The sequence below is a fragment of the Coffea eugenioides genome, chromosome 9 (assembly GCF_003713205.1).
Source record: "Coffea eugenioides isolate CCC68of chromosome 9, Ceug_1.0, whole genome shotgun sequence".
In the NCBI taxonomy this organism is placed as follows: domain Eukaryota; kingdom Viridiplantae; phylum Streptophyta; class Magnoliopsida; order Gentianales; family Rubiaceae; genus Coffea; species Coffea eugenioides.
The window spans coordinates 11,147,319-11,219,407 of record NC_040043.1 but is presented as its reverse complement, the minus strand read 5'-3'; the positions used below and the strand labels follow the sequence as shown (position 1 = coordinate 11,219,407).

General features: G+C 35.0%; 2 protein-coding genes across 4 annotated transcripts; both read right to left on the bottom strand.

The window, feature by feature from the left end:
• Window positions 1–21,890: 21,890 nt before the first annotated feature.
• LOC113782199 lies at window positions 21,891–23,219 on the bottom strand. Its single transcript, XM_027328108.1, has one exon. It carries the CDS (start codon window positions 23,217–23,219, stop codon window positions 21,891–21,893), a length of 1,329 nt encoding a protein of 442 aa, XP_027183909.1.
• An 8,450-nt stretch (window positions 23,220–31,669) lies between these two features.
• LOC113782680 (ABC transporter C family member 2-like) lies at window positions 31,670–57,359 on the bottom strand. Of its 3 annotated transcripts, none has more exons than XM_027328561.1 (29): window positions 57,264–57,359; window positions 55,987–56,388; window positions 54,892–55,070; window positions 51,156–51,195; window positions 50,336–50,492; window positions 49,843–49,957; window positions 49,649–49,729; window positions 49,474–49,498; window positions 48,521–48,577; window positions 47,374–47,439; window positions 46,940–47,014; window positions 46,504–46,611; window positions 45,063–45,197; window positions 44,233–44,339; window positions 44,061–44,154; window positions 43,368–43,535; window positions 42,634–42,774; window positions 41,413–41,616; window positions 41,182–41,280; window positions 40,925–41,077; window positions 40,117–40,502; window positions 39,162–39,342; window positions 38,608–38,931; window positions 36,710–37,466; window positions 35,610–35,731; window positions 33,399–33,644; window positions 32,770–33,190; window positions 32,227–32,342; window positions 31,670–32,116 (listed from the first exon to the last, which is right to left on the bottom strand). In XM_027328561.1, the coding sequence occupies exons 2-28, from the start codon at window positions 56,317–56,319 to the stop codon at window positions 32,245–32,247; spliced, it is 4,872 nt and encodes a 1,623-aa protein (XP_027184362.1). In that variant the 5' UTR covers window positions 56,320–56,388; window positions 57,264–57,359; the 3' UTR covers window positions 31,670–32,116; window positions 32,227–32,244. The 3 variants fall into 3 exon arrangements, with proteins under 3 accessions (XP_027184362.1, XP_027184364.1, XP_027184363.1); XM_027328563.1 differs by lacking the exon at window positions 57,264–57,359 and adding an exon at window positions 56,587–56,602; XM_027328562.1 differs by lacking the exon at window positions 57,264–57,359 and adding an exon at window positions 56,481–56,572.
• Window positions 57,360–72,089: the final 14,730 nt, after the last annotated feature.

Sequence of the window (72,089 nt, the reverse complement as noted above, 5' to 3'; positions counted from 1 at the left end):
AGACGTAAAGGGTATGTTAGACTCATTTACACTCATTTCGGGAATAAGGGTTAGAAAATTACTTAGTCATGGGGCACGCGGTTATTTAGCTTTTCTAGTTAACACTCCGGGAGAAAAGATTAAGTTGGAAGACATGCCGATAATCAGTGAATATCCGAACGTATTTCCGGAGGAGTTGGGGTCACTGCCACCCGAAAGGGAGATTGAATTTAAAGTTGATCTAGTACCCGGAACTACTCCCATTTCGAAAACCCCTTATCGAATGGCACCTGCTGAACTTAAGGAGTTAAAGGTGCAATTGCAAGACTTGCTAGAACGGGGATTCATACATGAGAGCGAGTCACCATGGGGAGCTCCAGTGCTATTTGTTAGAAAGAAGAATGGGAGTTTAAGGTTATGCATTGATTATCAAGGGTTGAATGCAGTAACTATTAAGAATAAATACCCTTTGCCCCATATCGATGAGTTGTTTGATCAATTACAAGGGGCAGTGGTGTTTTCTAAATTGGATCTTCGACAGGGGTACTATCAATTGAGAATTCGAAAGGAGGATATACCAAAAACGGCATTTAACACTCGATATGGGCATTTTGAGTTTGCGGTAATGCTTTTTGGCTTAACCAATGCCCCAGCGGCATTCATGGATTTAATGCATCGAGTGTTTAAACCTTACTTGGATAGGTTTATAGTGGTATTTATTGATGATATCCTGGTATATTCGAAATCAAGGGAGGAGCATGAACAGCACTTGCGAATAGTGTTGCAAACCCTAAGGGAGCACCAATTGTTCGCTAAGTTCAGCAAGTGTGAATTTTGGCTGGAAAAAGTGGCGTTCTTAGGTCATATAATTTCAAAAGATGGGCTTGCTGTAGACCCGGCGAAAGTGAAAGTTGTAGCCGAATAGAAGCGGTCAGAGAATCCCACAGAGGTGCGAAGTTTTCTAGAATTAGCAGGGTACTACTGCCAATTTATAAAGAACTTCTCGAGAATTGCGGGACCCTTGACTAATTTAACAAAGAAACAAGGAAAGTACAGTTGGGATGTTAAGTGTGAGAGTAGTTTCCAAGAACTTAAGAAGCAATTGACCATGGCTCCAGTATTAGCTTTGTCCAATGGAAACGATAGTTACACGGTTTACACCGATGCTTCGAGAGAGGGGCTAGGGTGCGTGTTGATGCAAAATAGTAATGTGGTTGCCTATGCATCTCGGAAGTTAAAACCTCATGAGCAAAACTATCCAACCCATGATTTGGAACTTACAGCTGTTGTGTTTGCCTTGAAAACATAGCGACATTATCTATATGGAGTGACTTTTGAGGTATATACGGATCACAAGAGCCTTAAGTATTTATTTTCTCAAAAAGAGTTAAACCTAAGACAACGTCGGTGGGTGGAGTTCTTAGAAGATTATGATTGTACGATTAACAATTATCTCGGAAAGGCCAACGTTGTAGCAGATGCTTTAAGTCGAAAGGCTCAACTAGCAAGTTCCATGGTGAGAGAGTGGAGCTTGTTAGAAGATGTATGTAAGTGGAAACCTCGTCTGGAACCGAAGAAGGTGATTTTTGAAAATATTGAGGTGAAGTTGACACTGTTAGATCGAATTAAAGAGGGCCAAGTGAAGGACTCAATGGTGCAAAAGTGGATGGAAAAAGTGAAGAAAGGGGAGTTGCCTAACTTTAACCTAGGTCCTGATGGAATTTTAAAGTTCCGAAATCGTGTCGTTGTACCTGGGGATGAGGAGTTTAAGAGGGAGATTTTGGAGGAATCTCACCGCTCTAAGTATACGGTGCACCCAGGGAGTAATAAGATGTACCAAGATCTCAAAAGTCTATATTGGTGGGATAATATGAAGGCGGAGATTGCCCAATTTATACAAAGGTGTCTTACGTGCCAACAAGTGAAAGCTGAGTATAAAAAACCGTCAGGTCTGTTACAGCCTTTAGAGATCCCTGAATGGAAATGGGAACACATAACGATGGATTTTGTATCAGGGTTGCCACGAACACAAAAGGGGCATGATGCGATTTGGGTAATAGTGGACCGACTAACTAAGACCGCACATTTCCTGCCAGTAAATATGAAATATTCTCTGGAGAAACTTGCCAAACTTTATATGGATGAAGTGGTGAGGTTACATGGGGAACCAGTGAATATTGTATCCGATAGAGACCCCAGGTTTGTATCTCGATTCTGACAGAAATTGCAAGAGGCTCTAGGAACTAAGTTAAACTATAGTACAGCGTATCATCCACAAACTGATGGACAATTTGAGAGAACCATTCAAACTCTTGAGGATATGCTGAGAGCCTGTATTGTGGATTTTGGAGGAAGTTGGAGCCAATACTTAACCTTGGTTGAATTTGCATATAATAATAGTTATCATTCCTCTATTCAAATGGCCCCATATGAAACCTTGTATGGACGATGGTGCCGATCTCCCATCCATTGGGATGAAATAGGAGAGAGAAAGATTATAGATCCGGCTACAATACCATGGGTTGAGAAAGCCTACGAAAGGGTAAAGGTGATCTGCCAAAAACTTCAAACAGCCCAAAACCGACAGAAAAGTTATGCCGATCATCGGAGGAAGGATTTGGAGTTCGAGATAGGAGATAAGGTGTTTCTTCGAATTACCCCGTTGAAAGGAAAAATTAGAGTAGGAAAAGGGAAAAAGTTGCAACCACGGTATATAGGACCTTTCAATATACTCCAGCGAATAGGAAAGGTGGCTTATCGACTTGAGTTACCAGCTAGTTTGTCTCGGGTCCATGATGTTTTCCATGTTTCTTTACTTAAGAAATATCATCCGGATCCGACTCACATTTTGCTACCAGAAAATATTGAACTCGACGAGTCTTTAACCTATGAGGAACGACCTATTCGAATACTGGATAGGAAGGTAGAGGACTTGAGGAACAAACAGATTCCACTGGTTAAGGTTATATGGAGGCATCATGAAGTGGAATAAGTAACCTGGGAGCTAGAAAAGGACATGCAAGAGAAATATCCCGACCTGTTCATGACGAAAGGTATGAATTTCGAGATCGAAATTCTCTTAAGGGGGAGAGAGTATGAGGACTTGTAAATTCCTTATATATTTCTTGAAAATTCCCTTTTATTTGAAAATTATTTAGCAATTATTATTCTATACTATCCTACTATTCAATCACCCTAGAAAAGTTCCAATGATCATAGGAAATTAGGGTTTCCTTTCCGATTTCAATTCGAAGTGAAATAGGATTTTTCGTGTTGGTGAAAGTTTGGAAGGAAAAGCTAGGGCTACTCTTGAAAGTAACTTTAGTAAGGTAATAATGCTGATTTACCATTTCTTACTCTTAATCTTGCTTAACTTGGCATAGCACTTTAAATTTGTGGTGGATGATAGCTATTATAATGATTTGGATGGATATAGTGTATGTTCTTGAGTTACATGAGTTAGGGTTTGAATGATTTTCTGCCTATACTTGCTGTATGGATAGTATATGTTGTATCTAAACTTATATAAGAGGTTGTGGTAGTGATTCAAGCAAGAAATGAAGAAAGTTTCTTTTGAAACCGTAAAATTTCAGATTTCTGGAAAACTGTAGCTCAGTTCTGTCCGGTTCCAGTTCATGATGTTAGAGGCCGAATTAGGCTTAGTATAAAACATGAAAGTTGTAGAGAATGATGTTTTATAGTTGTCTACAAAATTTCAGAATAATCGGAGCAACGTAGCCTGTGAAAATACCAAAATACCCTCACTGCCTTAGGATGCATCCAGTGATCAGTTTTAGACAGTTCATCCAATTGACCGTGTCTATTCACTATGATCCGTGCTGATTTAGCCATTTGCCAAAACATAAAAGTTTTAGTACTTTGTCTTATCTTTTCAACGCCTCCAAGAACGCCTTAAACGGACTTTGGTAGCTTGAGATATGACCATTTGGAGGTAGTACGGTTAACTGGCCGATTAGTTGGAATTTGGTTCTGTGAATTGGGAATTTGACTGGGTTACACTGGAAATTAGACTAGGTGGTCTTCACCAAAATTGTAACCCTTTGTCTTAACTTCGAAACGATATAAGTTACACCTCAATCCGATAAGCGTAGCCTCGGATGTGTCCATTCCGTAAAAACCCGTCAAATCTGTCTTTTGTTAAACTTCATTTCCGCACATGTCATTAGCTTGATTTTTGTACTTGTATTACCTTGAGCCTAGTGAACGGCTATTGAAATGAGTTTGTGTTGTGTGTAACTTTGGGTTTGATTGAGAAAAATAATGAAGCCGTAAATGGCTGGAAAATTAGGTAAATACAAAGGGCGTGCTGCCCAAATTTACGCTCGAGAACTAGAGAAATATACTTGCGACTTGAGTAAGGGCTAAGAGTGATTACTACTTGAACCATCTAGGATATTTGCGTCTTTTTTTTCCGAAGTATATAAGTAAGGATTTGGCCGAACTTGTACCCTTGAAAAATAAAAATAATGACTGTTCGAAGTATGTTTTCCTTGTACTTTCGACTCAAATGACATTTTCAAGTATAAATGTTACAAAGTTTTATAGTTTAAAAAGCGAGCAAGTGTTTCGCGACTACTCTTCAAGTGAATTTCAATTTCTTGATTCTTATTGAACGAAACGTCTGAGTTTCGAACCTTAGTCGATTTTCAAAGTTTTTAAGTCAAGTTTTATTGCAGATTTGGACTTCAAACCCGGTGTACAACCCAGACGCGATCACTAGAGGCACTACTTTTGGTGAGTGCTTCTAAATATCTGATTGAACTTGATATTTGTGATTTATTTTTGACTAATGTGCTTACATGATATATAAGTGATTTGATAAGGTAAGGGTGTACTTTATCGCACTTGCCCTAATAAGACTTGTTCTTGTTCATCGATTTCAATTGTCTTGCTCTACATGCGTGTGAATTATATCTTGCCTGGAATTCCAGAAACCTTGTGGCTAGTTAATCGAGTCGAGCCGGCAAGGGCCTGGTCGATTAGATAACGAACCCTGGGTAATTAGTGATGTCGAGCGGAATGTTATCTCCTCGGTTAATCGATATACTCGAGTATTACCACCCGTGTTTCGTGTGACGTGCGGGCCCGGTAAGGGGGTTGATCGGTGAACGGAGACTGGCGTGAAGTGGGATTTTTCTGGACTAGTTCATTACTTGAAAGTTGACGGAGTGTCAACTACCAATCGATCGAGCTGTGATGGAGCTGAGATATGAGCCACTATATCCTTACATGTGAATGTGAACCAGATATTTCTTGACTATCTGAAATGTTATTTCTCTGATTCGACTTGTTTGCTCGCTATTTCACTATCACACTGTTATTACTTTATTTGATGTCCAATTTGATATTTGGAACTTCACTGAGTTTTGGCTCACTCCATTAGTTTTGTTTTCCTTACAAGGGTACGAGCGAGGCGTGAGATATGTAAAGACTAGCGTAGTTTAGTTGTTTTTGGCTTTTGACTTGTACTCGCGCTATCACTCGATTAGGATAATTGTACTTGGGATTGTATACACTTTGAACCTGTTTGGGTATATAGAGACTTTGTATATTGATTGTGCATCGATGTAAATTATAAGTGTGAATTACGATGTTATTTATTATCTATGGATGTATGCACGTGATACGAGTGAGTGAGTCTTAAAGAGAGTTGGGCAGGCGGTCTGCCGAACCCTTTGGTATGCCTTAGGGGGACTTGGGTCGCCACATTGTATCCTATAAAAAAGGAAGAAATAGAGTTAGTTTTATGAGAAAACATTAAAGCATCCTTCTTGTCTTCGTCCCAAACATTCTGTTCTTCTACTTTTTCTTTCCTTTTTCTAATCTTCTGGCCTCAGCTTTAGCTGTTGCTTCTTCCCTTCTTCTTTTTAATATTTGTTCTCTTGCACACTTTGAATAATTCTTATCTGGCCTCTATAAGTGTGCTGATGACTAGTTGTAAATTTGGTTGTAAAATTATAAGGGCCAAGTTACCATGCAAATAGTAAAGGCCAGGTTACTATACAAAGAGTAAAGGCCAAGTTACTATGCAAGTAGTAAAGGTCAGGTTACTATGCAAATAGTAAGGATCAGATTACTATGTACCCCTTACGGATTCATTCCAACATGACTGACTTTGGTAGGATTGATATCTTCATTTTTCTTAAAAGGTAGGCTAATGAAGAAATCTTTGTTTTGCCAAAGAGGATGATCACATTTTTTCATTGTGAGTATTTGCACGAGATTGTTCAATAATCTTGGCTTTGAAAACATCAATTAAACATCATTACTGATGAAGGGGGATTCCTTGAGAAGAAATCAGTAATAATACTATTTTTCCCTTTGATATGATGAACAGTATAATTAAACTGTGAAAATAAATCTCTTGAAAAAAACTGAACTAATTAAATGCTTCATAAAACTCTTTCAAGCCTAAAGAGTACATAATAAACTCTAATTAATTAGTATAGGAAAAATGTTTAAACTATAAGATATTCATTAGCCCACACAAAAGATTGAGATAACTATAATGGAAGATGACTACTTTATGCAAAGTACATAAACAAATTATGATATCTAAAAGGATTTGATGTAATGAAACAACATTCAAAGTGAAAGTACTCAATACTAAATAGAGTTTATCAATGAAAGGTGGTTACTTTATCTTGACTACGAGAGAGAAATATTTGAGGAAAACATCATAAAAGAAGTACAAAGTTAAAAGTACGTAGTATTAAAAAAATTTTGTAATGGCTGTCCATATATTGGACAATGACTAATTTATCTTTTGGCTAATCTATGTTTCACAATGGATTGCAGTCAAGTAATTTAGGTTGGATAACATAGTCAAATGTTCAAATCTTGATTGCTACCTCCAATTGCAAGAGTAATTGTTTCACGTCTTTTGAAATAATAAGGGATTACTCTATTAAAAGATTGGAATAACGGTATATCATTACTCTCCTATTAGACTTTCTAGTACTTAAAGATGATTTGCTTTGAGAGTTAAAATTACTCAATATACAAGTATTATCATAATAGATAACAAATTTATAAGAAATTAGGTTTAAGACACAATTTCTCAATTGAAACAATGACTAAGGTTGCTTGACATTATGTATCCCAAGCATATCCAATTGAAACTTGATGTTGGTAAACTTAAACATTTTAAATGTTAGTAATAGGATATAAGACAGGTGTCCCTATAATGATGGTTTGACAATAATTAACATACCACAAAAAATGTCCCTAGTATGACAATTTAAAAGATTATGCCTTCGTAAATTTTTCGACTTAGTAAAATATGTAGGTTAAGTTATGGTGTGACGACCCCACCTCCCCTTAAGGCATACCCCAGGGTTTAGCAGACCGCCTGCCCAACTCTCGCCAACACTCACTCACTCACTTCAACTAAAATAGGGTACAATCTCAAGAATAAAGGAAATAACAGTTATTAAGTTTGGCAAGTACAATTGCATTCATTTCTGTCTCAAATATCCATACAACCCCAAATACATCAAAAGATTGGAGTTCTAAATACATTCAACCCTAATTGAGCGACTAGTGCGAGTGTAATTACAAATTTCAAAAAAAAACTAGACTACGCTAGTCTGTACAAGTCTCACGCCTCGCTCATACCCCCTGTAAGGAAAACAAATGGCGTGGAATGAGTTAAAAGCCCAGTGAGGTTCCAAATAGCAAGTTGACCATTATTTAAAAGTGACAGTATCAGAATAGGAAAATAACGAGCATAACAAGTCAAGAAAATGAGCAATAACACTTCAAATAGCAAATCTCAAAATGAGCGAGTGTAAAATTCTTTTCTAAAAGAAACAATAATACTACGAATAACAATCAAAGTATAAGGATACGGGTGGCTCTCAAGAGCCATGTTCCCATTGCTTTACCAGAGCTTGATCAAGTAGTAGTTGACACTCCGTCAACTTTTAAATAAAGTAACCAATTCAGTAGAACACCACTTAGCTACAATCTCCGTCCACCATCCAAACCCCCTATTGGGCCCAAAATCCTCAATAAACACTGGTGGTAATACTCGAGTATATCGATTAGTCGAGAAGATAACACTCCACTCGACAACACTAGATACCCATGGTTCATTATCTAATCGACCAAGCCCTTGCCGGTTCGACTCGATGAACTAACCAGTGGGGTTTGGGTCCCTAAGAAGTCGATGAGATAACATCTCCAATCGACTGAATCAAGATAAAAGTACGGAGACGGGAATGAGAGGCACCTCTCACTCGGATTGAGTGTGGTACATGCTGCCGCTCAGCACTTACAAGTCAAGTACAAATATATCGAGTCACTTGCAACAATAAACAAGTACATATCACATTAGGGCAAGTGCGATAAAATACACCCTTACCCGACCATACCAATCAAATATCATTCAATCACATTGGTCAAGTATTGAAGTTCAATCAGGTATTTTGAAGCACTCACCAAAGATGTAGTGCTTCTACGGATCACGTTCAGGTATTACTCCTTGTTGGGAGTCCAAATCTGCAATAAAACATCGTTTAAGAGTTTTGAAACTCAACTAAGGTTCAGCACGTAAACGTTTCGTTTAACGAAAATCAAGTAATTGAAACTCATTTGGGGAATATTTATATTACTTATCATGTCCTAGAAGACTCATGCTCGCTCTTAAAACTTTGAAACTTTGAAGCGATTAAACTTTGAAATCCCCATTTGAGTCGAAGAGACGAGGAAAATGTATTTCTATTAGTCGTTACTTTCATTTTTCCAAGGGTACAAGTTTCAGCCGAATTCTAGCTTATATACCTCTACGAAAGAGGACTCGAATAACCTAGACAATTCAAGTTCAATTCAAACTCAACTCTTCGCTCGAATCACAAGTACACACGCCTAGTCCTCGAGTGAAAATTTGGGCGGCATGCCCTTTGTATTTGGCTATTTTCTAGCCATTTATGGCTTCATTATTTTCCTCAATTTAGCTCCAAAGTCACACACAAGCAATGTTACCACAATAGCCCTTCAACTAGGCTCAATGTCATTCAAGTACAAAACAATACTAGTAATGCGACCGGAAACCAAGTTTAAGGACAAACAACAAAACAACAGGTTTGACGTCTCTTGGCGTTACGGTCACAACTGAAGCTACGCCTATCGGTTTGGGGTACACTTTATACCGTTTCGAAACTAAGACATATAACTACAAGTCTTATGAAGACATTGACAGCCAATTCATTCATTTTCAAGGTGAAAATGTGCAATCTCAGAGAAAATAGAAAACTGTCTGCGAAACAGTGTATTTTGGCAGTCAGGGGTAATTTTATCATTTCACATGCTACAGTACTCCGATTGAGCTGAAATTTTACAGGCAGCTATATAAATTCATTCCCTATAACTTTCATGTTTTGACCTAGGCCTGATTTAGCCTCTAACATGGACGAATTAAACAGGTCAGAAACAGGACAGGTTCCTCTCTAAAGCTGGAAATTTAATGATTCAATGCTTACTAATCACATTCATGTCTTGAATCACTACCCAAGTCCCTATTCAAACTCCTTCACATCATATACTATGTAAAAAACAATAAACACACTGAAAATTTCAAACCCTAGCTCAACAATCCAACATATCATGCCAAACTAGCAAATTAACTATCTCAAGCCAAGAATATAAGATTCTATCCAAACTTAAACAAGATTAAGAAAGAGAAAAAGGAAAGGCAGCCATGATACCTTCCAAAAGTCCCTTGTAAGTGAGAAACACACCACTTTCTTCCCAAATTTTCAGCACCCCAAGTCTTCCAAGCACAAAAGGAAAGGTTAATCGGTTGAGTTCGGTTGCTTGAACTTAAACAAGGATGGATTCAAGGTGAAAGTTGCTAGTTTCTCTCTTGTGTTTCTCTCTCTTGAAGCTCGGCCAGAATGTGCAGAAATGAAGAGGAAATGAAGTGAATTTGGTGATAAAAATAAAGGAAATTGGTTGGTCAAAGTTAGGTAGATGGCCGCCAAGTGTCGCCGTAGGATTAACTCTCAATTTGTTTTCTTTTTTTCCTCTTTTCTTTGGTCAAATATTGTGGCTGGTTTAAGAGATATTTTAGGATTAATTAGCTGAAATAAAAGCAAGAATATTAAGGTCATAAAGTAGTGTTCAAGTGGTGTATTCAATCGGTAGCGAACGGTACAAGTCGGTTCACACCGTTTTTCCTTAACTCGCACGTACTAGGGTTTTCACTTATAATTCACTAACTTATTATTATTACTTCTAATCACACACTTTTTCTTATCTAAAACTCACTCTTAACCACCAAATTCAGTACACATTCCGTACCAAGTAATCACACTACCGAAAGACGTAAAAACCCTAATTTACCCGAACTATAAAACGAAGGGTAAAACTCTTAAATCTCTTATTCATTACAACTATTGAGTGAGTAAATGAGTAATAAAGATGTTATAAAGTAAGTTAATCAAAATAAGAGGGAATTTTAAGAAAATATAAGCGAATTTTCCAGTCGTCACATATGGGGTCCATAGGACACCATCTGTAAAATGTCATTGGTGAGTAAAATTTACCCATCCATAATTTTGGGTAATTATATTTAAATTTCTTTATTTTATTCTTATTTAATGCTTCAATCTAGAAAATAGGTATTCTAGCAATTGTAGATGAATCCTTTTCCAAGTCCAATAATAATATAAACATAACTGCATTAACGTGTAAAATCTAGAACTAATGATTAACCAACTTGAGGAAAAAAATAAAAATCATGTAATGGCACGTTTGAATCAGAAACTTGACGAATTGTTTTGTCATCTCTTATTGATTGTTATATGTTATTTTTTGTCATTTAAGGCCTCAATCTAGAAAATAGCCTTTTTTTAGTAGTCGTAGATGATTCCTATTCGAACTTTATTTGTAATCTGAACATGGCTGCATCAGCATGTAAAGTCCAAAACTATTGACTAACCAACTTTGGACAAAAAATAAAAAATTATGTGATGACAACTTTTAATTGGAAGTCTTACAAAACTAACAAGTATTCAATACAGGAAGTACATATAAATCGGTAAAAATAATTGGATATTGGAGAATCAATCACTTCAAAAATTCGTATGTTCTTACCAACATATCTGTTAATGGGACAAAAGAGAATGGATTTTGAAAATTTGAAGATTTCTAAGGACCATTACTCTCAACTCCTATCCCCCAATTATATCACAAAGGAAATTTCATGTTTCAACCTTTAACCATGTAATTTTTTGGGGGAAAAAATCTCTTCATGTCCAACGCTAAAAAAGCCAAGTATATTATACAAAACTTGATGTGTTTTTTGTGAGACCTCGAAATTTTACTTGTCTTTATAACTCTTATTTGAACTTACTTGCCTTAGATTCTTGGTTGTTTTAATGGTTGAATTTGAGCCAAGAGAGTGAATTTTGTTAAGAAAAGTTTCATAATCTCAAGTTGTTAGAAAATTTAGAAATTTTCGCAGGAGGCTCTGCGTAGCTTTGGGGAATTGGCTATAACTTCGTATAGGAAAGTTGGAATTGAGTTCCGTTTGTTACGTTTTAAACTAGACTCATAGGACTTCTTACGGTGTAAAACTCAGAGTTTGATTCAATGTCTAGAAATTCTAGGAAATTGGCAAAGTTGACTGAAAATTCTCCCCTGCACAAGTAAACATAGGAATGTTGTAGTAGCTTATGGCTCAATTTGGACCAACTTATGAACTAAATCTCTTAGAGGTGTCTTCCAAAGATTATTAGTATTTGAAATCTAGTTTTTAACAAGCCAAGTTGTATGAATTTTTGATAGTTATAACTCAAGTTATGATTTTTCTAAAGGAAGGGCATAGGTTAGGGATTTTTGTGCATACTAGGGTTTTTGGTGTTTTTTTTTTTATGCATTTTGGTAGTGTGATTGTGAGGACTTGTAAAATCCCTCATATTTTCTTAAAAATTCTATTTTATTTGGAATCTATTAGTTTACAATAGCTTTACTACTCATTCACCCCCTCAATAATTGCAATTAAACATAGAATCAAGGGTTTTTCCTTTCGTTTTCTTGTTATCGTAAATTAGGGTTTTTGCGTCTTTTGGTAGAGTGAATAATCGGTGAGGAGTGTGTACTCAATTTGATAGTTAAGAGTGAGTTTTAGATGAGAAAAAGTGTGTGATTAGAAGAAATAATAATAAGTTAGTGAATTGTAAGTGAAAACCCTAGTACGTGCGAGTTAAGGAAAATAAGCTTGAACCGACGTGTACCGTTTGCTACCGATTAAAGATATCACTTGAACACTACTTTATTACCTTAATCACCTTGCTTTTATTTCAGGTAATCACCCCTAAAATATCCTATAAAACAGCCACCATTTTTTACCAAAAGAAAAGGAAGAAAGAAAAAAAAAACAAGAGGACCAATGGTGGCTTGACAAGTGTTGGCTAACCAAGTTTGACCAACAAATTTCCTATCTTCTTAACATTGTTTTGGACCAAAATTCCTGCACTTTTTTCTTCATTGTAGCCGTGAGTTTGGAGAGGGAAAAGAGAGGAGAGAAAATTCCATTTCCACCATAACAACCTTGCTTGAATCTTGAGGAAAGTAAAGTGAAACTTGAATCCACTCCAATTAATTTTTGGGAAAGCTTGGAGGTGAGCTTGGTGGAACTTTTGGGAGGAAGAAAGTTCTTGTATCACAACTTATTTTGGGGGTTTTGAGGTGTTATGGCTGTCTTCCTTTTTCTCTTCCTTAATCTTGTTTAAGTTTGGATAGAAACTCATATTCTTGGCTAATGATGGCTATTTAAGTAGTTTTGATGGATGTGGTGGATTTTTGAGCTAGGGTTTAAGTTATTCAGTTGTATTTCTTGTTGTTTATATAGCATATGATGTTTATAAGCTTGGATAGGGAGTTGGGATAGTGGTTTAAGACATGAATGAGAACTTTAAACCTTGAATTCATCAAATTTCCAGCTTTAAGATTGAAACTGTCCTGCTTCTGACCTGTTTAATTCGTCCATGTTAGAGGCCAAATCAGGCTTAGATCAAAATATGAAAGTTGTAGGAAATGGTGTTATATAGCTGTCTGTAAAATTTCAGCTCAATCATAGTACTGTATCATGTGATATGACAAAAAATACCCTTGATTACCAAATGTACTGTTTTGCGGACAGTTTTGAGATTTCACATTTTTAGCTTCGTTTTTCACTTTGATCCGTATCAAATCAGCCTTTGGTCAAAACATGAAAAGTTTATCCCATGTTTCATCTTTCCAACGCATCTAAAACGCCTCAATCGGAATTTTGTAGTTTGAGTTATTGTCATTCAAATCTAGTGTTCACAATCAGACTGACATTGAAATTCGGGATCTATAATTTGCAAATTCGACCTAGATTAAATGTGACCTAGGTTGACTTGTCTTTATTAAAGTTATAACCCTTTGTCTTAATTTCGAAATGGTATAAAGTGTACCCCAATCCGATAAACATAGCTCCAATTGTGACCAAAATGCTATAAGATGTCAAATCTGTTGTTTAGCCTTTTGTCTTCAAAACTGATTTCCGGTTGTATTATTAGACTTGTATTATAATTGGATGATTTTGGAGCCTAATTAAAGGGCTATGGTGGTAACATTGCTTGTGTGTGACTTTGGGGCTGATCTGAGAAAAATAATGAAGTCATAAATGGTTGGAAAATAGGTAAATACAAAAGGCGTGCTGCCCAAATTTTCATTCGAGGACTAGACGTGTGCACTTGTAGTTTGAGCGAAGAGTTGGGGTTGAATTGAGTTTGAATTGTCTAGGTTATTCAAATCCTCTTTCATGGAGGTATGTAAGCTAGAATTTGGCCGAAACTTGTACCCTTGGAAAAATGAAAGTAACGACTAATAGAAATACGTTTTTCTCATCACTTCGACTCAAATGGTGATTTCAAAGTTTAATCGCTTCAAAATTTCAAAGTTTTAAGAGCGAGCATGAGTCTTCTAGAACATGATAAGTAATATGAATATTCTCCAAATGAGTTTCAATTACTTGATTTTCGTTAAACGAAACATTTACGTGTCGAACCTTAGTTGAGTTTCAAAACTCTTAAACGATATTTTATCGCAGATTTGGACTCCCAACAAGAAATAATACCTGAACGTGATCCTTAGAAGCACTACATCTTTGGTGAGTGCTTCCAAATACTTGATTGAACATGACACTTGATTAAATGCTTGACCATTGTGGCCAGATGATATTTGATTGATTTGGTCGAGTAAGGGTGTACTTTATCGCACTTGCCCTAATGTGATATGTACGTGTTTATTGGTGCAATTGACTTGATATACTTGTGCTTGATTTGTAAGTGTTGGAGCGGCAGCATGTACTACACTCAATCCGAGTGGGAGGTGCCTCTCATTCCTGTCTCCGTACTTTAATTTTGATTCGGTTGATTGGAGATGTTATCTCATCGACTTCTTGGAGACCCCAAACCCCACTGGCTAGTTAATCGAGTCGAACCGGCAAGGGGCTGGTCGATTAGATAACAAACCATGGGTATCTAGTGTTGTCGAGTGGAGTGTTATCTCCTCGACTAATCGGTATGCTCGAGTATTACCACCAGTGTTTATTGAGAATTTTGGGCCCAGTAGGGGGTTTGGATGGTGGACGGAGATTGTAGCTAAGTGGTGCTCTACTGGACTGGTTACTTTGCTTGAAAGTTGACTGGAGTGTCAACTAATACTTGATCAAGCTCTGGTGAAGCAATGGGAACTTGGCTCCTGAGAGCCATCCGTATCCTTATACTTTGAAATGATTATTACTTATTGGATTATTGTTTCTTATGAAAAAACACTTTACACTCGCTCATCTTGAGATTTGCTACTTGAAGTGTTATTGCTCATTTTCTTGACTTGTTATGCTCGCTATTTTCCTATTCTGATACTTTCGCTTTTAATTAATGGTCAACTTGCTATTTGGAAACTCACTGGATTTTTAGCTCATTCCACGCCATTTGTTTTCCTTACAGAGGATACGGGCGAGGCGTGAGACTTGTACAGACTAGCGTAATCTAGTTTTTCTGAATTTTGTAATTGTACTCGTACTAGTCGCTCGATTAGGGTTGAATGTATTTAGAAATCCAATCTTTTGATGTATTTGGGGTTGTATGGATGTTTGAGACAGAGATGAATGTAATTGTACTTTCCAAAGTTGGTAACTGTTATTTCCTTTATTATTGAGGTTGTACCCAATTTGAGTTGGAGTGAGTGAGTGAATCCTAGTGAGAGTTGGGCAGGCGGTCCGCAAAACCCTGGGGTACGCCTTAGGGGGAGGTGGGGTCGTCACATTTTTTATATATAGGCTTTAAAGCCAATGAGGTCAAGAGAAAACCTTGGAATTTTTAAAAGAAAAAATTTCTTCATAGCAAAATAACCTTTGAGAAGGATGAAGGCCAAATCAAAGAAGATTTTTAATAAAAGAAGATTTTAATTGCCGTGGTTATGTCTTTTTTTTTTAAAATAGGGATGCCATCCCTTAATTTATTTATAACCGAAAAGAGTACAGCGAATTAGAGGAGGGCCAAACCTGACCTCTGTTAACCTAACCTGCCGTGGTTATGTCAAAAACAATGCATTTATGTTCTCAAGAATTAAGTATAAACTCCATTAACAAAATTTACCAAGTATCATGTACATAACAGAGTGAACATTTTGGTTCAATGATATTCTTAAACTAGGGATTAAAGGATCATTTTGTAAATATTATTATTTGCTGTATTTTCTAGGTAAAGTTTGTCCAAATTTTAGCATAGCATTAATTTTCTTCAAGTTCATCTCGAATTTGATAGATTAAAATGACTATATATGATGGTTTTTCTAGTGCAATTGTAAAAATAAAACAAAATGCCATATTAATATATTATTGTAGGATGAAGTTCAAAAATTCTACTCTAGCATGTTATCTAAAAGGGCACATTTACATATGAAAACCAGCAACTCTATGGGGACAGTAAAACAGGAATTAGTGCAAAAGAGAGACAAGTGAATGAGGGCTCTAGCTCTTATTAACATATTACGCTTTCTCCTAAAGAAGTAGAAAATGGACACTAGATTAAGAATATTTTGTTGGATGTTTGTAATGTGATGATCATTTAATCATGAAGTGGGACTAACAAACTCATTTAAAATGTCAAAAGGGAGTCAATATATCTCTTAGTACTACCAATATATTCTTAACCAAAACATCCAACAAAAAGTTCCAACCAAAAGTTCCAGAACACCTAAGAATAAGTTTACCCCTATTCTATTTCCTATGTTTATGAATTGCATAACTCCAAACTGTAGTTATTAGCTTGATTAAATGTAACGAAACTTGGTTTCCCTCTTATTGTATTATTAGTAACTTATAACTTATTTGTTTCAAATAATTCCTACCTATATTAGGGTGGTAAGTTCAGGATGATGTTAGCAGTAGAAATCTCATCAACTAACTGGACAAAACTGTTTCATAATCAAGAGGAATCATTAGAAGAAAACTAAAGAAAGGATTTGAGAAACAATTAAATTTGGATTTCAACTAAATTGGCGGATGGCTTCAACATATAATTGCAAAGAATAAAAGAAAAATAATAAGTACCTTATGATTACATCAATTTGGCCTTGGTTATCATTTTTCTGATTGGTGGAGACCATTTGTGAAAGATTCAGCATACACCCGTGATGAGCATGCATTGATGTGATTTATTTCTCATTTCAAATTGTGATACAGCATCTTACTTACCATGAGAATTTTTTTTTGCTTTCGTAGTTCTTATTCTATACTTTTGATGAAATTAACTAGTTTAGAATCTTTATAACGATAGAAATATTCAGACTCTAGACGTACAGCCAAAAGTGGAAGAAGTTTAGTAATGGTTTGGACCAGTCAAAGAGATGATAATGCTGCTGATGGTTGGCAATGAGAAAAACTGACTAGTAAGGGAAGATTAGGCTGTTTGTGTTATTCTAGAATTATATTTTGAACAGGATTCTGGCCGATAGTGGACTAAGAGGAAGATGAGAATACCAATTTGCAGTAAGGTAGATTAGGCATCACAAATAAAAAGGAAGAAACATGATTATATTATATAGTAATAGATTTTAAGAAGTCCAGAATCTTAGTCTCTCCCAACACTCCCTACAATCCCTCTAAGACTCAATCCTCTATTGAGAATAATATCTTAGGTATGTCTAGCACCAATGTTTTCAGAATCGGACCGGATCGGCCGGTTCAACTGGTAGGATCGCGAACCGGACAAGCCACCGGTCTACAGCTAAAGCCGGATGGTAACGAAACACCACTAGAAACCGGATGACCCAGACGAACCGTGAAAAACCGCTTAGACTGTGAACCAGCGATTTTTGAAACTTTTCGAAAATAATGTCCAGATTGAGGCCACCAAGAATCAAACACCAAATCTTGTGATTACAACAAAGAGTCCTTACCATTAAATCACAGCCAGCGGACGAAATTGTTTTGTGTAGATATCTACTTAACTTATGAAGTGAAAAATTAAAAATACCCCAGCCCTAAGCCCGTAACTCCTAAGACACATTAGACTTATTTCTTTTTAATGTTCAACTCTCTCTTTCTCTCCTCTTTTCTTTTGTCACTCCCTTTTTAAGTAAAACTCTTTAGTTTTAATTTATTGATATTTTCTTCCATCTTTTAATTTTGTTTTGTCCATTAAATTGAAAAAATTAAAAAAGAATTATTCTCTTTAACCCTAAGACTAATTATTAAATACCATAATCATTCACTTTTATCTCATTTTTCGTTTCTTATCAAGTTTGCATTTCTATTTTCGATTCTCTTAACTTCCTTCAAACTCCAAATTTCTTTTTTTTTTTAAATTGCAATCTCTAAATCCCAAAAACGTAAATTAAAATTTAAACTCACAATATCTAAATTCTCATAGACGTGAATTTTGTATAATTTCAAAATATTGTGGTAGTTTTGGGTTGGATTTAAGATTATTTTTTGGTAGATATAATTGAAATTGAGATGAAATTTATTTGTTTCAACTTATAATTTAAAAATTTTATTTCTGAAAATCCAAGTTATTCAAAAATAGTAAACTTTTCATCATATAAAGTTTTAAATTAGCCCAATACATGTCTTATTTTGTGCATATATATATATTTATATAAATTATTTTTTTAAAAATTCATTGAACCAAGGTTGAACCGGTCCGACCGGTTGAACCTTGATCCGAACACTTCACCGGTTCAATTAACGGTCCGAGTTTTAAAACATTGTCTAGCACTGATGATGATTTAGGACCGTACCTGTGTTTTCCTATTATTCTTAAACACAGCTATCCCTAGTCCTATAAATATTTGCTGGATAAGGTGAAACATAAGTTAAAAGGATGGAAACCGAATCTTCTCTATAAAGGCAGTTACTCAGAAAGATATAGAAATGACAAAGGGAAGTATACGTATGTTGGGGCACCAAGTTGTGAAGCAACACTCAAATCATAGAAGAATGAAGGTAAGTACAATTCAGAAATGAAAAATTGCAAGTGATTGGCATATTTGATGCAGAAGAAAAAGAATAACTTGATCACTAATGTTCAAGAAAAATGTATCCTTAAAGATGACACTCGTATTGATAGCATACTAAAACCAAATTTCTAATTGTGTAAATTTCCATCAATGTGATGACAAAAACCAAGGATTTTAGCTCCTTGATCTAATAAGTAATGGGAAATAAAGGTACATTATCTATTATGCAAAAAAATCACGATGACTCATCAGTTCGTAATTGTAATTCAAGAGGTAGTCAAAGTACTTCAACAACTTTTGCCATCATAAAAGCAAAGCACCTACATGGTATTTTCTCATACATGTTCATATGCCTAATTGAGGGGTAAAACATCTTTTATTGCAATCTCGAAGTGACTAAATTTTTCATCAAATGAGTTGCTCTCACTAATTTTTCAAAGGTCATTGTTCAATCAACAGCTCAAAACATAGTCCACATTGTTTAGAAGCAAAGAGATAAGAGATTAGTTTGCCAACCACAACTCTGTATCTTTTAGACGCAGGAATAGCCACATTCTGTTGTTCTGATCAGTGAAGAAAACCTCACAAGATCCTAATTACTAAGGGCAATGTATGATAAGGGAAAACTAGTACTAGCACAAAACAGATAGAATTGATGTGTAAGGAACACAAATATTTAATTTGGATATACAGAACATTAAACCACAGCCACTGTAATAGAAGCTTGGAAGCAATTTACAAAGGTAAAAATGATTACTATACAGCTATCGTAAGTTTCGAGCTTATTTTATGTATTAGAGCCCCAATGCAGAACTCGTGCTCCTTTTCTTGGGTACTCTAAGGTGGTCTTAAGCACAAGTCTATGAAGGCTGACTCCAGCAATAGTTTCGTGTAGTTACTTGCCAAGTCGGCTAGGGGTTCATTCAGTATAAAAGAAATTGTGAAGCCTTTGCCAATAAGCCACAGAATACCGCAGAGAAATTCATAAGAACAACAATTCGTAGAGGTTTAGAATCAGTGGTCATTAGATTGCTTTTTTTCTCAGTTGTAAATTTTCTGCTACTCTCATGGTTTATCCCTAGTGACTTCTGATGAACTACAGCAACTACAAAACAAGCAGCGTAACAAAATATTGTGAACAAGCAGGGTAAAAAAAAAAAAAAAAGCCTAGAACATGTTCATGCCAAAAAAATTGTGAAGCTGTCAGAAGAAGAAAACTGAGTTCATTGGCAGCCGTTACACCAGATCATGTTGACCATGTTAGGGTCTAAACAAAAAATAATGCACCTGGACCAGCCCCCCTGCAACCGAAGTAAACACAAATTGCTGCTTTGATTTTCAGTAAAAGTGTGACAGGCACTGCAATTACTTATATGAAAACTTGGACAATTTGAATTCAGTATGAAGACTTTCTGATTTTGTAACCATGGTAGCAAGGATAAGAAACTCAAAATTTAATCACAATGCAAGCAACATCCATCAAAGCAAATGAGATCAACAAAAACATGCAAAATCCCTATGACTAAATTGAAAATGCATGAGCCTTGAGGCACGTTTCCTATGAGGATGACAGTAGCTATATCAGAAGCTAGAGAAAGCTGGCCAAGTATTGCCAACAAAAGTGATGTCTTTCCCTCTTCGGTGCTACCAACAATTGCTACTAAGCTACCACTTGGTACATCCAAGTTAACATTTGACAATATAGGTTTCTCTGCCCGGTATCTGTGGGAAATGCAAACAACAAAGGCAATAGGTTTTATTTGTAACTTTGCATTCAGGCCCAAAGAACTCTTAATTTCATCTTTTACATGGCCCTCTCCAGAGCCTTTCATAGGTCAGAATCATTGTGTTCGTTGGAAGGATCAACTTTAATCTAATTGTTCATACAGAACAAAATTAAGATGACATACTAGTGAAAACTACAAGATTTGGTTAATTCATTGAATTTTGTCAACTGTTCTAATAAAGCAATGGTTTTGAGTTGTACATGCTGACTAGCACAACACCAATCCTAAAGCTTTCATTAGATAAGGGCGTGCAAAGTCTAAAGTAGGCTTTCATGGCCAAAAGTATTCAGGATATAGGACTTAATAAAGGTTACACGTATGGCCCAAGTAAGAGAAACAAAAGAAGCATTTCTCGATCTTTCAAACAGAAAAATGGCCATATAATAGATAAAGGTGACTGGAGGATATAAGCCAAAGTAAAACTCCACAATCTGCTTCTACACCTATCTGGTTAAGCACACACTATAGAGCAATTATAGAACCTTCCTTGTTTTCATGGGTGGAAGATCTTCCTGCTGCATGATCAATATAAGAATATTGCCTCTCATTCCTAATGCAAGAAATAACAACGAAGGAAATCAATTTATGAACATGTCCATAAGCCTAAATCTTTTATCAGATAATCAAAGTGAATTATTATTAGACATTAGACAAGCACTTTTCTGCACTTTTCTTGTAATAGAACTTATCTAACTAGAGTAATTCCTGTAAGAGATAACACATCATGGTGTGTGCAAGGGCAACTGAAATGACCTAAGGTTCTAGCCTTAAAATTCAAAGAGTAGTGTTATCTAACAACTCTAACAACAGATATTTACTAGTCTCTTAGAAAGATTCCAGGGACTCAACTTTCACCCCGCCATACTACAAAAAAGGAAAACACAAGCAATGAAGCTTAATACTTATGAATCTGACATACTCCGGCAAATAACACCCCCCCCCCCCCCCCCCCCCAAAACCAAAAAAAAGAAAAAAAGAAGAAAGGCACACACACATGTATAAAAAAACATGAACTAGAAAATTTCGATGAAATAAGAACATTCCTGATTGTACCATCGTTTCCATCTCCCTCCAAGGCTAAGTTAACAAATTTGTAATTTGCATTAAAAAATCCTTTACATCTATAGCTTGAATTATCTCACAAATCTATGTAAGGTTGATTATCATACCAATAGTGTTTTGATCTGTCTGAATTCATTTTTCACTCCTTGTGCTATTATGGTATAATCCTCCCAACATTAAATTAAACAATTTCATCGCGCTTCCAAATCTTACAAACAAATTCCACTTCCTCAAATTGTTTTGAGTCGTTACTTGCTTCAAAAATGTTGTCTTTATTAGCTTCACTATCATCATAAACGTTCTACGTGAAGTATGTTGCAAAACGAATACTACATAACATGAAAAATAAAGAGTGAAATGTATACGACAAAATTAATATGCTCATAACTCAATCTAGTAAAGCAGATGCTATGCTTTTGAATCATTAGCTGTAAAACAGCCAATAAGGTTTATTTACATCAACGTTGTGTGAAAAATCAAAAGCAAGACAAAAAAGCCAGAGACCCACAAATACTATCCAACATCATTAAACCTATACTCTTATGCCCTCTTCTTCTTCCTCTTGATCATATCACAAACAAATGCCTTCTCCAGCTTCTCCACCCTCTGAGTTAATGTATTCAACATCCGCATCTGCACTTCATTCCTCTCATTGAGTTGAGTCATCAACTTCATCATTTTTTCATTCTTCTCCATCATCATCTCCAGCAGTTCCCTGTTCCTCTTGTCATCACCTCCCCCATACTTTCTTCCTTCATTCCCCTGTTTGGCTCTGATCACATCCTCCATTTGCCTCGTCTCCAGGCTTTCCTCCACACATTCACTCAAAGCAGGAGTCCTTTCACAGGTATCTTCTCCATTATCCTCCATTGGTGAATCAACAACTTGGACCTCACAGCAATTCTGGTTTTTAATATTCTCAAGAGGCATTAGTTTGTTAAGACGGGCCTCTACATCCACTTTCATTTTTGAATCAATTCCAGCATCCACCTTCTCCACATCCTCAACACGATTGCCTTCCTCAGCAATCATTTCTAAATCGGCGCCAACATCATCCTCTCTGTCTCGTTTCGGAGCCCCTGATTCTTCATCATTTATCAAGCCGTCTGAAATCTTCCCCTCACACAATGGCTCCTCATCTGCTCCTCCATTATTTCTTTCCTCTGTGCCTTGACCAGACCCATTATTCCCAAAATCAAGAACATTACCATAATTTTGGGGAATTTGATCCTCAGAACCATCAAATTTTTCTACCGAATTCCTTGCAGCAGCAGCAGCAGGAGGAGCTTCATCTTTGATCTCAAGAACCTGATATTCTGGTTGTTGATCCTTCTCAGCGAGGGTTTCAGATTCAGGTTCAACTAAATTAACATCAGCCGACGTAGAAGCAGCAGCAGCTGCAGCAGCAATAGCATCCACTCTTTCTTGCAGCGCAATTGCCTTCCTAATCACACTCTTTCTACAATCCCTAACCCCAGAATCCACACCGCGAACTGAATCCAACCTGAATAGCAGAGCCATCAACATCTCATTCACCTTCAACCTCTCCTTCCCGTCCTTCTCCAGCAACTCCACCTCCTCACTTCTCCAAACCCTAGCTTCGATCTCATCCACTTCCTTCTTAATCGCCATGATCTTCCTCATACTTTTCCTCACCAGAAAGCCCCTAAAGACCTTCTGGATTTTGGATGCCGACTTGGAGCAGTCCGGGCCGGATTCCGACCCGACAAATTGGACCGGGATCTGAACCACCTTCTGACTCCTGGTCGCTGACTTCGCCTCCTCCTCCTGAGGCCGGACAGGGATTCGAAAATTTCCGACAGAGGGCTTTGGCCGTTGCTGGCTTCTATAAAAGGGAAAAAAATCCATAGTATAATGGCAACTTTTATGATTTGGAAATATTTTGCTACTGAAATTTGGGGATTTTCGGTTTTAGGATTTGAGAGAGGGCTTTGGGCTATTTATACTGGTGGTTAGGAGGGAAAAGAGGAAAGATTTGAAATTCCAGAAGTTTCCTTGAGACCGAAGAGATTTGGGGCCTTCGGGAAAATTCTAGGACTGTGTGGAGTTTTCTCAATTCTGTAATATATGTAATTCTATTTGGCGCCTGCACGGCCAAATGTGTGCTCTTGCGTCATGTTTAGATTTTCGAGCAAAATGCAGTTTAAGTCCCTAGTGTTTGGGAATGTATCAATTTGGTGCCTACTAGTTGATGGAGAACACCTTTAGTCCTAAAGGATCAGTTTTGGCTAATTCATGACAATTAACATGTGATTTAGCCAATTTGGATGGAAGGAAGAGTGGCTTTGTGCCTGGTACCTGCCAATATTTCAAAAACTTGGGCAAGGGAAAAAGCTTTTCTCCATTAATTTTTTTATTAAATTAAGTTTTATTGATCTAAACTTTGAAAGTAAATCAAAAGGAAAAAATAAATATGTACGAGCAAAGTAAATATGTTTGAGCAATCTTGTGATAAAAATAGTCTAGGTTATTAAGCTTTAATGGCAAAGAAATTATTTTCAAGTGTTACAACTTTAAAATTCGAGTGATGATTCCCAAAGTCCTATCTTTTTAAAGTTTTAATTGACACTCCAATCCATGTGATTCATATAGTCCTAAGAACAAGATAAATAATTTGTCTAAAACTGAACTAGATTTCCTTTAAAATCCAATTCTACGTAAAATTTCATGATTTTCAAAAATTTTCACGTGGAGCAATAAAAAGTTAGAACTAAATTCAATTTCTTGAAAATTGAGCTATGATAAAAATTGTTTTGATTCAAGGAAATTGTACTTTTTACCCAAAGGAAGAGAGTCAAATGGAACTCCATTTCTTCGACATCAATTTTATGCAAAACGAGTTATGTAAAATTTCCCGATTTCTAGGAAATTGACTTTCTCTCTGTTCTTTTCTTTAGAGAATGTTGAAATCAAAAGTGATTTCCTAGAAGTTGAGTGTTGTGTAAAACTCAACTAGATTTCCTAGACCTCGAGATCTATGCAAATAGAAAAAAATTATTTCCATCAAGTTTTTTTAAGTAAAAACCTAATGGATATCAAGCTTGATGTAATTGCACAAATTATTGGAAATCAAGTCCTGTTTCAAATTTCTTTTTTTTTTCTAGAAATTATCTTTTCCTAAAGTTCATCTTTAAAAAGGAAAAAAGAAAACGTTAGCTAAACTCAATTTTAGTAACAGCACGTTCCGGTTAGGACTGCAAACGAACCGAGCCGCTCGCGAGCAGCTTGAGTCGAGTTCGAGCTGGCTCGAGTAGAAATCGAGCTCAAAATATTAAGCTCGTTAGCTCGCGAGCCGACTCGCGAGCTCGAGTATATATATATATATATATATTTTTAAGTATATATATATATATTTTTTTAATTTTAAGTATATATATATTTTTATATTTTTTATTTTAATAGTAAAATTACATATATATTCTTAATATTTTATTATTTATTAAGAAAAAATATTATTTTATTTATTTTTTAAAAAATAAATTTTTTATTTTTTATTTTTTTCGAGCTCGAGTCGACTTTAAATTGCCAGCTCATCGAGCTCGAGTTCGAGTTCGAGTTCAATAAAATTAAGTCAAGACTCGGCTTGATTAGGCCAAAATTCGACTCGACTCGACTCGGCTCGTTTGCAGCCCTAGTTCCGGTCACATGCTACTTTTCGTTGCACGTTTGCACTTCTCCTTCCAAATTACTGGTTAATGGTTAAACGTCCATTTTTCTAAATTGGTCAAAAATTAATATTTTGAGGACTAGTCTATTTGAATTGCTATTTTTAAGAGTTTTTAAAAAAAATATACCGTAGCGATTTGATATATATAAGGTAAAGAAAAAGTAATTTAAAAATGTGTTCACAGAAATATAAAAATTTTTGTAGGGAAAACCTCAATCCAAACAATAAATGTGCTGTGTACAAACCAATAGGGACAATATGGTCCGCCTCTAAACAAGGCGACTAAAACTGCATTTTTCGTGAGGCTTATTAGCCCTATAAACATTACGTACTCGACTCAAGTCATCAAATCCTCAAATAATTGTTAACAAGTATGTTGGGCATCATTAATGATCATGTGAATCTACTAATGATTTTGAGTGAACTATGTAGTTGGTGGTAATATCATTGTAGACATATTACATTTTAATTTATATGTTATTGCTTCATTATTTTGGAGTTGCTAATAACTTGCATCTATTTACTTATTGTAAATACTACAATATTTCGATATCTCTACAATAAAATACTATTATGTTGCCTTGGTTACTTACACATTCGCTAGATGCATGACAATGTATACACCATAATTGTTAGATGTATGACATATATTCAAGTTTTGAGTTTTAAGTTCAAATTTACATTAATTATCATTCATCCCAAACTGAGGCAATGCTTAATAACACAATTCATCACTTAAACTTGGCTCCGTTTGATAACACTGAATCTGAATTCTAAATTCTGAATTCTGAATTCTGAATACTGAAATAATTAATTTGCTGAATTTTAAGCACTGAAAAGAGATATATGAATGTCTGAATCTTAATGCTGAATCTATTTATACTGTTTGATAAATATTCATAACTTAATGCTTAATAAGCTAAATTGTACAATTTTGCCCTTCTATCTTTTAATCCAAAAAGGAAATAGAACACTATGATTTAATTAACTTAAAATTGTTAGGTATGAAAATGACAATGATTGTGAAGAGCAATGCATACAGTGACAATGTTTCTTTGTGTGGGAAAAGGGTATGGTTTCATTGTTTTGAGAATGGGATAACGAGCTTTTAATACTCCAAAAGCACGTTCAATTACATTTCTCAATCTTGCATGTGCTTGGTTAAAACGTTCTTCTTTTGATCTTGGACGAGAAGCATTTCGAAAATCAGACAACCAATATCTAATATTTCGATATGGTGTCATAAAGCCACGTGTGTGTGGATAAGCTGCATCACATAAATAATATTTATCTGCACAAAAAAAATATATATCAAAATATAAATGTTTGTGGATGAAAATTACTGCAAAAAAAATACTATTGTTAAAAAAAAATTTTGAATAGAGAATATTAGGTTGTTTTGTTTAATTAGATAAGGATTTTGAATAGGGAATATTAGGTTGTTAATTAGATAAGGATTTTGAATGTAATTAACAAACAGGGATATATTTGGTAGATAAGATAAAGTAGTTGAAGTAAATCTCTTGATTCTTATCAAATTAAGCATTCAGCTACGATTCTTGTGCTGAAAAAAATACATACAAATTCAGCACCACTTAATAAGTTCAGCAGGTGAATTTTTATTTATCAAACACCCACAACATCTGAATGTTTGAATGAATTCAGTTTCAGCACTTTTTTATGTTATCAAACAGGCACTTAATCTATTTAGATCTTAATATATTCAGATGTGTTTAATAACCAAAATTGAACATCTGAATTAATTTAGTGCTACTGAATTTCTTAGGCAAAATTTGCTTCCAAAAATAAGTGATAAACTATTCACTTCTCACTGAATGTGATATTCACTTTTGATTTAATACTTAATAATTCAATAATTTAATAGATTCAAAATTCAGTTTTATCAAACGCACAGTCACATCAAATATTGTCAGATGGTGCAAAAGTGGACGATATGGGATCCTTGCAACTGATGTAGGCATTAAGATAACATAATTGACATATCATATCAAATATTGTCAAATGGAGACAAAGAAACAAATTATCATTCATTGGAAGTTGTATTCACATTTCACAATCAGATCCATCTATTCAAATACAGACATATCTGTTATCTTCTTCAATTGTTACTGGATTATGGCATCTTTGAAGACTCCCCAACTCATCTTATGCTTACCTGTTGGGAAAGAATGGCATTTTGAAGTAACTAACTATGAGAAAGTCCAAGGACCCCTTTTTTTTTAAAAGGGGAGATTACTTGGATTTACCTTCTATATATACTAATAATAAACTCTTATAATAATTATTTAGGAATAGATCTTCATAGTGGTGGATCTAGAAAATCTCATTAGGGGGCACTTTCTAATTCATTGTGATAAATCTCGTAAGATTCAATTGAAAACTTCATACACACTTCTGATAGCCTTCACATGCATATTTAAAATAGGTATAAAATATGTAATTCTTGTTGTACAATTCACATTAAAAAATTTAACCAAATCTTAGTTAATAATTCAACATTTATAGAAATAAAAGCAAAACAATATTAGAACAAAGTTAATCAGCAGTAAACATATGCAAATCTTAATCTTAGATCTGGCAAACAAAAACAAAAAAATAAACATATGCATGGAAAATTCAAATTTTGTTATATGTTAACCTATTTGATAAGCTGTTCCATTTTAATTTTAAAATAATGTACAAAACCCCATATTGCATTAATATACAGATTTACTATCATAGCCCTTCGTTGGGTATTATTAAACTACATCATAATCAATACATAATATAGAATATTAAAAAGTCACAAAGATACTATTGAAAATCGCAACATCACATTTAGACATGCATGATCATGACTACTTAATCCTTTGATTCTTGAGTGATATAGATGGTTTTTTCCTAAAAGAGCAATTCACGTTACTTATTTATTATTCTTTACCATGTATTAGTGGGTGTAACATGTAATCTTTTTGAACAAAGTAGAGGCACATTAGTAAAAACGTTTCTTTAAAAAAAATTCTTTTCTATCGAACTCTTTGGATTTCCTGGGGGCCGATGGGGTTCTGTGCCCCATGGCCTTCATAGTATATACTGGTATTTTCCCCTGCATTAGCACGAAATATTTTTTTTTATTGTGATTAATTATGATTGAATGCAACATTAAATAATTCATTCACAATATTTTTATAAATTATTCATATTTATGTCAAAAATTTATTAAACTCCAAATATTTAAATACCATATTATCTTTAGAAAATTTTATTCGTAAATGTATTATAATGTGATAATATTCAATAAATAGTATAATTCATAAAGAAAGAAATAACAGGTATTCTTTGAAGTAGTAATTAAATTTTATCATAAATATGATTATACACCTACTCATATTTATTTTCAATTCAAGACAAAAGCAAAACTACAATAATCTATTTGTACATGAATGATATATTATTGTTTATCAAAGTTAATAAGTTTACCAATGTAATAATTGAATTAATGCTAAGCAAATTTTTCATATATTGAAAAAAAATAATTCAAATTTATTAAATAAGATATGGATTGTTAAAAGTGAGAGAAATTATAAATAAAATTGGTTGGAAGAAAATTAGATGCAAAAATGGGTAAAATCAAATATCCATTGACCTATTAATTTTTTCAATTAGGCATGCCACCTCGAAAAGAGAAAAACTAAGCATTTGCCTCACAACATCAGAAAAGTATAAATGTTTATTTTTCATTTTTCTTGCAAATTTTTCTTTCCCATCTTTTTTTTAAAATTTTTTGTAGGTTTTAGGATTTACTATTACTTTCCTTGAGTAGACCAAATTTATTGAAAATCATCGGAACCTGACATTGTATCTATATATAAAGCATGAGGAGGGGGTTTGGTGTTAAAATTTTGTCATTTTTTGATTTATCAATTTTACCCCTATAAAAAGTAAAGATTTACTAAGAATAACTACTTAATTTAGTAACTTCTAATAATTTTCAGACCCAATAGCTTCTATTTGTTTTTTTATTTGTTTGTCAAAAAAAATTATAACTTATTTTTTATTTGCAAAAAAATTCTATTGATGTAAATAAAAACAACCTATTTTTTTTCTTAATTTGCACATCCATTGGGCGTACTTTTCCAACTAGTTGTGAATAAAAGAGAGAGGCAATTATGTAGGTTAGTTTAAATTCATTGCTAAGAATAGAATAAAGGCTATCAAAGTAGTTACCTTTGATTGCAGAAAGTCTAACATTTCTAACCATCGAGTCGAAGTAAAGGTATAAAATTGGCTCCTTAATCTATTAAGTGATTCAACTACCTAAATTAGCCGAACCCATGCAAGAAACTAAATTAGAAATTTGTCCTCCCCCGCAAAATTCAGTTCAATCTTTTGGTGTCCAATATCGCCCTGGAAAATATTCTCGTCCATGAAACTACCATTACAGTAAATAAATATTTTTCGATGTGTCCTATTACTCCTAAGTTAATTTTGGCTTATCTTCTAAGCCATTGCTTTTACATAACCCAATTTGTTCCCTTTTTGAGAAATTTTTTCCCTTCTTTTAATGTTTTGTTGGATTGGACCATATGCTTAGACTTACCCATTTTGTAATGTGGCTAATTAAATGTCTAAATCATGCAAATTGAAAGTATGATATTGTTCTAAAATGGAAAAACATGCAACAGTATGTGGTACTAATTTAGTCAAATATTGAAAATTTTATGAAAAATACTTCAAACTTATGTAGTATTTTATCAATAAATGTAAGTCCGCAACATCTATAAATAAGAAAATAACTTATGGATCAATGAAGAGTCAATTTCTCTTGAAATATCTCTTATGCGCAGTTAAGAAGAGAGAGAGAGAGAGAGAGAGAGAGCAGTGTGTACTATCTTATTTTGTAACTTATAAAGATTACAAAGTTAAATATTTTGCAACCTATTGATAATGGGTCAGGAACTGGCATTACCTAAAAAAGATGCAGTGGACAATCGACACAGCCACTGTTGCATGTCATTAATGGAAGAAGACACCAATAAAGTGCCCAAAATCAGTCTTAATTGAACCCAGAGAAAGGAAGCATCTCAAATCAAATTTATACATAACAATGATCAACCAACTTTGATCATCAGACAAAGGAATTACCACACGAAATTAATGAGACAAGTTCTTCAAAACCACGGCAGAGGTTTAATTTGTAAGTGTCTGGTTAAAATTGTAGTGGTGTATAAGAATTAATTAGCGCTCATATGGGATTACGGTAGCTTATGGAGAAGCATTTAACTTAATAAAATTTTCGGTAGGAGTACTTATTAAGTTCTTAACTATAATGCTTGTATGCATGCTTGCAAAAAAAGTGACTTTTTATATGATAATTTGTGATTTTGAATTTTGTAATGTTTTCATCTCTTTATTCAATTAAGAATTTACGATAAAATGGTCAAAATTTATCTTTTATTTTAAAAACATTAAAATTATTCTAAAAGCATTATTTTTTAGCTTCTTTTAAAAGTAATTTTGAGATAAATAAAAAACTCTGCTCCTAATTTGATCAAATGATGCTTATCAAACAATTGAAAAGTGCTTATATCACTTAAAAAATGGTAGAGGAAAAAAAATGAAATATAGATTCTAATAACTTTGAATTAATCATTTTAAACTCGTCGTTTTAGATCAAAAAGTTATTGGGCCAACTCAGTGGACCGAAGTGTTACACAACTACATTAATATTCATATCCATTCAATCATTGAGACCACCAACTTCTTTTGAAAAGTAGCAACAGTAATCAAATTAAAGAAAAATTAAAATAGATTTTTTTTATACTGATAGCATATACACTATTAAATCTTTTTTTTTTAAGTATAATATAAGGTCTCAAATTCGAAACTTATCACTTACACTCTCTCCCTCCCCTAACAAATCTAAATACATGCTACACATGCAAAATTTAATGTTTAAAATTGAATTGAGATGATCTGGCATGTATTCAAGTCGTAAGTGCATATACTATAGTGCAAAATTAATGTAAAAATTTATTTCAAAATCAACTAAACACCTATGTGGACTTCAGAGGTTCAATATGCGTCACTTAATAGCAAAATTTAGCCAAGTTACTTAAATATTTTACCAAATAACAATTCAAATCATGAATCCTGACTTGCACCCACCATGCAACGAAACATCTACAGCTGCAATTGATATCCAGACAGCTGTGACTAAGATCACCACCATAATTGAGAACATTCCCCAAAGTTTAATCTTGGAGCAAAATTAATACTTGATTAACTACGTGGATGCTTTATTAGCCAATTCCTCCAAACTTCAAGTGTATTACTAGTCTAAAACAAAAACCCACTACATAATTGTCAGACGTTGAACGAGATGAAGCAACCCAAGCCAAAAAAAAAAAATAAATTGATACTTTGTACTAAATAAGAGGTACTAAACAAAAATTTCTAAATGCAAATCTGCTAAAACATGAATAGTGGCAAGCCATGGATTTCACTAGCCCATATTGGCAAGCCAATCCCAGTTTATTACCGTAGCCGTGAAAGACAAAAATAATAATTTTTCAAAAGCTTGTTAAATCCAAACACCAAAGCTATTGAGTGTTTGACCTGAATAAAATCATTAAAAATCTTAGTGACCTGTATGGTAAAATAAGTAAGACGGATAAAATTTGTCTGACAAAACATTCCTCTTTGTACATAACCAAGAAAAGTAGCTCAAAAATTGCTGAAAATTTGCTTAAACCCACAAAAAAACCATGAAGAGCTGTATGTGGTGAAAATAATACATCGCCGAATCTTTATGGACGCTTGCGCATTGTTAACATTGATACGAAGCAAGTTAAGTTTGACAGAGAAGACAAGTCGTCATAAAATACAGTGTGATCCACGAGCACAGATATGTGTATGATAGGCGCAGCAGATCATCTACTCATTCTGGGAGAAGATCTACTCATTCTGCATGTAATGGTACAATCGTTTATTAACTTTAGTCTCAGCAGATTATCTCCAAGTTACACTGGCAGCGGAACCAGACAGCATTGCTGAACATCTTTGGCTGCTTATCATCCTGCAAACCATACAACCATGTCCAACAGACCGTGGAATTAGCGTTGCTATGTAAATAAGAGAACCAACTGCTTTAGATTAAACGAAGCTGGTATTGCAAGAAGTCCATACATCATCATATCCATATGCCTACGTTGAAATGTTGTCCCAATCAATTGCTCTGTCCTCGAACTCAAATCCTGACTGATGAAGCCTGCTTCGACCCAACCGACCGATCACTGCAAGACCTGGGAAAAAAAGGATAAACAAACAGTAAGCTGGAGAAAACTTGGATGTGACCTTCAAGATCGAGAGGGACTGTGTGTATAACAAGCGTGCTGGTTGGATAGAAAGACTGCCTGTGCTTAACTTCCAATGGCTGGCTATCATCTCTCACTGTGTCTATTACAATAGAGTAATAGTTGATTTTACACACGCATTTCAATTGAGGAGATAAAAAGCGCATGAGTCATAGAAGATGCAACAGAAAATCTGATCAAGTACAAAAAATAAAATACTCTCCTTAGCCTAAAGCAGGTTGTAGATTAAAACAAAAATATACATACGTTACTATAAGAACCGTGATTTAAACTTAGGACCTAAAGAATCAAACAAATTAACCATGAGTTTTTTTATTGAAACTTTTCTGGTAATGCAACCATCTGCAATCCTTACCTTCAATCATTTTGTATAGGGCTGACCACCATCTTTCCCGGGAAACCTGGTATTGGTCAAGGGTTTCTTCAATTACTGTATCATGCTTCCCCTCCAAAACTCCTTGCAGAGTCATCACTGCATCCTTTGTTCTCTTGAGAATATTGTCATCATCATCAATTTCCAACTGAACAAGGTCATTCTGTGATGAAGTGAGGCTAACAGCCAAAGCAAACTGTGCAGCAGCAGCCCAGCGGGAAGAGGCAAGCCATCTCCTTTGGCCATCTAGCTGAGTTTCTCTCTGCAATTTGTTGTCCCCTTCTCCTCCAAATACTAGACTGCGAAGGTATTCAGCATTTGCTGCCCCCGTACTCCGCACCATCTTAGAGAACGCACTTTCTTCATTTTGCAATAGTCTCTCTGGTGTATCATATTCAAGGACCTAAAAGGACAACACAGAAAAATAAGGATATTACAGTTGATCATACAATATTCTACAACTATAAATCAAATGATGTGAGACATTAGAAAACAATCCCTCATTGTCAGAATAAGATCTGCAATGTTTTCTGCAGATACTTTCTTTCAATTTTTCCTGAAACAGTATCATATATTTGAAAATGAAAAGAGAAAAACAGATGGATACATACCCGACCAGAATCAAGAAGAAGAATTCTGTCGCAGTCGATAATGGTATTCAAACGATGAGCTATAATAAGCATTGTGCACGATTTAAACTCCTCTCTTATGGTCTTTTGAATAAGAGCGTCAGTCCTAACATCAACAGCTGCAGTTGCTTCATCAAGTACAAGAATCTTCGCACGGCGAAGCAACGCCCGAGCAAGACTAAGCAGTTGCCTCTGTCCAACACTGAAATTTTCGCCTGCCTCCAAGACCTTGAAACAGGAAAAAAAGGTTAGGGTAGAACTATATAAACTGTAGTTAACACAGCTAACAGGCTAAAAATTTAACTTTTTGTTAGCTTAGCCTCCAAGTTAACTTTACTCTTGTTCTCCAGGTTCCAATATGACTGAATTGAGAGATGCCAAGGTTCTCTTACCTTAAAAATTACTTAATCTTGAGTCTCTGTTTCTTATGTGATTGCAATACCTTTTCACTAGAATGTTGAATGATGAAAAATGGAATGAATGCACTGTTGAGATGTTTTATTGTCTTCTTTATGTATGCATGCTAATCTTTGTTGGTAAAGGCTGAAGAGTTCCTTGATCTTCCATTCTTTTCTCTTTCTTCCTTAATAATTGGATTCAACTTCTTTTCCCATAGTTTTAAAATCATGTTTGGTTTGATGACATTTTTGCTTACTACACTATTGCATCATTATAAATCACATCCCAGATATCAGATATTATCAAAATTGAAACAAGAAGCTTATCAGCAAGTCCTCATTCGTCAATTAATATGTTTACACAGCATGCATGCTTTACACTCCCTAAAAAATATGCATGAATCATTAATAGCTAATTCTTAGTTACTAACCGGAACTTAATGTTTCTAAATATCCATTCCATAATTTTGCATGTAGCATAGATAATGTAACGGATTTTATTGAGACAAAAACATTATACTTCAAATCTTATGCCAAAAGGAAAACTGCCAAATTAAGTGATCTACAAATAAAATGCCCATAAAAGCATTTTATTTGGCAATTTTCTCACCCCAAAGGATCTTTATATTCTCATTTATTAGCATGCAACAGACACAAAAACAAGTAACACGCCTAGCAGAGGGTTATTTAAAACATTTTTCAAAACAAAATGCTGGGCCAAAAGGACTTCAGCCACGTTATTGGTAGCCCACTACCTAAGGTACACTATCAACCAACAGAGCTGACCACCATATCAGCTGTGGTCCAAATGAGACTTGTCAAATGAACATCAGCCAGAACTTCTGTGCCGCAAGAATACAGGAGAAATCAAGAGAAGCGTCCATTGGATTGAATGGCAAATAGTAAGCATGACAATGTCTAATTGTAGATCAACTTTTATTGTGTTGATAATTAACCAAAGCACTTTCATAATGCAATATTTACCAACCCTAAGAATGTCTGCCAACAGTAACTTCATTAACACAAAGTAATAGGGAAGCTATGCAAACTAAAGCTTCTGTATCTGGAATAAATAATGAATCTCTTGCTTCACAACCTTACTTTTATTGCTTTTCCTCTCTCTATCTGGCAGAAAGTTGCTTCTGCTTTTAAATACATATACAGGTGGCGCTAAGACCAAGTATACAATATGTACATGATAGTTTGTCAAAGAATCTATCAGTTCAATGTTAGACAGTCAATGTGCTAGCAGAAAAGAAGGGCATATTGAACTCTAAACTCTGGGACGTTCTCTTGGATACTATTCTTTCAGCATTTGGAGCACAGGTAATGGCTTTAAGTTAGACCATAATAAAGAATACTCCCTCCATCCCAGTTATTTGATCCTGTTTCAGAAATCCAACATTTTAAAAATAGTGGTTTGATTGTGATGTTTGTGCTTCTCTTTCCAATTTTACCCTCACAAATTCAGATTTTGAATTTGAATGGTAACATGCATATGATTAAAGGGAGGGACTATATTGAAAAGAGAGACTAAAAGGTGCTTTGACTTTCTCAACAGGAGAAATGTTTTGGGACATACCAAAATGGAAAGTAGGACACTTTCAATGGGACGGAGGGAGTATGATGCTTTTCATAGTTTTTCTTTCGACTAGTAATGCGTCCCTTGAAACACTAAAATACTGTTTTTGGCACAGGGGACATATGAAAGGGAAATATTAACAAACTATTGATTTGCATATAAAGAGCCAACAGACAAATTGCAAACAAGAAGTGCAAAAAGTTTGATTTTTACCTCTGCATCCAGACCCAAAGAACTCCTCCTAATAACATCTTTCAAATGGGCTCTCTCCAAAGCCTCCCAAAGGTCAGCATCATTGTGTTCGTTGAAAGGATCAAGATTAAATCTAACAGTTCCTACAGAAAATAAAATGGCGGTCAAAAGACTAGCCAAAACTACAACATTAGCTTAGTTCACTGAATTTCATCAAATCTTGAAATAAAGTAAGTGAATTTGGTTAACTTGAAAGGTGCAAACCATATACTTGATAACTGATAACAAAGGATAGGAAAATTTTGAGTATGGTTTTGAGTTGTATATGCAGAGTAGCGCCACAACAGTGCTAAAGAATAGATTCTTAAATAAGAGCATGGCAAATCCAACAAGCCTTTCATGGCCAAAAGCTATCAAGATATAAGGCTGATTAAAGGTTATAGACATGTATCAAGCAAGAGAAAACTAAAGAACCATTATTCAATCTTTGAAACAGGAAAATCGCCAAATAACAGAATTAATTACCAGACGATATAAACCAAAGTAAAACTCTGCAATTTGCTTCTACACCTGTGTTGTTAGGTACAGATTATAGATAATTTTAAACCACCCTGATTTTCATGGATGGAATTATCTTCCAGCTGCATGAAGAATACAAGAATACTGCCTCCTATTCCTAATGCACGAAGAAACAACCAAGAACACGAGTTTATGGACATGTCCATGAGCATTAATATTTAACAAGATAATTGAAGTTAATCACTTACAAATATTAGGCCAGCAATATACTTGTAACAGAACTTAACTAACTAGAGTAATACCTACAGGAGAGAACATATCAAGGTGTGTAGAGTTGAAATAACCTAAGGTTTCCGGCCCTATAATTCATAGAGAGTATTGTTGTATAACTATAAATGGTTACTAGTCTGATAAGATATTAGAGGATCAATGTCCCAGCTGTCACACTACAAAAGAGAAGAACACAAGAAATGAAGCTTAATATGGTTCCAACACGCTCCACCAAAAATAGATTGAAAAAAAAAAGTTCAAATTGAAATAGAAACTACACGAAAAGTTTTTCTAATGTTTTCATCTCATCTCCAGGACTAAATTCCACATACCTGAGAACAGAACTGGAGCTTGTGGTATAATACCAAGGACCTTACGAAGATCTGTCAACCCAAACTTTGCTGTATCACAATCATCAATCAAGATTCTTCCTTTCTCCAGTTCTACAAGTCGGAATAGAGCATTAAGCATGCTGGATTTCCCTGCTCCTGTTCTACCAACTATACCCACCTTGTCGCTTGGAGGAATATAGAATGATATACCATGGAGAACTGGGGGAAGTTCAGGCCTGTAACGCAAGACAACTTCCTCAAATGTAATAGATCCTGACGAAGGCCATCCAGGAGGAGGGCGGTTGCCGTCAATAATTGCTGGACCTTCAGAAGGAAGCTCTATATATGTGCCAACTCTTTCAACAGCGTTAAGGCTGTTCTCAGCCAGACTAGCCAATCTAAGTACACCAGTCAACAGGCTCGTAATGTTCAATGCATAACTGAGAAGTAAACCCATTGTAGAGGCAAAAGCCTCCTGGTTTTCAGCTCTTCCATTCTGCATAACCGCAAAAGTTGCTGTAAGCCATATCATAAGCCCACCCAATGTTTCTAGGCGAATTGCAAGCCAGCGGTTCCCACTCATGGTTACAAGAGTGAACCTGATATTATTGTCCATGGAGTTACCATTGATATTTGCCATCCTATCATAAGCTTTGTATGCACGAATAGTTGATAAACCATTTAATGCTTCCCCAAATTGTGCATACACAGGAGATCTGCTTACAGAGTCAAGACGCTTTACTTCACGGGCTGTGCTCTGCAAGGAATGGTAACGATTAAGATACATTCCAGAATACATTTATTTATGTACTTGTGCAATAGACTAATGACACACGAAGGCTAAAGCAGACGGTTGTAAGTAGCCTAACATAACAAAGTTCTGATAAGCAAACTCGTGTGGATAAAATGCTTTAAGCAATAAATATGACACATTGGCATTACTATTCACACATATCATGGTTAATTTTCCATTTAGTTATCCATGGTAGTTTTACATCGTTTTAAGTTTACCTTCCTAAAGTTCTAAAGCTCTATGGAATAGTCTCTTCTCAATTCTTAATGTTCTTCAAGATTCCTTTCTCCGTTCAATAGAAACCAGGTGAAATACAGGTCCAAACTAATATCTGATTAAGCCAAAGGAGTCAAGTGTGACAATGTGTTCTGGCACACAGGTCATAGCTTGCAGAAAATTTGGGAAAACCCAATAAGCACGCACTGTGCAGACTAGAGACTGAAGCAGTTGTTCCATTTAACAATTGGGTATTCAAAGCAATTGGCTCATATCAGGTTGAAAACACAAGCAACTCCTACATATTGAATCAGTTTCCTCATTATCAAGGTATACTTTATGGATATCTGGAATATTGTTTTCACTCCATCATCAAAAATACTTGATCAAATTTTAAGAAGAAACATGATCTGAAAAACTTTTGCACTAAATATCATCCAGAGACTTGCAAGCAAGTGTTAGCTAGAAGACAAATAAATTGCTTAACAAATATTAGAAACTTTGAAACTTAAAAGTATCCTAATCAACCTTATGATTTAAATAGACTATGCTTCCCTTTCGAAATTGACATTGAGACTGATTAAAACACAAAAAGCACCTGGATATCTGGTTAATCATGAATGCAGGGGAAAGATGCAAGGACAAGTGAAAGAAAATATCCTATTAAATTTTCAAAAAGCAAATGGCCAAATTACTGAGAACCTTAAATATGATTAGAAGATAAATAAATTTAAATAAATAAACTCCATATATCTCAGTAGTACACTTAATCTCAATCAGCTTCAAAGGAATGTCCTTCCAGGATGTGTTCATATAACAGATTTCTGTTTGTTAATGCAGTTGGGCCTAAAAGACAAAAACATGATAAGAAAGTGAAAAGTACAAATACCTGATAGTAAAGATAGGCCACATAGAACAACACCAGCAGTGGCATTATGGCCCAAAGGGACATAGTGCTCACAATTCCTATTAGTACGAAAGTCGAAATAAGCTGTGACACTTGTCCCAGAAACATATTAACAAATGGGGCAACAAACCGATCAATATCACCTAGATCCTTAGCAAATCTATTTATTATCCTTCCTAGAGGATTTGTCTGAAAGAAGACCATTGGAGCTCTTAGTATCGAATTAAGCATAGCCTCATGCAACCTTCTCGCAGCATAGAGACTTGAAATAATCAACCAAAACGAATTCGTCAATGTCACAAAGACCTGCATTGCAAAAAAATAATAATAATTAATAATAACCATTGCAGATATATAAATTTCTCTTTTATTTCTCCTTCCTTCGGCATCATATTCTAACTGCTTTGCAAAGCAACAAAAAATCAATCTCCATCCTATTGAAATAGCAAAAGTAAACAACAACAGGTACATTACATAAGGGTGGTCTATGCATGAATAAAACCAAAATCTTGGCAGCATCAACAAAATTAACTTACCTGGCCAAGTGATAGAAGAGCATAGACCAAATTATAGAAAAGAGGCCCATGTGCTGATGAAGTGCTTTGATCTGTCCAGTAACTTAACCAAGTGCTACTTGAAACTCGTAGGACTTCAGTTAGGACATAGCACATGAACAATATCATCACTACCCACGTGCCACCTAAAGCATCGTTGTATCTGTGAAATGAAAGAGGGGGAAAAGCAAGAATACCTGTTAATTATAGAAAAGCCTGAGCCTGCTCTCAAAAGCCAAATTCTCACTTTCGACCCCTACCCATGAAAATTAGTTAATAAGCAAATACATTTTTCATTTTGTTTGCTTGATATGAGAAGGATCAGAACAATCACATTTTCATTTTTTTTATTCATTTTAGTTTTTCATTTTTTTTTATGCCTATTACATTAGAATTGTTTTCATTTTTCATTTTTCCTTTTTAATTTCAGTTCTCTCAATCCTATAGACCAATGTAGATGGATAACAATTCTAAGGTGACAGGCTTGATAAGTAGAAACATCTCCTCAAGGAAACCTTTGACTTGATAAGCGCATTGAAATACAAAGACAAATCATTCCAGTGACAAGACTTCTTTTTTTATTCTATCCAGTAAAGAGAGGATGTGTAATAAGATCAATGGTCTCTGTTACCTTGACAGCAGAGCATCAGAACAATCACATTTTCAGGTATTTGCCCATCACTTAAGCAAGAATTCCAAAGTGGTTTCAAATAAAAAGTATAAAGAATTTTACCCCCAAAAAATAAAAAGTATAAAGAAGAAATAACAAACAGTTGGGCCATCCTTTGGTAACCAGATGTACTGAAGATCACTTTCTTTTGGTCTTTTGATGGCTATGAGACTTTAACTTTGTACGCTTTACTCTAAAGGACAATACAGCTTATGGTGAACGCAATGAAGTTCAAATGTGGGTGAAAGGTTTCAAAAACTACTTTACCTTTTCAAAACTTTAATATTAACGACACCTGTTTCTCGTTCTTCCTGCTTGATGAGAACCGATTTTCCTCCTTTTCGTTTAGTTTTAGAGGTGGGATCCTCAGGCAACCCATTGGCCTCACCATTAGCAGATAGCTGCAAAGTTTTATCATCAATGTTTTGAACAGTTTCTTTTTCTTCCACATATTCTTCCATTTTCCCTGCATTTTCCATCAATCTTTGAAACAGTGGGCCGTTATTTGAGAGTTCTTCAAATGTTCCTTCCTCTTTCACCATACCATCATGCACCAAAATAATCTTATCTACTTGTGAGAGAAAATGTAGCTGATTTGTGACAAGAACTCTGGTCTTTCCTCTCAGTTCTCCCTTAATGCATCTTTCAAAAACCTAGTATAACAAAAGATACGCAGAATGCAAGAGTTTAACTAGATAGCACTTGAGATAGCATAAGACAATGGAAGTAATTAAGTGAAGCCTTCACGGATAATGCTAACTGTTGAAAATACAAAAGGAGGAGAAATAACCCATAACTACAGGGTACAACGACAGATATGCAAAACAAATGATCCAACTGATCTGGAAAAGCTCCAAGCTGACTCTTGTCAAAAATAGAGATAAGTAAAAATTCAAATTCTAAATAGAGTCCACTTTAGCATAACGATTAAAATTCTCAAAGATGAAAAACCCAATGCATGACAACCTCATTGTTGTGATGAAGCTGAAAAGAATTTGAGGAATGGTAGACAGTCCATTTTTATTTTGCTTTTCAAGTGAAATGTGGATCTTAATTTAAATTCTGAAGTGGTTACCTGCCGAGCCACATGAGCATCTAGAGCACTTAAAGGGTCATCAAATATGCACACATCTGAATTCGAGTACACAGCCCGTGCCATGGAAACTCTTTGCTTTTGCCCTCCACTAATGTTAACTCCTCTCTCTCCAATTTCAGTAAGATCGCCACCCTGTAGTAGAATTTGCAAAGCAGGTAAGCTAAATATTCAAATTAATAAAGAACTCAAAAACAACCGTACCAAAAAACTGGTATGGCAACAAGTCATATCCTTACAGGGAGCAGTTCAAGGTCATGCTGCAGTGAAGTCACATCTATTGCTGTTTCATATCTAGATGGTTCAAAGACAGATCCAAACAGTATGTTGTCTCGTACCTGTAAAAAAAAAATGCCTCTGATTCTTATTAAAGATGTAACAAGCACTGTGAAAAACAAAATGACTTGAAATGCAAGTGGCATCCACTCAAGGAACTAAGATCAGTAGAAACATGAAAAGAAATTCCCTACCGTTGCATTGAAAATCCACGAAACTTGGGGCACGTAAGCAACTGTTCCTCTGAGGACAACAGCAGTTGCATCAGATGCTGGAGGAAGCTCCCCAAGCATTGCTGAGATAAGTGATGTCTTTCCCTCTCCTGTGCTGCCAACAATTGCTACCAAGCTACCAATTGGTATATCCAAGTTAATGTTTGACAATGTAGGTTTATCTGCCTGGTATCAGTGGGAAATGCATTGAGCATACCATTCGTTCACAGTAAAAACTCTGTGCAAGCTTAACAATCTAGAACTTGAGAAAGCCAATTGGTAAGATACAACAAGAGAAATATGCATATTAACTCTTTGAAGCAACATTTACCACCCTATAACTTCCAATTTTGTTAAAAAAAATGTTAAGAAACAGCTATAACCTCAAGAAGTTAATAGGAAAACTATGAACATAATCTCAAGCAGTTAAAAGCAAAACAGGTTGGTTTCTATGCCAAACAGCCCACTTGGTGATTTATATATATATTTTTAACAAACTATGCAATTTATCTACATGCAAGAAGCGCTTCATGTGTAACTGGGAATTGACCAGTGATTAAACAAATTATCAAAATGGTTTACCTGAAATTGCTTCGGAGTTGGTCGAATTAGTTCACCTGTAATGAGTTTTAGGATTTTAGAGGTACTTTTGTCTATCAATCAATTGCTGGGCCCACATTACCATTTTTTCGATGTTAAAAGTACTCGGAGTAATAATCTTCAAGAATATAATCGAGATGAATCACTTGTGTAATTTAATTGAACAGTTGTGGCATTATTCTTCTAAAAAGGAAAAGATTTGGATGGCAATATACATGAGCTGTCAATTAGAAATGTTCAATTCGTATGATGTCTTGTTTTAACTGAGAGTTAGGTTATGGTTTCCAAACCTTCAGAGGAATTCTTATTTTTCAACCTCTTTCTACACTATATATAATTCTGACCAGTTAGGAAACTTAATTCGATCAACTCTTATGATTCTCCAACTAAGTTACACCACCTCCGGCTCAATTAGAACCCAAGACAACATGAACTGTCATTTAGATAGTTTTGGGAGCCATAAACAGGCCCAAGTTTCTCTCAGCTATAGATTGCTATCACTATCAGTTAATCCCTTCCGGATTATGATTAATCTCTTGCAATCTCTACAATTATTAAGAAAAGGTAGAAGAACATAAATACAGAAATGTACACATAAACCACCTTTGATTCCCAGAAGAAGTATCCATTCTTGATTGAGATTGCAGGAACTTCTGGTTCAAGAGGTGGGTTAGGTAGAAGAATTCTCTCTTCTGCTAGCAGAAGTTCCTCCAAGCGTTTCAGAGACACATTTGCATTCACAACCTGTAATGACAGGAAAACATTCCCAAGAATGGTATTATGAACAATGCCTTGATTATAAAAACTGTCAAGAATACTAAAAATTTTCTATCAATAAAATTTTCAACTTGTAACCAGCAACATGCTATTATAAATAAAAATAAAGAAAATAAGCACTATAATCCCCATCTTTTTAGAAGAGAACCCATCAATGGCTCCAACCTCACATACAGGAACTTAATCAAAAGAATAATTATAAGAGTTCATAATCAAGAATCCAATTAAGATTAATAGGGCTTCTTACCAAACTAACAAAATAGATACCATCACAAAATATATATATATATATATATATATATATATATATATATATTGAAGGGGAATGATGCATCTGACTTTTGCACAAAGGCTGAATTCTCAGACATGCCCATCCAACAAAAAGTGCAAAAAGGAACAAATACACAACAGAAGAGGGACAAGAATAAAAACTTTGTACAAACAACTCATTGGAAAAAAAAAAAAAAAAAAACTATTCCCTGGTACAGATAGGAAGGTGGAGAAAACAATCTAGCTCTACATGAAATTATAGAACATAAATGTACAGAAGGAAAAAGAACCTGTGTAATTATATTTGGAAGCATGAATAGTGGAAAGCGCAGCACAGCAAACAAAGAAAGAGATGTGAATGCCCTTGCAGGTGTCAAATCCCCTCCAAGTAAAGTGAACATCCCAAATGAAACCACAATCACCACCACAGGAATGCTGTTCAGAATGAAACTGTTCAACTGCAAAATATGCAAAATATCAATGAGGTTTCATTTTAAGAGGAAAGAAAGAAAAGCATGGTGGTAATTTCACTTGTAAAGAGGGAAAGGGAGAGAATCTTAACAGTTAATCACTAACAAAACCAAGGATTACATTTCTACTGATGCACACTTGGTGACAAGCAGTTTAGCATTTATTGCCATCACGCTCTTCAGTTTGTATAGCTCTCAGCTATGATTACAGCTTCAAATGCCATTTCAGATTAGTGTGTTAATATTGTACTTTATCAGCAACAAATGAAGTATCCAGTGCATGAAGAGAGAGTGCAAAGAGGATTTACTGCAAAGCTAAGACATACAGCTCAATCCAACAGAGGAAATGAACAAAATGAGGAATGTCGGAATAATTATCTTATCCTCTGAAAGAAATAAATCCTCAAAACACAAGATGGAGAAATTTTACACACACTATCGTAATGTAAATATTGAGAGAATGAAAGGATACAAAACAAAACCAATTTCCCATATCAATGAACTCCAACATACCGCAGCTAATAGTTGTGCTCTACGGAACCAAGACAGTTCATCATTTCGCACATTTTGAACCTTTGACTGGAAACTATCCTCCCATGCATAACATCTGAAACATATGCAGCCAGCTATTTAGCCATCTAATATAGCATATAAAGGCATAAACCACTTATAGGACAAGACACACTTGACAGTATCCATGGCACCCAAAATTTCATTCATGAGTCCAATTCGCTTGTCCGTGCGTTGCAGCCCTTCTTTTGACAATTGCTGCATCTTGCTTATAATAAATGTCTGTGTCCAGAAGAAGATTTCATGATCACTAAACATGTATTCAGATAGCATAAGAGAAAATTGATATTGGTGAAACGTAAACAAACGCTCCTCATCTAGAGATAAAACAAAAAACAAATAGCTACTACAAAAAACGAGGAGAAGATCTGCAGAGTGAGAAATTCAAGATCCAGGTTCATTTACAATGACAAGCAGACAAGGGTGTAAAGCTTTACTGCCTGGGAGTCAAACTCCAAGCTTGCCACATAGTTTAACTTAGCCTTCCAAGTGTTTCGTCCTATTTACCTCCAAACCCAGAGGTAAATTGCAAGTTACATGATTCTGTTTAATGGCATCACTGTAACATCTAATACTAATACATTAGTTTCATCCTATGTTTGAGGCATTTATGTTGCCTAAATGAATAGATCTTCTCGTCCTTTTCAAACCCAATCCTTCAAGATTAAGAACTTTCAGTGAAAAGCTTTAGCTGAATTGATTTTCTTTCTAGGGACCTTAATTTATTAAATGCCTTTTTTCTTTAAAATTTTACTTTCACTGAGCCCTCCACCAACCAACTCTAAAGGTATATGTACTGAAATAATGACATAACATTGCACTATGAAATGGGCAAAGCAGGAAATTATAGATTAAATAAATAACATCAGGGATAAAGGTTAGGTGTTACATAAACTGTTTCTTTAAGGCAAAATATAGGAATGGTGAGGGGGAATAGGTCTATACCTGTATTGGGAACATAAGAACAAGTAGAAGTGCACCAAGTAGTGACGCAACACCCAATTCCAGGTATAGCAGAAACAAGGCAACTACAATTCGGAAAGGAGCCGACCACAAAGTGTGGAGTGATTGACATATTTGCTGCACAAGGAGAAAAATAGTTTTGATAACTAAAGTCCACAGAAAATGTACAGAATGTCAAGAGATACTTAAAGATGACAATTTGTGAAACAGCTTTTGGACATTGTAAATTTCCATCGAGTAATACATAAGGTTAGCATCTCAGCACCTTAACTTGGTCATACAGATAAAGGTTTACTGTCGGTGAGTGCAAAAAATTCATGACTGCTCATCAGCTCCTAATTGTGATTTAAGAGCAAGGCAATGTACTGCAGTAGCTTTTGTATCATTAAGAGCATAGGAACTTCATAGTACTTTCTCACACAAGTCCATACAAGTGATGGCAAGGTAAAGCATCTTTTATTGCACTCTCTATAATGACCAAATTATTCATGTAATAATTTGCTCAAGACCATTGTGTCTGGTAAGAGCTGGAATAGAAATATGATCCATCTTCTGAAGCTTTAACCTACAAGTAAACCCTCAAAGCTTCACAGGATCATAATTGACAAGGGCAACATATGATGAGAAAAAGCCAGTACCAGCAGGAGAGAGCAAGGATTATTGGATAAGTAAACACAAATGTCTACTTTGATTATACAGAAAGTTAAACCACATCCACTGCAATGGAAAGTTGGAAGCAAGTTATCTAGGAAAGGGCGACCACTATACAGATATCCAAATTTGAGTCATATTATCTCTAACAAAATCCCAGCGTTGGACACATTTTCTTTTCTTAGGTGCTCTGACAGTCTTAAGGGCAAGTCTATGAAGGCTGACTCCGGGAATATTTTCATGTAGTTGGTCTCCAAGTTGGCTTGTGTTCATTCAGGATTAAAGAATTTGTGAAGCCCGTGCTCCAAATTTCATGCTTTAGGTATGCAGAATAGCTTTAAGCAACACTTATTCCTCCTGAAGTTAGAGATATAATATCACACACGAAAAACAAACACAGAGAGACTTGCAACAAGTCATCGTCAGACATAGATCGGACTTGCTGATGGTCACCCTTGAATCAAGTCATGGATCTATGGTATAAGTTGGAGGGTGTCAAGCTTGGCCGGATCTGGCCTTTATCCACATATTGAGGCAATTAAAAAAAAAATCCTTTTTCTGATGATTAGTTACAATCTAAACTAAACCTGCAACGAGTTATGACAGCAATGGTATATTATTAACAGGATACAGAAAAGTTAAAACCACTGCTTTATTCCATTACACCATGTATTTAGAATCAAAAGTCAGATTTTGGCATCTCTCTGACAACATAAAGATCACAGTAGCATTAAGAAACCAGACCATAGAGAAATTCATAAAGGAATCATGCCTGAAGAGCTTCAGCATCGGTGGTCATTAGATTGGTTATTTTCCCAGTTGCAAATTTTCTACGACTCTCATGTGTTAGCCTCAGTGACTTCCTGAAAACTGCAGCAATCTATAAAACAAGTTGCAGGAAAAAAAAAATCAGCAATATGATGATGCTCAAAAAATTATGAAGCTCAAAAAACCGTTGTCAGAGGAAGAAAAATAAATTCACTGAAAGCCCTTAAACCAGCTCATGTTGACAATACTAGGTGTTGAACACAAATATAATTTATCTGGACCCCTCAGCTCTCCAACTAAAACGTACATTACGGTTCTAAAGTGTACATACCCATATGAAAGAAATGAAACAAATCAATTACTCTAACATGCAAAGCAGTGGACAATAACAGCTCTAGTGATAAAATTGTCAGATTTTGTAAGATAAAAGTATATCTTACCAGGGTTGATCTCAATCGGTATCCGACGCGCATTACATTTTGGAAATATTGAGCTTCACATAATACTCCAAATACCTAAATCATATAAAATTCAAGCATGTCAAAGCACATAACCAGGAAGGATACCAACTTCAGATAACTCCTACCCCAAAAAAAGGGGAAAAAAAACTTGATTACAATAGTAGTTATTTAGGAAACTATTGACCCTCAGAATGAAGGGAATAAATGATAGATCTTTTCTGGTAAGTGCTCACAGAGAACAATGTATGACGTCCAACAAAGTCACAATATTGAAATTTAGTAAAAAACGATTAAGTCAAAAGTTTGCAAAACAAATAGTGGAAGGGCTTACATGCAACCTAAAGCATTTACCAAAAGCATAGCTAGTATGAAATTAAAATTCAGAACTTCAAATTCAAGGACTCAAACCATACCACTCCAGCAAAAATTGAGAATGCATAAATGTAACCAATCCAAGCCGGGTCTCCATCTTGCATGGACTGTCAAAAAGTAAATGAGATAAGAAACTGAAACATGAAATGGATACAATAAGTGAGAGTCAAAATATAAATTAAATGGAAAATAGGGAAATCATCGTATGTCTTCTTCAGACTGCATTAAGTACACACAAACTTATTAAAGCAAATCTACTATCCTAGACTTGAAACAGATCCGGAACACATGGAAGATTTTAGAGAACCATCAACCTTTTGGTTGGCAAAAGCAATGGGATTAGACTTTACACTGCTAGGGAGATAATTCCTCAGAACAAATTGACCAGAAATTCAAGTCAAAAGTGGTAGAAGAAGACACTTGTGGCATCGTGGGATCTTAATTTTTTCTGCACTACTTTTTACCATTAAGTCCTAAAGCTATGCTTGTCCTATAAATGAAACTAATAGGAAAGTTTTAATGTAGATGGATTACAATCAAAGTTGAAATCTAAAGTGAAATACAGAGGATACAAACAGATGGAAGAACAGAAGTACATACTTCAAGGTGCAATTTCAGCATTTCGTTCAAATACTGCATATCTTTTATCATTAAGGATTCATTGCGCTAATTATCTAGTTATTTTAACCTTTTAGTTATCAATCTCAAATATCCTACTTTTTATGGCTAATTCCAGAAGTAAGAATGCTTCCCACTCTAACTTTGATTCAAGATAATTGACTTAGAAATTACCAACTTGGCTTAAGGAGATTGTGCTTTTTACCTTAGCAAGAATGCTTCCCACTCTAACTTTGATTCAAGATAATTGACTTAGTAATTACCAACTTGGCTTAAGGAGATTGTGCTTTTTACCATAAAAAGGCAAGACCACATATGTGGAGGTTAGAAAAGGAAAGGTACACTCTGTAAAAGTAAAGTGATTCAAAATGTTGAAATTAAACTTCAGATCACGTCCACATGATAAATACTTTTGTAGGGTTAACTGACTAAAGTCAGCATATCATTTAAACACAAGATATCAAGTCCAGCTGTTTCATTTCCAACTTCAAGACACGCTCAACAATACCCTCAAGTCATTCACATTTGGAAGCAAGTTTTGAAAGAAGATAAAGATTAGATGCAACTCACCTTTAAAAGTTGATTCAATATCATAGGCCCAATAAACTGCGAAACGTCATTCCAAATCTGCAAGATTTTCAGAGAAAAATAAAATGGATATACCAACTAATTAAGTTCTCAGTCTGCAAATAATGTTTTAAAATGGATGTCAATATGCCATGTTGACTCGTATGATAGACACTAGAAATTCTGGAGCATAACATACCACTGCTGTAATGAAATTTAGAAAGTATTTCTGAGAGAAATGTGTAACTTGCATACAATGAAAATAGATTCTTGATCACAGAGCCATGAGAAATTTTTTATCACAAAGATATACGTTTTGATGTTGATTAACTCTTGACTGAAAGGTAGAATCCAATTACAATAGTTACAGGACAATGTAAAAACTTTTAATGGCATAAGACAGTAAAATAACACTGTTTAAACCTATCTGAACAGATGTTCATTCAGTATGTTGAAACTTTCTCACAACCAGAAAAGAAAACAGAATTCATATCTTCAATTACAAGTATTCTTTGTTCACAGATAACTATAAGTTCAAGAGAAGCAACTGTAGTTGATTTAGTAGACCTCCATAATAGGTACTTCTACCTTTCCCAAACCAATTAGGCTGAATGCCTTTTTTCCCTTTTTTTATAATCCTAGCTGATCCTGAATCAGTAGTAGAACATTGATTTTTCCACAACAATGGAAGGAACTACTATTATAATGTTCAACAAAAAGAAAATGAAAACCAAGACTTTTCAGCATGAGCCACGATTGCTAGAAGAGATGAGCATAACCAGAGGATGGGCAGATCATATACACCAATTATTACGAATCTTCAAGTCTATTTCACGGCCAATAGAAAGCTTTCCAGTGATTCATATTATGACAATAATTTATTTGACTCACAAAACTCCTAGATATAATTGATTGCTAAAACTCTTAGATATAATTGATTGCAATCAGTTTAGTACCTTCCAAAAGCCTCCCCACCAAAATCTGCAGAGAAGAAAGGAGGAAAAGTGTGAGATCTTTAAAACTTTAACTATTTGAGCATTTCCAAATCTTGCAAGAATTTAAGATTGTGCAAAATTTCCGACAGATTCAACTAAAAATGACCAAAGTTTCAATCAATTTATCACCATGTACCTTCCACCAAGTGCATGATTTAATGCTCTCAAAAGCCATGGATTAGGCCTTCGAGACTCTTCAACCCAGCATTTCTGGAACCTAAACAATTCAACAAAGTTATTAATCTATTCTGTTCAACCTGACTGTTTTTATCCCCAAGAAGCAGCCTGTGCAATGCATATATGCAGAAAAAATCAGGAAACTCCACATACATGTTATTGAGTGTTTCCGTCCTGTCCCAATTATCCAATTTCCAGACATCCTTTTCTGTGAGAGGTCTTTTATAACCTAGTTTCATAAGAGGATTCACCCATGCAAAAGTAATTTCTGCAGCAGGAACAACAATTAGTTCTAGTACATATATCTATTTAGGGATTGAAAAAAAAAAATGTCCAATGGGGCATTAACAACGTAAAGGGAGTTGGATCAACATGTCTTAATGGTAAAAGTGAAGATGAACTAAGAGGATACAGGAAATTCAAGCCTAGCTTATGGATTCCATACAACTAAATACGCAACAATACTAACATATCTAATACCTCACCCTTAAGCATCAAAAATGTAAATGTATCATAAAACCAATACGGCAAGAAAGGTACAAGCAACCATAATCAATTGATAATAGTTAGTATTAACTAACTATTCCTAAGCCATCTTAAAATTTCTAAAACAGCACCCTTTAGTTAGTTAATGTGCTCCACGTACTAGAGAATATGTTGGCATGCCTCTCAGGACAAATCTGCTCTCCTCCAGGAAGTTCTTCGTAAGCTATGTTGTCCACAGATTCAGTTTGCACAGGCAAGTAGCCTGGATAAGGATCTAAATCTGGAACATAAAAGAGCAATAGCACCCCAAATACAACCTACAAAACAACAAACGCATTTGTTCATCTCATTCCAGGAACAGAAAGAACAAGTGGAAAGCAAGCATTTAACAGCCTCTACACATTTTCAGACCCAGTTTGCAGCAAAACATATGGAGTTTGCGTGGATCAGATTATTGGCTCGGCAGCACATACATCCATTGTTGTCAAAAACTCATGAGGCATTCGAACAGAGCTAAAATATAGGGGGAGATTTTGCAAGTGGACTAACCAGCTCACTGGAGCATAGGCCTATACATGTTAAACTATACGTGCATAACATCAATGAGTACTAGGTCTTTCTTACACATCTGACAGAGCCTAGAGCTTGCAATTTTCACAAAGAAAAAATAAGCGAAAAGTAACACACTTATATGTGGTAAAGCAGAAACAAAAACAGGGAAAAAAATGTTGGTGCTCAGCCTCCCACAGGGTCACCACCATACCCTGTGACAACACGAGTCATGCAACATGGCACAGACAACTTTTAGACAATGTTTCCGTCAGCTATTCTCAAGTGCGACCAGTTTTCTGTTCTGGTCCAAAGTACTAGTTATATCTGATGAGCCATTATCATGTTAGAGATGCAAAGACAGACGCACAGCCAGAAGGAGAACTTACAAATCATGGCAACCTCAAAGCTAGAATATAAGCATGACAAACCTGGACAACAACCTCGCTGATGTAAAGATAGAGAACAGATCTGCAACATAGAATACAGCATTAAATAAATTGCAATAATGAGACACACGACCAACTTACTTTAAAATTCACACAGACCCACTCATCGGACCTCAAAGTTCCATAATTATGGTTCTTTAGAAATTTTATGCATTTATGTTTTTCTTGTAAATAAATAACATAATACTGCAAGAAAACATTGAGCACAACTTAACAATGACAAGAGACAAGGCAGGCATCTTGCTAGTCCAAAGGTAATAGGATACACATTTGTTGAACATGGATTTTCGACATAAAATACCACCAATGTTCCATAAGCAACAGGACGGATGACAGCACCTAGCAGATCTTACAGCAAAACACTGAGAAAAGAGAATGCAAAATGGAATTGGATTGGGCTGACTAAATTTAACACCTCCAGGCCTCAAATTGGTCATCATCATCTTTCAGATGTGAAACGAAAATGATCCAAAAGAGCAATTCTTACACAGTAATTAGTATCCGACCTTCCTCCTTGCATTTACAACAATTTTCTCCAAAAAGTTAAAAATGTTTCAAGTTAAAACATCATTCGCCAGAAATTAGAAATAGACTAAGAGAATCATACTTATTTAGACCTAAAACCCCAGAATATTTGCTATTACCCCTCCTGAGGTTAAAAAGCACTTAGACTCTAAAGACAGCTTTGTCTAATATCATTACACGTGTTGAATGTGAACACCCTTCTGAACAGTCTTACCCTCTTCCAACTGCTTCTTAGCTACAAACCATGAGGTCTTACATTCCTCCACCAGTCTGTTGTCCAGAAACTACAAGCCCAAATACAAGTATGTCAAACACTTTTCTGGCACACGTTTACCAATGTGATTTGGCACTCAAGCTTAGTAGCTCAAGTATAACTTTTGCAGACAACAAAGAAATGATGATCAAGCATTTGAAAAAATGAACTTTACAACAAAAAAATAACCAACAGAAATAGTTTGAGAATGGGGAATGATACTTATACGCCCCAAAAGTTTTTTGCACTCACCTACTATGTATTTGCCTACTTTACATGTTTGTCATTTGGCCTAAAGAAAATTCAAAGAGTGTGCAAGAACCTTTTTGGGTGTGCAAATATCAATACCTGTGAGAAATCACTTTCAACAATTGGACACCTAAGGCTATGCACATGGATTACACGTTCTAGAGAAAATGGTAACATCACATATGCCGCTTCATTACATGTAAAATTAGATAACAGAGAATGAGACAATTGAAGCAAAAACTCAAATTTGAAAACTTAGTATGGTCATTTGGCAAGATTCAGACCTAAACTGACCTAGAATGCCCATTAGACTCTTGTTTGATGTTTTCATTTTTTTTTTTCCTCAAGGGCAGATTTTGTTTTTGTTATGTGCAAACAAGCTGCTAGGGAGGTTCACTTCTAGCACATTTCCAATGAAATTTTCAAATGAGTATCAAGTTTGTGGCAATCTATTGCTAGCTACTCTTGGGAGGTAATAAAAGATTAGAATTCTAAATATTCAAAGTGATCCTACCATTAAAAGCAAGATGTTATTGATCAAATTTCAATCACCAGACATGATTATGTCTAATTTTAACATGTGACTCAGCATGGCCCAAGATTTCTTCTCTCACTTTCCCTACACTTCATCCCTTTTCCTCTTCTAGTTTCCTACAGCAGTGCTACTTGTACAGCATATACACCGTATGAATCCATGACCCGATGGTCATCAGACAGAAACTCCACCAAATGGTCCATCATACAGTCAATTTCTTCAAGCTGAATATCCATATCCATCTAATCTAGAAAATTCTTCAAGCATGAATAGTACTATCTAGCTGCAGATTTATAGTTGATCTGATAGTTAAATGGTCTACCTTATGCCTCAGAAGAAAAATTGGCATAATCCTATTTCTTGACATCTCATATAACCAGCAGATACATGCATAAACTGCAAATGTCAACATTGTGACTTCTATCAAGACATTTGTCACATTTCAAGACCACCTAAAGGATCAGACTTCACAGCGAAGGTTTGACAGGTTATGTAAAAACACACTCAGATATTTATGCATCTTCTTCAGACCAACAATTAGCAAAAGCAACTTTTTTTGTTGATTTTCACTTTTTTATATTCCAATAAATAGGGTCCTTCAATACAATGCTACAGGTGTACCATCCAGTGCTTGGAACAAAGTTTAATTTCAACTATTTTATTACCCAGTTTACTTCTATGAAGTTAACAATCCAAATCTCTGTTGCTAGTGCCATTAACTTGAGTCCTCATAGTCTTGTTGAACTTCAAACACTTAGTAACGCAACAGAGGTGTCCGCTTTAGTAAATTACCAAGCAGTTACTCGTACGAAAACCTTCAATAAGGCAGCAGACTAAGAAATCAAAAGCCACAGATACCTTAATTGCAAGAGATTAGCTACTCTGCTTGTTATTTCTAATAAATACAAGCTTCAGCCCTCCTATTCACCCAGGAAACTATCTTGCTTTTTATCCAATATGGTATAGATGGATCAAATTTCAAATCCTGCCTCCTAAAATGTCCTGTCTGTCATATCGGAATAATCTATAGGCTTTTGTGCTTCTTAAATTCCATACTTAGCAAAGATTGACAACAAATTAGACCGCTACTTTTTTGGATCTTCAATTAATACAATGCCAGCTGGACTGTTTTCTAAGTAACTTAATATTCTGAGCCCATCTGTTTAGAAGTGAAGGCTCTCTTATTGAGTGCTTGTCAACTGTGCCAAATGGTTCAGGCATCTAATAATTCATTGAATTTTTTTTTAAGGGAACTTCTCATATGGGACATATCAAAAAGGAAAGAATGACAACAATAGTTGATGTAACCTTAAAACTTGGCCCAAAGGGTTTGGCAGATGACTAAAATCTTTTCCATTCCAGACATTCACAACATATCCTTATAATAAGAAGCAGGACAAGATCCATAAAAAGAAGTTGGCCCCTTAAATCTTCCAAAGCTAATTTCTGGATCCAAAGCTCAACAGAGCGACCTGTGTTCTCCCACAAGAACTTTGTTATTAGGTTAATTGTTTCTTCCCCATTTAGTCATGATTAACAATACAAATCAACAATTTACTGCCTGAAGAGAGTTTAAAAACATATTCACAACAGAAATGTGCTATTATTATCAACCAGAAAAGTAAGAGCTTAAACTTTTCAGGGCATCTATTTCCAGCCAGAATATGATCACCAGCCTGGTAGACCATCATAAGATCAAGGACTGAATCAGTTATTTATGACCTGATGAACTAAACGAGATCTCCTAAAAATGTTAGTGAGCAATTGTTTCAGAAATTCTCCAAATAATTGCTTTGGCACCAAATTACTAGTTATATGAGTTTGGCACACATTAGAATCAAGTTTGTTATTAACTTGGTAGAAATGATAAGGACGAAACAGATTCGTTTCAGATGTGATGGAATAAAATGAGATTTATTCTAAATTTTGAAATGCTACTTCAGTAATGTAGCTACTATTTCTTCCTCTATCAATTTTCAGTAGTACCTCAATAAAAACAAATACCAAAATGCCACGTTGATTGCTTGAATTAGTCATGAAACTCTAATGACAACACAAATGACAAGGATAGCCCAGATGAGAAAATTCACAACACGTATTCAAATGAGACAGAATAAATCAAATAAATTCATCAACATTAAGTGAAAGAAACTGACCGGTTGTAAAACTCCCCAACAGATAAGACAAGGTTCAGCATCACCGAGTCACCAACCAAAGCGAAAACGACTCCAAATCGGACATACCAGCGGAACTCATGAATGTAGATCCTTGTTTCCACAAAAAGCATGACCAGCATAAAGCCCCAAGCAAGAGCCTCGATGATTAAAGAAACAATCTGCAATATTGAATACACAATTTATCGGTCGCAGAATTTAGTGATCAAATACCATCACATAGACCTAAATGCAATCGATAGACAGACATAAAAACAAACAGACCATCATATAAGCATAGCAGGAAACATCACCAATTGCAAGAAAATATTCTCTGCAACAAGTCTCATCGCTCTCTTGACCTCTGGCCACTCGAAGATTCACTATCAAATTGGTTAGGATTAAGACCCCACAAATCAACTGATTACTAGACAAAATGATTCTACCACGAGCTATATTGGTGCCGATCTCTCTTTACATTCTCACATTTTCAATTTCTTTGAGAAACATGCACTAAACTCTTCTAATCAACAGTTAGAATGAGACTATTTGTTTAGATGTTTGATAACAAACTATTAACTTTTCAACACTTATATACTCATGTCTTGTTCAAGAACATCCTGATTTGTGTTAATTAATGTGCCCAGTTACAGTCAAATAGGTGTTTCATGCAAACTAGAATCATCAGTTGAATTTTATATCCGCACCTGGTCACTTCGACAACCTAATCTTGCCATTTAAATGCTTCGAAAAACATTTGTATTTGGTACAATTAATGTTCTGTGAATGACTGCACCCAAGACCAACCTTTCCTACCTCCCTAATCCATTGCCCTCCCCCCTCAGAAAATGCGAAAAAGGAAGAAAATAGAAACACACAAAATCCCATCGCATAAAACACAAATATGCACACACTGCCGCAAGTGGTGTGTCCAGATTATCCAGCTCAGGAACAACATCCAACTAAATTTGGGGTAAGTTGATGTAGAATAATTAATACAGCATCCCATATCAGATTCATTAACTTCAATCAGAAACACACCAGAAAAGAAAGTTATAACTTCCCAAGAACACGCAACTGAAAATAGAGATCACATACCTCATAAGGAGCAAGACCAGACTGTCGATCAACATCAAAGGCAGAAATACCCATAACCAATCTGAACAAAGGTTCAGCAGTGCAATAAGCAGCCAGCAATCCAAGCAGATAATTGTAATAATTCGACTTCAACTGGTATCTCTGGACCTTTCCATCCTTCTTTGTAAGCCATATTCGGTACAAGCACAGGCCTAACACAACCAGATGGGATATGCAGATCACCAGAGCATCCGAAGCACAAGGAGTATAAGCTCCAAAGGCATTTTCCACTGCTTTTGACCATACTCCATTATTCACCGGCTTACAATACCATTCAAATGGCTTGGAAGCCATCTTCTTTTCCACAAACAACTTCACTCAACTCTATAACCCCTTAACTCAATACATTATGCTCTCTGATCCCTGCAAAATTTTATAACCAACACGATCATTCAGAAACAAATTAAAAACAGCATAAAAGTTCAAGAAAAAATAAAGGGACAATCCACACATACAAAATTTTAAGCATGATAGTGCTGTCTGAACTACTGAGTATCTAAGACAATAATCTGACCAAGAAAGCTTTTTGCCCAAGAAAAATTGGAACAAGGAGAACATTACCAAGACCTAAAAAGTCAGACTTTCAACCGTGCAAATAAGACTATTCACGCTTTTTGAAGCTGAAGATAGTTGACTTTTACCAGTAGGAAAACCATCCTCAAAAAACATCTTTTATCAAATTCAACCTATTTTACCATTGGGTTTCTGAAAAACCTAATTGCTTGCAATAATATTCTCAAACCGATAAAAAAAAAAAAAAAAATCTCTTCGTTTTTCATTAGAAAACCTCAAGAACAAACAGGAACAGTGATAGCTTCCATATTATTTTTTACTTCTCCCGCACTAAAATGGGTGACCCAAATCTTATTCATTCATTTCTTCCCTCATTAAATTTAACTTTGTCTAAATAACTAAATCCATGCACCAATACTTCATGACTAGCAAACATTTTCAGCTTCAAAATTAGAATTAAAGTAGCACTGCACATCATTTCATTAAATCACCAGCCTCGAAAAAAATTTTAAAAATTTAAAAAAAGAAATAAATAAATAAATAAACAAAAACCCATTAAAGTTCTGAAAAGAAACAACTAGAAATACCTAAAAGATTGAATGACACAAAACAAAAACCCATTAAAGTTCTGAAAAAAAAAAATTAAAGTTCTGAAAAAAGAAACAACGAGAAATGCCTAAAAGATTGAATGAAACAAAAACCAAGCTTTCTCATCTGATACGCACAACAAGGTTTAGCTGTGGGTTGTCCACTTTTTTCCTTTTTTCCCCCGCTCCATAAAGAGGAAGATGTAATGAAGAAGTTTATACACTTCTATACTGGAATATGCCACCTTTTCTTTTCTTTTTTGTAATTTTGGTCTGTTTTTACTTTTAATGAAATGAATGATGAAAAGGAGGCCAAAATGTGCATTGATTCTCTTTATGATTGTGAGACAAAAGATGGTAAAAAAGGACAATAATAATAAGTAGAATATGATTTGCCCGCAGCCAAGTCCAACAAGTGGCCTTTTCCCGTTCTCAGTTTCTGCTCTGGGTCTGCTGCGCCACGTCAGGGCTTACGACCAAGCAGTCCCATCATTTACCAATAAAAAAAACTAAAGTCACCGACTAACAAGGACTCAGGTTCGGCTGGGACCAGGGCTGCTAACGAGGAGCCGGTTCGCTCAAATTGCGATTCGAGGTTGATCAACATACGAGCGGGCTAACAAACGAGTCTAGTCGAATCAGTATCCGGTATACAAATTACTCGAATCGTGAACTCACCGAGCTGGCTCGAGTTTGTATATTTTAAATATTTTATATTTTTAATAGTAAAATTATATTATGTCTCCTATAATTTTATTATTTAATTGGGGTGAAATGTCAATTTTATTCATTTTGAAAAATATAAAAACTATTTTTTGTTTTATTTGAGCTCGAGTAACCTTGAACTTGAGCTTGACAAAACTCGAATTGGAGTTTGAACTCGAGTTCAAGTTTTAGAATGAAAATTTTGATTGAGAGTTTGGTACAATTATCTGGTTGTCATACTTTTTACATTATACAGTATACATTTTTATAATTTTATTGTACTCATAAATTTGATTCATATACATCATATCAATGTATAAAAGATGCCCACATTATACATGCAACACGGTAATCACACCTAACCGGACCGAAGCCAATGTACCTCCCTCGGTCCCGATGAACAAATAGTACACAAAATTTCTAGTTAAGGTATTTGGGTGCTCTAGACAGATTTTATAATTAGTTTTTAAATTGCACGTTAGAGCCCATTTGGATTGTTACGTTTTGGTAGAAAAAATTTTAAATTGTTCTCTTGACATATTTTTAATTATTTTTTTTATCTTATATATATATATCACATCGTTATATTATTTTTTTAGTAAATTAAAAAAAATATATATATATCTCATCGTTATATTTTCTTTTCACTAAAATTTAAAAAAATTGCATTCGAAATGAGCTCTCGAGTGATACATTTTGGGCGATTGTATTAGACTTGTTAACTCTAACTGATGCATTACACACTGATGCTTGAAATTAAGTTATTACTTCTTATGGCTACATTAAACTTTGAAATAAGATGGAATAATCAGAAGATATGATTTCAGAAAATGAGTGAATTTGCAAATAAATACAAATTGGAGGTCTACGATACAAAAAGTGTAACGACAATAGAGGTTTTCTACCAATATTTTTGTAACCCTCCAGAAAAGACAAGGCAAGTATACTTGTACGACATCAATTTAATTTGCACAAATTAATTGTTATCCGAATAGTATAAGTCTTTAATGCAAGAAATGCAATGCAGTTTTCATAATAAATATTGAATGCTAGATTATAATGGTTTTTTTATTTAAGATGGTAGAAATTTGTGCAAGCATAGGCAAGGTTTCAAATGTTAAGAGTTGATGGTCTTTTCCGTTTTTTGGTTCTTTAACATTTAATTTACACAGAAATGTTAACATTGATACGGTTGGACATCATTTACAATGCAATGGTTTAGATACGGTTGTATCTTTTTCCTTATTAGATGTATGCAAGACATTTATACTTCACAACCTATGTTCTATTTCCTGGTTTTTCAAGTAATCTCGAAATTCATAGAATGCTCTACGAAATAAGAAGATGACACTTATGGAAAATTTTGCCAAAATTGCTGGTTGCTGAAGTAGACAATGGCACACGGCATAATTAATTTCAGAGGTAGCATGTTAGCATCATCAACACTTAGGGTATGTTTCATAAAATTGAAATCTAAAATCTGAAATTTAAAGTTTGAATCCATTAAGTTATTGAATTGTTAAATATTAAATCAAATACATTTGAGTGTATATCATATTCAGTAATAAGTGAATAATTTATTACTTATTTTTGGGAGTAAGTTTTGCCTAGTAAATTTAGTGACACTTAATTAATTCAGAAGTTTAATCTTGGCTATCAAACGCGTATGAACATATTAAGATCTGAATCTGTTAAATTTAAGTGTTGAATTGAGTTATCAAACAAGACCTTATTCTTACATTTGCTGAAATTCTTGTGTGGTTTTTGCCTCTCTTCGTCCCATCTATTTTAAGCTAATTATGCATGGAAAGGTCCCAATCCTTTTTACCACTAAGTTTTGCATCTGGCACATATTCTCTGGTAAGTCTCTCTTGTTCTGACTGAGTGGAGAATCTAATTTTCTATACGATACACGTTTATATGTTCCATAGTCCCCACTTCTTGACTCATTCTTTGTATTTTCTTGTGTACTTTCGCATCTTTTTCCTTCACTTCTTTCCTTCCCCCTCCCCCCCGGGGGTGCAAGAAATTTTGACTATGCTGATTTTATTTTGGGGTTTCCTTTTCTATTTTTGGCTCGAAAAGTAACAACATAATTGATTTTACAGTTGATTGCGTAATACCTTAAAGATTCTTGCATTATCCCTTTATTGTTTAGTTGGATCAATCTGCACCATATGAATCACAAATTTAATGAGAATCATAGACGTGCATAAATTGCAGAAAAGAAAAAGATGCCTTCAATCCAATCAGTAAAATGTCGATTTGGGAAATGGTTTAAACACTTGGGGGCATTTTTGTTCACAAATTACAATTTTTTTTGTTTTAGTCGAATATATATATATATATATGTATCTTTTTATTTTTATACATGTACAATCAGTCAATCACACGTTTCTTCGTAAAGTATTGCTTTTCATGAAAAGCATGTAAATTATTTTTGTGTAATATGTATCTCTAAATGATGTCCAACTGTATCAATTTAGGATGTAATGTATTAGTTGTATCATATTCACAGAAGTTAAAATATTTGGGGGCAAATTAATCCAATTGGATAATGAAGGGAACCAAGTGATATCCATATATTTTTTGAGAGTGAATTCCGTATTTAATCTTTAATTTTATTATCCATCCAATATAGAGTTATCAATAGTATGAGACTATCAGTATTAACCTTGCCAAGGCTCAGCACATTCCAAGTTTCTTCTTAGAGAGGGATGCATCCTGAGTTATCAAGCTTATATGCAATAAAGAGTAAGACCTCTCGAAAATTGGCCAGATAATAGAGGATGTTCGTCTTGCTTTACTATACCAATTATGTATTGATATTAGTTGGATTCCTAAAAATGCAAATAAGGTTGTATATAGCTTAACTCACTATGCTCCTTTCTTGGAAATCTCTTTGGAACTCTCCCTAGATTTGAAATTATTTTTTAATAAAAAAATTATAAAAATACTGTAACAATTTTTTAATATGATATAGATGAGATAAAAAGATGATTGAAAAATATGTTGATAATACAAAAAAATTAATGTGTATAAATAAGGTGCAAACCAAACAAACTCACGTATTTTTGGCCCTGTTTGGAATTGAGTTTTTTACCCAAGTTTTTTAGCTACTAGGTTTTTAACAACTTTTGCTACAGGAACCCCAAAAAACTTTTCAAAATTTTTTACCTACACACTCCCAAAAATCTAATGCACAAAAAATTTCCCAAAAACTTTTCTTCTTTTTCCTCTCTCACTCAACCCACCACGCCAGCCACCAATAACTATCACCACCTCTCCCGGCTCCGGTCACCTATTCCGGCGCCGGTCACCTCAAAATTTTTTTTTTGTCCCTCACCCTCACCCTCACCCCCTCTCCTACCCTCTTCCCCTCTCCCTCCCACTCCTGCTAGGTGCGATCTGGTCACGCGTAGGGCTGTCAACGGTCCGGGTCTAGACCCGGACCGGACCCGTCAACATTTTTCGGGTACAGGTAGGTATATAGAACCGAGACCCGGACCCGGACCCAGACCCATTTTATCTAACAGAAAAGCGGGTCGGATACGGAATATACCATTCCAACCCGTATTAGATCCGAACCCGTTTTAATTAATTAATAATTAAAAAATATACCAATAAATCACCAAAAGGCATACACCGTGTATTTCATTCCCCAATTTTTTGAACCCTAATACCCCCGCCGCCGCACATCTCCCTCTCATTCTCTTTTCTCTTTTGCTGTGCCTCGCCCTCCGCCAGTCCGCCGTGGAACAGGCGAAGCCAAATCCATCTCCAACGCCTGACGCTGAGGGTTGTAGCTCCAAAGAAGCCCAGCTCTTCAAGGCTTCTAGCAATTTCTGTTTTGCTCTACCTGTGGCTTCAACTGTGACCAGGAAAATAGGGAGAAAGTTGTCAATGCTTTTCGGGGGAGTTCTGTTTCTCGCGGGGGCTTTGCTCAATGGTTTTGCTCGGAAGGTTTGGATGCTGATTGTCGGTCGTATTCTCCTTGGTTTTGGTATTGGATTTGCCAATCAAGTAAAAATATAGTTCAGATTCTCTTTTTTACCCGGGAACAAAATCATCCTTTCTTTTGCTTCGTTTTGTCAGTGTGTGTGAGTTTCGGAGTTCCGGCGTTCCGGCGTTTGGTGTGCAAAAGTTGTGGAATTCTTTGCTTTCTTTGGGTTCGGATAAAGAGATTTGCATGTTTTGATGGTCCCCTTGGTTTGTTTTGTTTTGATGTGGTATGAGTTGTTTATACCGAACAAAGAACTATTTTTTTAAAAAAAAAAATTTCCTTTTTCTAAAAAATCGCATCTTCTAATTTTGTGGGCTTGTTTGGCTTTCTCAATATATTTTTTTTCAGTTTTTGGTTTGTTCCTTGTATGGTCAGTATAGAGGTTTTGAACCAAAAATTGACTTGCGAACTTACAAGTTGTTGGTCAAAAAGCTGTGTCCCAGATCTGATTCGGAGTTTGTTGCACAGATCATGCTGATGATGTAGCAAAGTTCCATTCCGATGATGTAGCAAAATCAGGCTTTTTGACGGGCCTTATCCGGGTAGGCCCGACCCGGGACCCGACGGGTGCGGTTCCGAGAGAAAGATTAAGAGACTCGTCGGGTATTTGGGTCGGGTCCGGAATTTAATACAGTATGACGGGTCCGGGTCCAGATTTATCAATTCCGACTCGGACCCGGCCCGTTGACAGGCCTAGTCGCGCGACCAGATCGCAAAGGGAGAGGGGGAGGGGGTTTGCGATCTGGTCGCGCGACCAGATCGCAGGCCCCCTCCCCCTCTCCCTTTGCGGTCTAGTCGCAAATCGCAGCTAAGGGAGGGGGAGAGTGGCGGAAGAGGGAGATGGGAAGAGGAGAGGGGGAGAGAAAAAGCTAAAAAAAAATAATGGTCCATGATCGGCCTTCCTTTGGCGTCGGAGTGCGAATGGGAGAGGAGAGGAGAGGAAAAGGGTGGCGGGACTAGGGATGGTGGGCAAAGAGGGTGGCGGGGGGAGAGGAAAGGGATGGTGGAAAAGTTTGGAGGTGGCGGGGGAGAGGGGAGGAAAGGGTTGGCGGGGAGGGAGAGGGAGAGGGGGAGAGGAGAAAAGCAAAAAAAAAAAAAAAAAGAAGAGAGATGGTGCTGGAGGAGGTGGTAGAGATGGGAGGCAGAGGTAACGGGGAAGGGGAAGGGGAAAGGAAGAAGAAGAAGAAGAAGAAGAGAGGATAGAAAAGAAAAAGGAAAGAAAGAAAAAGAAAAAAAAGAGAAAGAGAAAAAGAAAAGAAAAAAAAGTTTTTCACCTTACAAAAATTTCTACAAAATTTTTTTCAAAAACTTCTATAGTGCACTACAGTAAAGTTTTAGATAAACTCCTAAAAAACTCAAGTTCCAAAGGGTAGCGGGCAGAGGGGAGAGGAAAGGGATGGTGGAAAAGTTTAGAGGTGGCGGGGGAGAGGGGAGGAAAGGGTTGGCAGGGGAGGGAGAGGAGAAAAGCCAAAAAAAAAAAAAAAAAAGAAGAGAGGTGGTGCTGGCGGAGGTGGTGGAGGTGGGAGGCAGAGGTAACGGGGGGGAAAGGGAAAGGAAGAAGAGAAGAAGAAGAAGAAGAAGAGAGGAAAGAAAAGAAAAAGGAAAGAAAGAAAAAGAAAAAAAAGAGAAAAAAAAAGAAAAGGAAAAAAAAGTTTTTCACCTTACAAAAATTTCTACAAAATTTTTTCAAAAACTTTTATAGTGCATTACAGTAAAATTTTAGATAAACTCCTAAAAAACTGAGGTTCCAAACTAGCCCAAATCAACAAGGCATGTGATATTAGCTACAAAAACAAGATATAGTGATTAACCATTCATTGGCATAGATGATATCGAGAAACCCCACTGGTGAAACCCATATTTGACTTGAACATCTTGCACAAGTGGAACATGTGTCCATAGTGAATAATCAACTTTGCCAGTTTGAACTTCCCAAGACTTTGGAAACAAAAAAAAAAAAATTGAAAAAATGGGAGTCCTCCGATTGTCTCGTGCAATGCACCACCAACTTAAAGCAGCTGGCACGATAGAGTTGGATACGGTTGTGGCGGAGCCAGACGCACGTAAGTGGGGTCAATCGATCCCAGTTAATTTGGGAAAATTAGTTTTTAGGCTTAGGTAATTTAGAAAATTTTAAAATTGCACCTTATTTGATCCCATTAAATTTTATCAAATTCTGATTCTTATCATTATAATAATTTTGAATTTATTTCAAGTTATTTATGGAAGGTAGTTTAAGAATCAATTCATCCAAAGTTTCCAAAAACAAGAAGTGAGTTTTTTTGAGTGGAGTGAGAATACCAATATTTCAAACTTTCCAAAATCAAGAATTTTTCAAGTGAATAGTAAATTTTTTATTTATAAAATGAAATTAAGTTATTATGATTTTTATTTACATGGTAAAGATAAATTTCGTTAAAAAAATCTCGTAGAAGATCAAGTTGATGGCGATTCATAAATTATTTCTAAAAAATCAAGAGGTTAATTTAGTTACATTGAAAAATGATTATTCGTATGGTTCAATTTTAACTTGTATGTAATATTAACAGTTTTTATTTTTTAAAAAAATAAATTTTACTGTACTAAAATTTGACTCCACTTAATGTGGGTCTTAGTTCCGCCCCTGGGTGGGGTACGATTGTTATATTTTGTTTACAACTTTGAATCCGTTTATAGACGCAATTCTATACATGTATTAAGTTAGTGTACAAAAAATTACATTTACAAGTACAATAAATAGAAATTTCAACTCATCTGCTCCTTGGTCCCCCTGCACGGCTGCACCAACGGGCAAAAAGGTCAACTTCTACTGCACCTTTCCTATGTATTTTCTTTGTGTTTAGACAAACCGCCATAGGTCTAAATCAGCAAATATAAAAATGAGAAATTCTGTTGACACTGACAACTCCTATGAGTAATACAAAACAAATTGCTCTTTTACTTCCTGTGCACGACATTGCTGCAAGCTCCACAAAAACAAAATTCTTTCCATACCCATTGTCTGAAAAATTCCTATAGAATATTCCTCCAGTTACTTTTTTTTTTTTTCTGGGTAAATGGCCAAAAAAGTCATTAAAATTTTTAAAATTGCACCAGTTGCTCACTAAACTTTTTTTTGGCCAAAATAGTCGCTCATCTCTAGAAAACGCGTCACTCGAGTCCTTTCGACGTGTTTATTGTCTAATCCAAGCAAAGGCACAATAAAATATGTGAACTAGTTTCTTCCAACTTGATTAGACAATAAACACGTTGAAAGGACTCGAGTGACGCGTTTTCTAGAGATGAGTGATTATTTTGACCAAAAAAAAAAATTAGTGAGCAACGAATGCAATTTTAAAAAATTTGATGACCTTTTTGGCTATTTACTCTTTTTCCCCCTCGTTAGAAAAAGGAACAAGTTTATTGCATTGCGTAAGAAGCCTTTTCTGAAGAGTGATTTTACAATATCAGTTGAGCCCAAAGAAATAGATAACACCATGCAACTTGAAGTTAGTTGGACTTCCTCAGAAAAAAAAAAGAAAGAAAAAAATAGTTTGGACTATATGTTAACTTGAGTTATTAATTAGCTTCCACATCTCCATGACAACTTCCATGGTTTCTTCTGTCCACAAATTTTACCAACTTACTATTTCGTTTTAAGAAACCTAATCATGTTTGTCAAGTTCGAAAATCCAAAGGTGTAATCCATATTTAAATTTGTAGCATTCTTAGGCTTTTGTCTTCATGATAATAAACAAATTGCATGAAGGTGAAGCAAGGAGTAACAACATCAGACTTAGGATATGATCTAGATATACATGCATCCAATTTCCTAGAGTCCTACTAATGTTGGACCAATTGCATTCAAAGTAGAGTCAAGGTTACACACACACACATGAATAACCTTGCAGAATTCGAAAATATTTGAAACCAAAGTTCCAGTATTGTTAGAGAAATTTCTTGTTTTACAGTATCATTTAATTTATTTTTCATGTGTACACAAAACCCTGTATTCTATTTCAAAACTTAAAATGCCCAGAAAAATTTTATGCTCATCCATAAAAACCAACCCATAGCTCCCATAATTGATGAGATTCCACAAAGAGCAGTCAAGCACTATATGCCTCTCTCGTGTAAAATTGGTCTTGTCAATTTCTTTCTCAGTCTCTAACTATGTCGATTTTATCTCATCTATAAGTCTGTATTTATCTTTTGACTTTTGTGCCTGGCCGAGTCATTCATCTCAAGTATAAAACTATATAATTGTCATCATCAAGGCTAGGTACTAAGACCAATTGTTAGTGGGACAAATAGTTATGAATTAATATTCATTTGTACATTGACGTATGAAAAGTATAGAATTAGTCATAAGGATGTATACATAAATTGAAACAAAAATATATACTTCTTAATTTTTTTAAATTTTTTTGGTTGTTAGAATTTTTTTTTTTGCATTCTAACCACAACCATTAATTCATTTATTGGACCAATAATTAGTCCAGTTGCTAATCTTTTCTAGTGGGAAATTATTCCAAACTAGAAGAGATGGAGAAAGCCATCCCAAGTAAAATAGTTATTGACTCAGTTAGGTTTCATTTTTTATAGCCGTAGTATAACGAATATACGGTTTGATTTATTCCTTTTATTTAGGTTTTTTTTTAATGATTTGGGGTTTTCGGTAAAACCAATTTTATTGTTTTAGAGACAGCGATCGAGAAAAGGATAAGATTAAACAATTTCCAAGAAAGTTGGAAAGTTGTTTTCCACAGTCTGGAAATTCGTCAACATGGTAAAGAGATGGATATTTCCTTAAAGAGTTTAATCCAACTTTATCATAGAAAAGTATCCCTTTTATTTCCACTAAACAGAAATATGGTGGAAACCATAATCTAATTGGAAACGCCTTGGCTGGTAATCAAGAGTAGTAGCCTAATAAATGGCTACAGTTTTTTAAATTTTATTACCAAATCTAATCTTTTGGGGGTAAATTACATTTATGTTATGTCAAGTTTGGCCAGATAGCTAGTCACCCGGAAGTTTGACCGAATTCTACCTACCTCCGATGTCAACAACAATATTGAGTGTGTTTGGATTGTAAATTATTCGAGATATTTTTACTGTAACACTTTCTGTGATGTGATGTATGTGAGATAAAAAGGTAATTGAGAAGATAAAAAAATGTATTGAAAATTGTAACGGTGATGTAAACAAATATAGTTGGGCAAATAATCTTCTGTCCAACCACCTAAAAGGGTCCAGAATAAAATGAATCAAACCATTCACTTTAATTTCCTTCAAAAAAACCTTTCACTTTAATTGAGAAGCAAAGGATGATACATTTACTTCAACAACCAGTCTTCCAACAAGCCCTGCAAGGATTTTAGGAAATCCTACTAACTATTTGAACAACAGATCCATCTACATGTTCACTAGCATAAATGCTTTAAAACAGTGCTAAACTTAGCTGAACGCTTTAAGTAGCTAAGATTATATGCTTAGCCACTAAAAAGGTTCAACGAGTTACATTGTCCGAATGTGCACACGTGTTACTATGAGGTTCTCCTCTTAAAATACATAAAGATTGTATTCAAATCAAGGTGCATATGGAGCTTGTCAAATTCTCCTTGCAACAGGAAGGTCACTTCCAGAACTTACGAACATGTTGATGGGCTCAATTTGAATATTGTCACTTTGGATGATGTGAAGAAGAATGACAAAATAGAATGGAAAAGTAAGTTAGCTTTTTGTAATTGGAATTTAAATAAATTAAGATGCACAATGGGAGAAAAATTAATAAAAAAAGTCTAAAAAGCCTAAAATGGAGAACATAAAAGTAAGAAAAAATCACTTAACAAATAGAGTTGTTAAATGAACTTGCGGCTTGTGAGCTCAACTTGGATTGAATCATATAAAGTCCTATTCAACTCATTCGTTTTATTAAATGAGTTGAGCTCAAAAATCAAATTAAGCTCGTTTTCTAAATACGCCAAGCTTGGATCGGCATGCAAATAGTTGGTTTAAGTTCGTCTAGATTCGTTTGTACATTTATTCAAGATAGGATGACTAATTTTTCTTAGTAATTATATAGATTTATCTTGTCTTAGTTGTTTATAATTTGTTTTGTCTAAATATTAGGAATCTTCTTATATTTGGTGAAAATTTTCTCATTGAATAGGTAAATTAGATTGGTTATATTTTTTGAGTTGCAAAGTTGTGTAAGATGTTAGCATATTCGAGTTCAATCTCATATTGTTTATGTTATACGAATTGACCTCAAGTTTGAGTTTAAATTCGTGACAATTTTGATGAGTTGAATCCAAACATAAATTTCAACTTGTTACATAAGCAAGGCAAGCCGAGCTCGACTCAATAACTTAATGAGACAAGCTTGAAAGCCAAAAGCTAGGCTTAAGTATTTTCTTTTTTTCTTTCTTTTTCATAAGTGGGAGATCTTGAATTAAAGTCTCCTATTTACAACCCTTCCTACCTTACAAGTCAATCCAACCCTTCCCAGCTCAATTAGGCTTATTTACAGCTGGACATGGGGTCTGAACTGTTGTCAAGAAAACCATTCGAGCTGATTTTGAGCAAAATGCACAAGATATAACTTTGTATGCATATGGTGTAACTCACTTTTAAAAATGTATAACTATAGAACAAAATTTTGTGGGTTCTACACACATGGTGTGAAAAATTATATACAAAATGCAATCTGAATTTTACATTTTTTTTGACCAAATCTTGACTATGAACCTTAAAAAATGGTTGCATCCTGCAACCGTTCCGTTCCTGCCCCTCCTCCTTTACAGCTCTAATAACAAACAACAAAAATACAACATACAAGTTCTCTCCCAGTAGCCCACCACTAGGAATTAGTTATGGACTTTCACCCAAGTGAGTTGGGTCTCATAGTTGTTGGGTTAATCAGCTTTTAGGCCTTTGTCACTTTATTGGGTCCAGGGTAAGGGCAGCTGCACTTCAAGGCAAGCAAATTTAAAATCGCCTGACCACCATGAATGACATTCCTTAACAAAATTTGTTTGAACTCCAACCTTTCCATCCCCAAGCTCTAGTTATTTTTCTTAATGCCTTTGAAAGCTGTCATACGCTTATTTCATTTAACAAAAGATTCTTGAGTTGGCATAATCATGGACATTAGAAAAAAAAAAAGCAACTAATGGAAACATCTCGAGTGAAACTTGAAAATGTTTCTCAAGGGCCAAACTAAATGCAAATGGCTTGTAAGTGATGTTAGTTAAGCTAAAGAAGAAAAGGACCAATTGTTATACCCGCCCGTTCGAAAAGAAAAAAACTGTTCTACCCTCCTTTTCATTTTTATTTTTTTAAAAAAGAATCAACAATAATTTCTCAATTATTTTTTGATAATTTGAACCCGTAAACTGTTTATTATAAGACAAAATGTATTACCAATTAAGATTCATTCCGTTCTATTCTTTATTTCTCTCAATTTTGCTTTCATATATAGTAAAGCCACACTTGGACTTTAACATTTTTGTAATATTCCAACTATATCTATCCAACACAAACAAGTTTGCAAGATATACCGTTACAACTAACACAGAGAAAACCATTATTCATGCAGATTAAAAGTAGAACAACATTTAAACTTTTTTTTAGTACGACAAGATAGTGCATAAATTCAGTAATAACAAGTCTTACATGATTAAATCCTCTCCTATCAGCCTCTGTGAGGTTAGCAAGCCCATAAGGGGAGGGGGAGAGGGGGGAGTCCTAAACAAGAAATAAAAGGCACAATATGGCCTTAAAATCCTTGATTAACAAAAAGTAAAGGAGCCAAAGCTAATGATAATCCTATATTGGCCAAGTGGTCTGGATAGTGATTTGCTTCACAAGGGAACCCGTCATCTCCTGCATTTGCTGCAGAAGAGACGCAATCATCCACTAGACAAGCATATGGATGTAGGGGATGGGGGTATGAAGCGGCAAATTCAAAACCCCAAGGTGAATCTCTGACAGTGTACATTTTTTTTTATCCTCTATGTTAAATATGGTTTGAAGTTTTAAATTGTGCTTAAATTTGGTAGTGGAAATTATTCTATTTATTTGAGTTTAGAATCATCGAAGAACTTATATATGGGTCAGGATTCATATTTAAGTCAAACACATGTGAAAATGTAAGAATTTCAAATTTACAATTCTTTGTTTTGGGGGGAGGGGGCAATGTAGATATAAAAGAGAATTTTATAAAATTTAATATTTCTTCTTTGGGGGGCATACTTGGACCTACATTAAAAATTTTTGAATTTTTTGAAAGCCTAGAAGTAAATTTTTTAAACTTGAAGTGGTTATTCAATAACTTTTAGCATTTGGATGCAAGTTTCTGGAAATTTTGTTAGAAAAATATATTGTATTGATATGATATATGTGAGATAAAAATATAATTAAAAAATATGCTGATAGAACTTTTCTACTCTTTCCATCCTATTAAAAGCATCATATTTTTTATTTTAAAATGTTTCAAAATGTTTGTCATGTTGAGAAAAGTAAAATATTTTAGTCTCTCATTCTTATATAATCCCTTTAATGATATACATGTTATTATTTAAATTCAAATTTTAAATTTATGGAGATAAGATTGAAAAAAAGTATAAATATTATAATTAAATCACTATTTTAAAAAGGTTGGATTCCTAAACATGACAAACAAATTGAGATGAAATAAGTATAGAAACTTCCAATCAAACATGTAGATATTTCTAGCCACCGAAATGGTTTAGACCATCTTTATGTGCCAAAAAGTTAGGCTGCAATGTTGGTGGTGCGACCAAGCTGATGACAGAAGCCAGCAACCTAATCCCTTTGTGATGGTAGATTAGGCTATCCGCACTAGCTTGTCGCCAATAGTTGGAAATGGGGCAGGAACGGTTGTCACTGACAACCGTTCCTGAAGGTTCACGGCCACGATGTGGTCTCAAAAATTTGTGCGGCTCAAATTACAGCATGTAATTCGATTTTTACGTCATGTGTAGGGCCCACAAAAAAGTGTTTTAAAATTACATCGTGTGCAAAGTAAGTTACATCATGTGCAATGAAAATTACGCGCTGTAGAAAATGAATACAACCAGAACAAACGGTTGCACCTTGTCCCCAATAGTTGTGCCCCTTGTCCCCAATAGTTGGTTTAACACCATCAAACTTAGCCGTCTTGTCAAATTGTGTACAGTCCCATCATCTCCACTTGTTTTATTCTTGCCTTGTTGTCTGAACCTCCTTTCAACTTGATTTGTACGTGTTTTTCTGGCGGAATAACAAAGTAAAAGAGATGTACCAAATTGCACATGTGTGGTTATGATTGAATTGGACCACTTCAAAGTTTAAATGTGCGCTTTTAGGGCCTGTTTGGATTCATTAGTTTTTTAAAAGTTAATTTTTAAATATTATAAAAATTTTTAAAAAGTACTTTAAAAGTTATTCTAAAAAATAGTTTAAATTTTTTTTAATATAAAAAAATTTCAAAATATATTTTAAAAACTCTACTACTCTTAAATATTTCAAAATATTTTTTAAAAATATTCTAAAATATACTCTAAAAACTCTGCTATAGTAAAATTTTTCAAAAATACCCCTAAAGGTAGCTAATCCAAACGGATATCATATATAGGTTTTAACCCCAAAAAAGTAATAGCAAATGGAACAAAATGTCATCAAACTTTTATCTTTTATCGCTTTTCATCACCTAAAATTTTTCTTAGTTGAAAATGCCATTTAACCTTTTTCTTAGCAATTCTTTAAAACGTAACTTATTAATCATTCTATTAAGTCCGTTCATTAAGAACACAAGAAAGTCACACACCTGACTTGCACGAGTGATCATTGAAGGGTAAAAGTGTCCAAACTTTCTTTCAAGAACAATTTTGAAAGAAAAATAGCGTGCTTGGGTCAAACTTAGGATTCGTTTGGCTCATGAAATGACACGAGATTGGATTACCGATTCTATGTTATCCTATGTTTAATTGCATTTTATACAAATGATAATATATTCCATCTAACCGAATTAATCTCCCATATGTGGAGAGGAGATTTGTCTGCTTCCAGCGAATAGCGAAATGCTGATACAAAAATGTCCGGTAGGAGTGAGAGGTAGGGTTTAGAAGTGAAGGGTTGATTGCGGCGGTGGCAAAGGCGAGAGAGAAAATGGGAGGAGGAGGAAGAGGTTCGCATTTAACTTGTCAAATCTCAAAACAGCTAAAATCTTTGGAATCAGATAAAAAATGGAGACTGGAGAGGAGGGCCGC

Bases quoted from the DNA above. Each gene is read 5' to 3' on its own strand.
- LOC113782199 (XM_027328108.1), bottom strand. From the start codon at position 23,219: ATGGATTTTTTTCCCTTTTATAGAAGCCAGCAACGGCCAAAGCCCTCT.
- LOC113782680 (XM_027328561.1), bottom strand. From the start codon at position 56,319: ATGGCTTCCAAGCCATTTGAATGGTATTGTAAGCCGGTGAATAATGGA. The intron at 41,281-41,412 runs GTAGGGAATTTC...TTTTTTTTACAG, and splicing joins CGTGGATTTTCAATGCAACG to GTACGAGACAACATACTGTT. The intron at 33,191-33,398 runs GTATGTATCCAT...TTGTCCTTTTAG, and splicing joins TTCTTCTTGATTCTGGTCGG to GTCCTTGAATATGATACACC.